Below are 72,089 nucleotides of genomic sequence, written 5' to 3'. Positions count from 1 at the left end.
GCATTTGCTCACACCACCACGTCAGCGCCACTTCTGGGCTCATAACCATATCGGTTGGACCCTAGACAGCCGGCCCCGGTGACCGAGCGGTTCTAGGCGCTTCAGTCCGGAACCGCGCGACTGCTACGGTCGCAGGTTCGAATCCTGATCGGGCATGGATGTGTGTGATGTCCTTAGGTTAGTTAGGTTTAAGTAGTTCTAAGTTGTAGGGGACTGATGACATCAGATGTTAAGTCCCATAGTGCTCAGAGCCATTTGAACCATTTTTTTTACGCTAGACGACTGGAAAACCGTGGCCTGGTCAGATGAGAGCCGATTTCAGTTGCTAACAGCTGGCGGTATGGTTCGAGTGTGACGCACAACCCCAAGAAACCATGAACCTAAGGTGCCAACAAGCCACTGTGCAAGCTGGTGGTGGCGCCATAGTGGTGTGGGCTTCCTTTACACAGAGCGGACAGTGTCCTCTGGTTGAACTGAACAGACTATTAACGGAAAATGGCTATGCTCGGCTACTTGAAGTCCATTTTGAGCCATTCGAGGACATCATGATCCCAAACAAAGATGGAATTTTTATGACTGACAATGCGCCATGTCACCGGGCCGCAATTTTTTGCGACTTGTTAGAAGAACTAAACAATTCGAGCGAGTGAGTTGGTCACTCACTGAACATTCATGAGACAGAATCCGTAGATCAGTTCGTGCAGAAAAATACTACAGCGGCAAATCTTCCACATTTGTGGACATCGAGACTGGCAACATGTCTCAGTATTCTTCCTACGAAATTCCAACGACTTTTTGAGCCCATGCCACGTTATACTGTCTCACTATGTTGGGCAAAGTAGGTTCGACACGATATTACGAGGTATCTCATGAGCCTTGTCACATCAGTATTTATTATTAGTATAATCACTATCAGTGGCAGCAGCAGCAGCAGCAGCTCCAGTACACTTACTGACAGTATTAACTGTATTAGTTGACAGTTAGTATTGCTTACTCTCACTGTCGCTATGGATACGCAAATCCATTTTAATAGTATCTGTCATTTTAAAATAGTAATCTCTCCGCTAAGTATGATGTGAAAGAAGTGCTGTACGTGTGAAACACTGCACCAATGTAGGAGAGGGCATGGTGCTCCTAATCAGGTCTAGTTGAACAAACAAATAAAATAAAGATATTATTCACTGAAGCCGTAATGTAAATATCCGTGTATTCTTCCTATCAGTTTTGGCTCGATTTTTGAACGCACATATGCAACGAAGAATGACAGTGTTTGTTACATTTTATTATTGACATTGTGACAAATTTTACTACTCGATGGCAGGAAACGCTATATAAATGCCTCATACTTGAGTGTTTAGTTATATGTACGAACAATGTCGGTCTGTGTGACGTAGTTTTATATTCAGTGACTCGTGACAAATTTTACCCTAAATTATGCCGAGTGTCTTAGATGCCCGTGTAAAGAGCTTTAAACGTATGTGAGTATGTGCTCGTTTTTATGTATGTTCTCATTCTGTACCCAGGATACCTTATGATGGTCTGAGGACTAAAACTGATCCTAATAAAGATTTATTTGTTATCAGCTCTTGGAGGGAGAACTATGTCATTTTCTGAGTGAATAAGAATTAATTTTATGACTATCAGCTTAAAAGAGAAACACTAATCTCATTGTAAAATGGACACCAGTTTGTTTTGAGGGTCATCAGAATTCAAAACTCGGGAAACTGGACTAAAGAAGTGAAGCAGTCTCAGACATTCTGTCGGTGACTACACAGTTATATTCAAGACAAGAAATGACTGTTATATGCAGCCATAACAAGACATCTAAACTTTAAAATACATGCTTTTTTTGTTTCCTGTAATATAGTGTCACGGGAATACGACAATCGTTACTTGACGAAATGAGGCTGGACACCGTAAAAAGTTGAGCTATTCTCATCGCAAATGATGTAATTGTCAATGAGGCGGAATAAGTAAAGTGAGCTGCGAGAAATGAACAATGAGTAACACAGAGTTAGAAACCGATAGTATATAAACATTCATTATGATATGTATGGTGAAAGTGCAAAAGGAAGCTTCACGTATTTGTATGCCAATAAATAATGTTTTGTACTGTTCTAGGGTAGGTTTGGAGATCGAATCGCTGCTGTTCCAGGCAAATTATTCCTATGAAAATTGTATTTTAGCTGAAGTAAAGTGAACAAAATCACGAGACGGAACAATAAACAGGAGTGCAGTGGAGTAAATAACGTAACACAAAGAAACGTGAAGAAATTTTTCATTCAGATGTAAACTACTGGTTTGCTGTGTGCAATAGTTAGAGTGGATAAAATGATATAGGCCACATGGGACGATTTATATAGAATTAATATTAACTGCGATCACAGGAATAAAGCTTGAATCAGGCACCCGTAACGGTCGCAGGTTCGAATCCTGCCTCGGGTATGGATGTGTGTGATGTCTTTAGGTTAGTTAGGTTTAAGTAGTTCTAAGTTCTAGGGGACTGATGACCTCAGAAGTTAAGTTCCATAGTGCTCAGAGCCATTTGAACCAGGCACCCGTAAGTAATACATTACAGGACGTAAGTAACAATAATAATAAATGAATTCATGAAGATGCAATGTTTATGCCCTGTTGTGGACCATGCGGAATTACCACAACTCATGAACGTAATGTCAAAGTATCGATGCCTACACTCACTGACGTCAAAGTTAATGTCAGTTATTATGTACACTCAATTGTAATGATATATGTAGAGAAAAACTGTACGGAAACTTAGGGCAAATAAAGCATCACACGAGCAAAAACTATATATATATATATATATATATATATATATATATATATATATATATATATATATATATATATATATATATATTGGAATAACCTTTGTAAAATAGGGTTGTATCTCATCAAAAAACTGATTAACGCCAAGCTACTAATTTTGTTTATTAACTCATGTTCCATGCACTGTTTCAGCGAAAACTGCCGGATGGAGACTGAGTTACAGTATTGGTATGCAGAATTTTCATCTTGTCACTGTTCATCAGAAGTAATAATGGAGACGAAACGGAAATCTTATGGTTTATAGCTTGATTTGTTGACGTGTTACAGACACCATACCATGATATTTGAATTGCAGATACAATCTATTGTGAACACGTAAGACAGGTGTCCAACTTGAAGGAAGGAGAAAGCGAACCCTCTGCCACAGATATACCCGTATGTGCCAAAATGGAAGAGGCCTGGCAATGCTTGCTACACAGTCTTCATAGTGCAATAATTAAAACCAATCACTTGTGGCAACACACTTGTACAATAACAATTATTAAGATGATATACGTCACAAAATAGATACTCAGCTTCTTACTTCTGAGAAAGTGTGAAACTGGTCAACCTAATCTCACCAAGTGGATTGTAACTAGTCTTAGTGAAGATCACAGAGCTCAAGTTCAGTCTCGGAATAAGTAAATACTTTGACTATCACTTAAAGAACGCTTGACACTCGGCATCAATTGTCCGACGACTAGACTGTTCGGCACGGCAGGTAACTTCTAGGCTTCTGTAACAAACAACGGTGTTGATCGCTGAGCTACGAATGCGGCAGCTCATTGGCAACTGGAACTGCTGAGTACTGACCGAGTGTCAGCGTGCGGTGACGTAAATCGTAGGCATGGCGTATGAATGTCTTCCTGTGAACTTTTAGGTGGATGGATCAAGTAGTTACGAGTTTCCGCGCTCCCTGCAGAAGTAGGAATAACTATCGGCGGATTGATGGGTTATTGCAATGTCTTGGAGTGGAAGCAAAAAGTATCTCTTAGTATGAGCTCCTGTGCGTGAGACACCACCCTATTAGAGTCTGCAGTTTGGCAGCCTCTGTAGATGAAGCAGGGTACTACGTCTGGTGGAGAGACAGCATAATGACTGAATTTTTTTTTTTTGGCTAGTAAGATTTCACTTCAAAAAAGCGCATATCACATTTATTGGTGATAAGTAAAACTTGAACAGATAACTACTGACCTTCTGGCTTAGGTAATCATTGATCTTCTTTGGTCTAAGGCATTCACTGTTGATTTCGTGAAAGGTTCCTGATGTAGACGTGTTTTGGGACAAACGCCAGTGTGTAAGTGAACGAGAATTTTTCTGTGTAGCATATCATCAGCGATATTGGCATAGAGATTTTGTTTTCTGAATCATAGTGGTAACGATAGTAGAGTTTTCCTTCAACAGATAACGGTAATATCACATGGGAAGTATTAAAAATGATTGTTCACGCCTTGCTAATAACTGAGGTCTTCTTAACACTAATGATGTGAGGAAAAAAAATTGGTTTCCTGCCTCTTCATGAGCAAATATCCTAAAGCAATGCAATGTAAATGTATGTTTCTATTCCAAGAACAAACTGACCTTATAACCATTTCACAAAACGGGACCCATCTCATAAGTTCAAACAGTCTGGTATTCACAGAATCACATCCCAGATGCATGACTGCTTCTTCACTGGGCAAACTCGGAATAATTTTTCCAGAAGATTCAGGGAACACTATGCTCCTTTCCGTCTCAAATGAACAGACAGATCAGAAATTACCCATCATCAACTGAAAACAGCCCATTAAACTGGCAACATAAAAACAGATATAAAGTTGGTAAATGTTCAACACAAAGGCTGCAGGCCTTATATTTCAGAATCACTTAAGGTAAGAAGTATCTCCAAACATATCTGCAATTCATCTTGAATGGAAAAACTGATTTAAGTACAGTCCTAAAAAAAATTTAATAAATCGCTCAATGTATAAACATACATACGTTCACCCACTTACCCCTTCCCTTCCCCTTACTCTCCTTCACCCCTTCCCTCCCTCCTTCCCCTTTGTCACTTTCTCTCCTTCTCTCTCTCACACACATATAGTTTTACAGTTCACTCTGTATCTGTTTCTCTTCCCGCTTCTTCTGTTTTATATCAGCAAAGTATGCCCGATGAATATCTCTCACACTACCCACGCTCCAACTGGACTCCATTAATTTACTACTTTATAAATAGTCGCTCCACAATGCATAAAATATTTGTCATATTGTATTTGTTACCTATATAATAATACCTGTCCAGTGTGAAATTGACTGCTACCTAACACAAATGTTCAGGACTACACGCCGACATGTCATAAACGGGAGATGAAGAGGCCGAAAATATATACATGATATTGAACCGGTATTTCTGTAGGAAAAAGGTGATGTCAGCCTTAGTTAGAATCATAGGAGGTGGGGTTGGATGGGGGTTGGTAGTAGGGCACGGAGGTCCGGGATAATAAGGGCTTGGTGGTAGGAACGAGAGAGGAAAGAGATCACATTCTGCTAACACTTCAGCCAGTAATACCGAATACACCCAGAAGCTGATACAGCATCAGGTCATAGCTCTCTAAAGATGAAGACTTAAATTTTAGAGAGCTGCTCAGAAGAATCAGTATCGAAAGAAGTGGAATACTGCAATAACGAGGAATGATAAGATGCACATCATGATATCAAAGACGGTATGTACAGCAATACTCAGTACCACAATAGTCAGAGGAGTTGATGAGTGATGAAAATCATTAAAATGATAGTCACACGAATGGAATATCTAACGCAGGTATAAGAATGGTAACCTGGTTTAACAGAAGAAATCCTTCGCTAGATAGACGATAAAAGTAAGTTCAAAACAGTTCAATGAAAGACATAGAACAACAATACAGTTGACTTTAGAATGAAATAAAAAGGAAATTCATGAAAGTCAAGGTGGAATAGTTGTTGGATGTTTTTGAAAAAAAAAACTGAAAAGTAAATGGATATCGGAAGGACTGCGTAGTGTATACAGAAGTCAAAACCACCTCCGATGAAATTAAAAACAACGAGGTCAACATTAAGAGTGCAGTGGAGAGGGCAAATTCGTGGTAAAAGTACACTGAATGCCTTTACGAGTGGATGGAATTGCCTGGTGTCATGACAAAAGAAGTTTAGTTGGGAGCTCATTTTGACGACATAGGAAGCCCAGTATTTGTATAAAAAATGGTTCAAATGGCTCTGAGCACTATTGGACTTATTATCTGAGGTCATCAGTCCCCTAGAACGTAGAACTACTTAAACCTAACTAAGGACATCACACACATCCATACCCGAGGCAGGATTCGAACCTGCGACTGTAGCGGTCGCGCGGTTCCAGACTGAAGCGCCTAGAACCGCTAAGTCACACCGGCCGGCCGTATTTGTATCAGACTTTAACGAAACTGTGGAACACTTGGTATCTGATCCGAAGACAGAAGTAACATATAAAATACAGTCCACATTTTTAAACCACTGACAAAAGTTGCACAAATGACTGTTCAAGTTGATTTGTAGGATCTATGAGACTGGAGCTATATCTATGAAGCAGGGCACAGACGTGTTGTGGGCGACATTCAAGAATTAAAATTAACGATATTGACGTCCCATCCATGGTTTAGAGCAATTAGATCGATTGCTCTTAATTCTTATGACATTTCACTACAGCCTGTGGGACTGCTTGCTGTTTCCTGCCTAGCCACTGCAACGCTACCCCACTCCTACTACTTGGGCTGTTTCAGTGCATACGAGCAAACCAGTTGAGTCTTACTTCCAATTACTCGTACTTTAGGTACTGGAGCTATGTTCGGATCTATTTTAAAAGAATACGTCAATGTAGTCACAGGGCCGAGCGGTATGCATGTACTTTCATGCCTAACAGATATTTCGCTACAAATAGTAAACTGTAGCTGTGATCCTGCAGTAAAACAGTCTAAGCACCCTCCAAAAACTGCCATTAATTAAACACACACAAAACTCACATGAAAGATAAACTGAAATGTAATGGGAAGGGTTCTATTCTAACTTCCGTAATTGATGAAGACGACATGGAATTACGATGAACAGTGTTTACTCAAGAAATGGCGTCTCAAATAACCGAGAAGTGGTCCTACAATATTCTGTTAAATTGCAGACAGGAAACCAGTATGAAATGCAATGGCTCCGTGTTCTGCGCTCGCTGGTAATACACCGCGTTCTGTACTAGTCCACCTCGGCGCTCAGGGTCACAGCACGAACGAGCAACACCTGAAGATGGCAGTATATGAGCCCGAAACCGGTCCTGTTGTAAACAACAGAACATTACAAGTGTAGAGCTGTTTGCAACCTCTGGTGAAATGCAATGAAGTTACGTTGAGAGAGTTACAAGAATTAAAGCGAAAGCCCCAAACTAAATAGAAATCAATGACTTGTGAAAACTAAGTCCATTTCGTGATCAGTCCAGCCCAAAATAGTTCAGTGTTCAACATGATGATTCAGAAATTAACACATGTGACACTAAGAATGGTAACTTATACTGTGTCTACTCTCAGTTTCGTAAATCAAGTTAGAGACCTAATCTGGAACACATTCAGGTCTCTCAAAATATAAAGTCTCTGAGATATGGTAGCGGCTGGTCCCGGTGGAGGTTCGAGTCCTCCCTCGGGCATGGGTGTGTGTGTTTGTCCTTAGGATAATTTAGGTTAACTAGTGTGTAAGCTTAGGGACTGATGACCTTAGCAGTTGTCCCATACGATTCCACACACATTTGAACATTTGAGGTATGGTAGCAGCGGTTCACTGCCTTGAATCATGCATGTTACCATAGAAAGATCTTTCTTCTTCCAGCATTCGACACAGTGTTCAGAATTTCTTCCTTGAGCTCTTCATTCAAAAAATTCCCAGTGTCCACTTGACTCTCACAGTGCTACCCTACTATTCGATTTTCAATTGGCTGAATGTCATCCTCACCAAAAATTAATTGTTATTGCGCTTTAAACACATGATTTCACCCTACATGACCATACATGATTACTTTCCCATACTTAAACTAATCTGTTACAACAATAGTAAAATAAAGAAATGTTATAAACATTCAGTCACACTCAGAAAATTCAAAATAAATGTAAATACAGGTTTCCCCATAAATAACTAAGCCTTATTTTTGCGCAAGTCACGTTAAGTGACAACGAACTGTGGTTAGATATTACTGAAACATTTATGCCATCTTGGCAGAAGCGTCTTTTGGTTCTGTTTTCAATTGTGGTGTCCGCTAACTCATGTGATTGACCACCTTTAAATTGGTTAAGTTGTTTAATAAAGCTTGCAGTCAATATTTAAATGAAGTTACTGCCAAAATAATAAACTGTTCATTAAATAAATACACAATATGACAAAATACATGGTATTGATACTGTATTCTCATTCCGCGTAATTGCGGCGGATGCGTTTTCTGACAAACATTTGCGTGATACAAGGTAGATATAAAAGACACCTTAAGTCAATAAAGAAAATATTTTCAGATTAATGGCTCTCAGGGATGATAACTGTCGTGCAATGCTATCATCTGAAATTTGTTGAAATCGCATGAAGGGTTCTAAAGTCATTAGTTCAGAGGTTTATTGTGAAAGTGTTTATTTTGTTGCCAAGTAATGACTTCTACAATCTTATAGACATTGGAATATTTTTGTGTCACTGGATGTGACTCATGTATCTGAGCTCTGTGATGTATGCAGATTTGCTTTACTACTCGATGTGAATTATTGTCGAATCTCAAAGAGCTTTAGCTTAGCCATCTTTCAAATTCTCAGATATTCCGTCATTTCCTGGAGCATCTGTTTCACAGAGGCCATACGAGTAAGGCCATCCAAATTCCCAGCTTCGGGATTTTCACCAATTTCCAGCGGCGCAGCGAGTCTCTGTACGGAGACTCGCTCGTACCTGTCACCTAGTTGCAAGCCGGAGCTGCCGTGGCGCGCCTTGACACCTGGGACCGCTAGCGTTCACCCATACAACAAATTCGCCTTACCTCGAACCAATACCAGGCGGCCGATTAACTCTCCTAAATATGCGCTTTTCAGATCACTGATATTACACAGGGAGCTGTGAATTAACATTCATTTACCTTATATCAATTGAAATGAAATTTTATAGACCCTTTCAGAATTAAAAGTCTTAACTACTGTATGAGTCGCAGTTCCACGTAGTTTTGGGGATATTCAAAATTACCTAAAACATAAATTTTATAACTTCCCATTGAAAACTAACTCTTGGTACGTTAGTATGCTTTTGGAAATGAAACGACAGGTGACCTAAACTAAAAGCTTTGTCGCTTATTATGCAGTATTTTCCTTAGAACGAATATTATTTGCATAATGTTTCAGTTCTCAAGCAGTAGGTATTATTTTCAGTGTCTAACATTGTTATTTACATCTGCTTTGCTGTCAGAATGGGTGTGGCAGATGTGTGACATGTATGTTGAAATATATTACAATTGAAGATAACGGAAGAAGTAAGATTGAGTTTAACGTCTCGTCGACATCCAGGTCATTGGAAATTAAGCACAAGCCCGGATTGTGTCAAGGATGGGGAAGGAAATCGGCCATGCTCTTTCATAGGAATCCTCCTGTCGTTTGTCTGGAGAAACTTAGGGAAATCAATGAAAACCCAAATGTGGAAGGCCGAACGCAAGCTAGAATCGCCTTCCTCCCGAATGTGAGTCAAGTGTGCTAACCACAGCGCCACCTCGCTCGGTACAGTTAATGATGTATGACAGTGTGAAATGAGCATAGTATGATGTGCATAACGCAAATTACCAAGAACCGCAGAAGCTACATGTCCTTCAAGGAAATCAAGTTGAGTCTCTTTTTAATTTACTTACTTTAACAAAAACACGTACTTTGGAACCTAGGACTGGTAAAGGAGCGTAATTACTGTGCTGTCCATGCTAAATATGAAGCTAACTGACTACGTTATGTCCCAGTCGAGCAATTTCGTCTCTTGGGGCTGTAAAGTCCCTCTTCTAGTGTGCGTAACTACACTCCAGGAAATTGAAATAAGAACACCGTGAATTCATTGTCCCAGGAAGGGGAAACTTTATTGGCACATTCCTGGGGTCAGATACATCACATGATCACACTGACAGAACCGCAGGCACATAGACACAGGCAACAGAGCATGCACAATGTCGGCACTAGTACAGTGTATATCCACCTTTCGCAGCAATGCAGGCTGCTATTCTCCCATGGAGACGATCGTAGAGATGCTGGACGTAGTCCTGTGGAACGGCTTGCCATGCCATTTCCACCTGGCGCCTCAGTTGGACCAGCGTTCGTGCTGGACGTGCAGACCGCGTGAGACGACACTTCATCGAGTCCCAAACATGCTCAATGGGGGACAGATCCGGAGATCTTGCTGGCCAGGGTAGTTGACTTACACCTTCTAGAGCACGTTGGGTGGCACGGGATACATGCGGACGTGCATTGTCCTGTTGTAACAGCAAGTTCCCTTGCCGGTCTAGGAATGGTAGAACGATGGGTTCGATGACGGTTTGGATGTACCGTGCACTATTCAGTGCCCCTTCGACGATCACCAGAGGTGTACGGCCAGTGTAGGAGATCGCTCCCCACACCATGATGCCGGGTGTTGGCCCTGTGTGCCTCGGTCGTATGCAGTCCTGATTGTGGCGCTCACCTGCACGGCGCCAAACATGCATACGACCATCATTGTCACCAAGGCAGAAGCGACTCTCATCGCTGAAGACGACGTCTCCATTCGTCCCTCCATTCACGCCTGTCGCGACACCACTTGGAGGCGGGCTGCACGATGTTGGGGCGTGAAAGATTGCGATGGAGCTCCGTATGCCACGGCAAACCGGCTGACACTGACGGCGGCGGGGCACAAATGCTGCGCAGCTAGCGCCATTCGACGGCCAACACCGCGGTTCCTGGTGTGTCCGCTATGCCGTGCGTGTGATCATTGCTTGTACAGCCCTCTCGCAGTGTCCGGAGCAAGAATGGTGGGTCTGACACACCGGTGTCAATGTGTGTTTTTTTTTTCATTTCCAGGAGGGTATGTTTACGCGTTGTGGTAATGACGTTGTAAAATGCTTCCACTAAAAAGCAAGGTGTTTCGTACAATTGTTCTTGCGTAAATAACGTTTCTAGAAGTTTCGTGAATTTTAGACACTTTTGTGAATTTCTAAAAAGTTTCACATGGTGTGTTATGCAGCTGTAATTCCGAATCTCATATTAACAGATACTGATGAACAGTGTAGTATTGAGCGAGAGCATCAAAACTGATAACCTTCATTGAACTTTCAATAGAGTTACTGGCCGTCTCGAGTTCTCTACATGTTGGATGCTACTGACGCAACGAGATGTGTCAGTGAACCTGAAAGTACAAATTATGAGCATGTAGACTACTTAATTTTTACATAGAGTAGTCTGTGTGTCGGTGTGATCTTTGCAGCAGCTTTTGTATTGTTCAAATGAGAAAGTAGGACAAACACTTTAGACAATAACATTTATGCCATAGATTTAGTTGGAGCCGTGATACAGAATCCTCATTACAGAAGTAAAGGGTGACACATATAGGCTTCGACAGCTTTTCCAGATGGATCCAGATTATACGTCACTTCAGGTCAGAATTTAATTTTGCGGAGACTAGGGGAGATAAGTGACTAAATTCCAAAAGACTGACACACCCGTAACGTTGCACTGGTTCTAGGATGCCCCTATCACTCCCAGACCTATGTCATTCCTTTTCCTGTCTGTTATCCGATTGGGGCCTTTTAAGTGACCAGGGAATGCTGGCTAATGAGCTATATCCGAATAAATACAAGAAACAAAGATACCTGCATACATTCAAAGATGTTCAGAAGCAAGATGAGCTTACTCTAAGTATGGCGCAAGATTAAAATGTCTTTGACTACCGTTTTTAATCAAATCATCAGTATCAAGTTTAGGTGATGCAGAGCGTGAGACACTGTCAATAGTTCAGTGACTTAGTTGTTCTCATCAGATCCGAAAGTAAACCAACGACGAACAACAATAGTGCAGGTATACAGGCCTGTGTGTTTCCAAAGAAATTCCTCGAAATAACAATCCTTTTCCTGAATCGACTCAAAGTCGCTTTACAAAAAAATCATCAGTATCTGATTCTGTGCGTATAAACGGGACAGGGAGTGAGTTGCTGTAAACAGTTCAGTGATTGGGTTGCTCGCATCAGATTCTACAGCAAACCAGAGCCAATCAACGAAAGTCAGGTATACATGCCAATTATCAGGTAGAAAATGAAGAGGCAGAGAAATTGTATAAGAATACTGACAATCTAATGATCTATGAGGATGGGAACGGGATTGTAAGGGAAGAAATAGAAAAATCGATTGTAGGCTCGGCAGTAGGAATGTGAAAGGAGAAAGACTAATTAAGTTTTGAAATAATTTTCAAATAGTATACTTAAAAACACACTGCAAGATTCCAGTTGGACTGCCTCATGTTGTACAGAGATTCCGAACTGACTAATGACGAACAGTAGACGGGAATTTAAGACAATTGTTCGGAACAATCAATGTGGAAAGGAGAGGGATACTGAAGTGCTCAGGAATGATGTTTTTTTTTTTTTTTTTTTTAAATTCGCTAAGTGTGTGGATACTGCGATAAGAAGTACCGGAGTAGGCAGTTCGGTAGAAGTGGAGTGGACATCTCTAAAAAAGGTAATCATAGATGTTGGACGGATAGACAGACATAGGTATAAGGAAGGCAACCACAAAAAACTTATATAAAAGATGAAATACATCGACTGATTGACGAAAGAAGGAAGTACGAAAAGTTCATGAAAAGAAAGGATACCTCAATATAAAATCCTAAGGAGAATGAAATTGTAACGGAAGGGTAGCCACTGTCAAATGGCTACTGGAAAGGATATCAATATATCGAAAAATAAATTATCGTCTGGAGGACTAACACACAACATATAACAAAGACGAAACAACATTTGATGAAATTAAAAGCAAGGCTTAGACATTAAGAGTGCAACGGGAATTCCAATGTCAAACGCAGAAGAGGAAGTAGGTAGGAGGAAAGAGTGCACTGAAGTCTCTATGAAGGAGAGGACTTGTTTGATGACGTATTAGATGAATAAATTTGATTCGATATGGATGGAATAAGGGATTCAGAACTACAGTCAAAAATAAAAAGCGTTCCGCAAAACTAGAAGTCAAACAGGCAGAACTGACAAATAACATTCCACGGAAATCTCTAAGATAACTGGGGGAAGTTACATCCAAACGGCTATTCAAGTTGATGTGTAGGATCTATGAGACTGGCGACGTACAATCTGATTTCGTAAAAATTACCATTCGCACAACTTCAAAAATACCATGGACAGATGAGTGCAAAACTACCACGAGGGCAGCTTACAGCTCATGCATCCATGCTGTTGACAAAAACAAAATACAGAAGAATGGAAAATAACACTGGGTATCGGTTAGATAACGATCTGTTTCGCCTTAGAAAATTTAAAGGCAGATCTCATGTTGTGACTGACTTTGGAAGCAAGGCTGAAGAAAAATCAAGACACGATCAGAGGATTAGTCGGCTTGGAGAAAAGGGTTCGGCAGTGTAAAACAGTGAAAGATGTTCGATATTCTGGGAAAAATACGAGTGAGCTGAAGGGAAAGACGAGTGATAGGCAATATGTATTGTAACGTCCCCTTAGAAAAATTAATGATTTACTGTGCTGATAAACCTCTTACGTTATTTGATTTTAAAACAGCTGAGCAGAACTGAACATACTCACACATTTCTCTCTTTAATTATTCTGATCAACACTAAACTGACACACAATATTTTTAGCGCAAAGCAATCTCACTTTCAATAATCCCTACGAGAGAGTGCCCCTGACTAACAGGAACCTATACTTTTCATGAATCACTTACCTCAAAAAAATTTTCGTTACTCGAACTACTGCAATACAGCGAGCGCCAACACTTCCAGCAAAATAAAGGATTCTAACTACTTAAGGTAATGACTACTGATAGGCATAGTTAGCAAATGAAAGTTGTGATAGAGAACAAACAGAACACACAATGTATTTACCTTAATAATGTCCAAAAGTGATCATATATATACATATAAGTTCATGATATCCAGTATTACAAATTTACTCTTTCTGATGGACACACGTCCAGATCATCCGCTCTAAAAATTCTGCCATCTCTCTCCTCACATCCACAACTTCTGGCAGCTCACCTCCAACTGCGCAACGCTACGCACTGCTCACATCCAACTGACCAGCACTACAACAGCGAGTATTCCAACAAAGACAACCAGCCACGGACTGCACACAGCACAGCCAGTGATTTTCATATAGAACGCTACATGGCGTTACCAACATAAAAACCTAAACAGTGTACTTACAGTATAAGGACCAAGAGGGAAAAATAAGACTAGTAAACCAAGAACGCAGTTCTCGGATTAAGAAGGGTATAACAGAATGATGGAGTCTTTCCGCCCTATTGTTCTATCTATAAATCACTGGAGCAATTATGGAAATGAAAGTTTTGACTGTGGGACAAAAATTCAGTTTGAAAGGATATCAATGATCAGATTCGCTAATGACATTGCTATCCGCAGTTAAAGTCAACTATAATTACATAACTTCTTGATTGGTATGAACAGACTAATGAGTAAAAAATGATGACTTAGGGTTAGCCGAACAAAACCGAAAGTAATGAGAATCAGCTGAAACGAAAACAGCGAGAAACGTAACCTCAAAATTGGTGGTTACGAAGTATGCAAAGTTGAGGAGTTCTGCTACCTTGGAAGTAAAGTAACGTGTAACACTTGAAGCAAGAAGGATATAAAAAACATACTAGCACATGCAAAGCGTACTTTCTTTGCCAAGAAAAGTCTACTGCCAACAAACAAAAGTCTTAATTTGTGGAAGGAGCTTCTGAGAATGCACTTCTGGAGAACAGCATCGTATGGTAGTGAAACAGTGGCAGTGGGAAACCCGGAACAGCGGAGAATTGAATCGTTTGATACGTGGTTATATTTAAGAATGTGCAAAATTAAGTGGACTGATAAAATAAAGAATGAGGAGATTTTCTGTTGAATCGGCGAAGAACATACGGGAAACACTAAAAAGAAGAAAGGTATCATATAGAATATGTGTTAAGACATCAGGAAATGACTTATTGGTAGTAGAGAGAGCTGCAGAGAGCAAAAACATAGTGGAAGACAGATATTGGAATACATCCAGCAAATAATTAAATACGAAGATTGCAAGTGCTATTCTGAGGTGAAGAGGTTAGTACAGGAGAGGAATTCCTGACGGGCCGCATCAAACCAGTCTGCATAACGTTGAAAAAAAAAGGATTATCCACTTATTAACATCTCAAATTAGCAATATATATTTTATGTCAGTACAACTCTTTACTGTGACTTGCACATTTAAACGTTTTTCTTAAGAAACCTCTTTTCTTAGCATCGTTATCAGAACACTTCCGCTATTCAGAAGCTGTCGAGAGAGGACTCCAGATCCTCTCTGAGCACCACCGCGCCGGCATTTTTCCTTTGTTACGGTGAGCCGTCACTGTCTGAAAACATGCCCTCTGGCAAAGAGATTGCGCGGCAAAGAAAAGGCACGTCCCTCCAAAGGAATTAGCCGCAGGCTCAGATTAAAGGGCGATCGACGCGTACGATTCTGTTGGCGCCGCGAGATAAAGGCGTTCTCAGCAGAAAGAGGGCTGTCACGGTTTGAATGAATTACTTTAACGTGGAGGAGTGTGAGACAGGAGTGACAAACGTGTGCTTGCTGTATGAAGAGCTTGCTAGATCCGAGATCGGATTTTTTATTTTTATTTTGACGTATTTGCAGCTCGCACACAGGCTGACACCAAAGCAACAGCAGTTGTCTAGGATTTTGTGTTGTAGCCAGTTTCAATGGTAAGGCGTCTGCAATCAGTGAATTGTAGAGAAGAACATACAAGGCACAAAACACACAGCCGAACAAGAACGTGAATCACGCAGAAGAAGAGGAGAAAACAAAATGGAAGGTCACGAGTTGAGAGGGTGATAGTAGTGGTCTTCAGTCCGAAGACACTTTTTCTCCAATTCTCCATGTCAATCTACCCTCTGCAAGCCTCTTCCTTTTCGAATGACTAGTGCAAACTACATATTTCTAAATATGGTTACTAAATTCATCTTTTGGTGACGTTCTACCACCCCTCCCTCCCACCGCACACATACACACACAAAGTCACAAGACACACATACATCCCCCCCATTACTAACTTGGTGATCCCTTGATGTTTCAGAGTGTGTCATTTGAGCCGATCCCTTCTTTTAGTCGAATTAGTCGAATTGTGCGACAAACTTCTTGTCCCCCCATTCTCTTCACTGCCTATTCTTTAGTTATGTGATCTACCTATGCAGTCTTCTGTAGTACTACATTTCAAAAGCTTATATTCTCTACTTGTCTAAACTGTTCATCGTCCATTTTTCACTTTCATACATGCATTTACACTCCAGGCAAATACCTACAGAAAATAGTTCCCAGCAATTAAGTCCATGGTCGATGCTAATAAATATCTTCAGAAACTATATTCTTGCCGTTGGCTTTATGTTATTTGTTGTCTTTCATTTAGCAATTTTTGTGGTCGCACTGAGGAGCTACGGAGGTGAAAGGACATCGGAAACAAGGGACTGCCAGATGTCTCTTACAAATACACTCCTGGAAATTGAAATAAGAACACCGTGAATTCATTGTCCCAGGAAGGGGAAACTTTATTGACACATTCCTGGGGTCAGATACAACACATGATCACACTAACAGAACTACAGGTACATAGACACAGGCCACAGAGAATGCACAATGTCGGCACTAGTACAGTGTATCTCCAACTTTCGCAGCAATGCAGGCTGCTATTCTCCCATGGAGACGATCGTAGAGATGCTGGATGTAGTCCTGTGGAAGGGCTTGCCATGCCGTTTCCACCTGGCGCCTCAGTTGGACCAGCATTCGTGCTGGACGTGCAGACCGCGTGAGACGACGCTTCATCCAGTCCCAAACATGCTCAATGGAGGACAGATCCGGAGATCTTGCTGGCCAGGGTAGTTGACTTACACCTTCTAGAGCACGTTGGGTGGCACGGGATACATGCGGACGTGCATTGTCCTGTTGGAACAGCAAGTTCCCTTGCCGGTCTAGGAATGGTAGAACGATGGGTTCGATGACGGTTTGGATGTACCGTGCACTATTCAGTGTCCCCTCGACGATCACCAGAGGTGTACGGCCAGTGTACGAGATCGCTCCCCACACCATGATGCCGGGTGTTGGCCCTGTGTGCCTCGGTCGTATGCAGTCCTGATTGTGGTGCTCACCTGCACGGCGCCAAACACGCATACGACCATCATTGGCACCAAGGCAGAAGCGACTCTCATCGCTGAAGACGACACGTCTCCATTCGTCCCTCCATTCACGCCTGTCGCGACACCACTGGAGGCGGGCTCCATGATGTTGGGGCGTGAGCGGAAGTCGGCCTAAAGGTGTGCGAGCCCAGCTTCATGGAGACGGTTGCGAATGGTCCTCGCCGATACCCCAGGAGCAACAGTGTCCCTAATTTGCTGCGAAGTGGCGGTGCGGTCCCCTACGGCACTGCGTAGGATCCTACGGTTTTGGCGTGCATCCGTGCGTCGCTGCGGTCCGGTCCCAGGTCGACGGGCACGTGCACCTTCCGCTGACCACTGGCGACAACATCGATGTACTGTGGAGATCTCACGCCCCACGTGTTGAGCAATTCGGAAGTACGTCCACCCGGCCTCCCGCATGCCCACTATACGCCCTCGCTCAAAGTCCGTCAACTGCACATACGGTTCACGACCACGCTGTCGCGGCATGCTACCAGTGGGAAAGACTGCGATGTAGCTCCGTATGCCACGGCAAACTGGCTGACACTGACGGCGGCGGTGCACAAATGCTGCGCAGTTAGCGCCATTCGACGGCCAACACCGCGGTTCCGGGTGTGTTCGCTGTGCCGTGCGTGTGATCATTGCTCGTACAGCCCTCTCGCAGTGTCCGGAGCAAGTACGGTGGGTCTGACACACTGGTGTCAATGTGTTCTTTTTTCCATTTCCAGGAGTGTACATCATACTCGGCAAGCCACTTAATGGGATGTGGCGAAAGGTACATTTTGTACCACTAACTGAGCTCACCAACCGTGTTCTAGTTGCAAATAGTGCGTGAGAATAACGGTTGTCGATAAGCCTTTGCATTGGCTCTAATTTCTCGAATTTTCTTCTCATCATTGTCATTACGAGAGACGTACACTATGTGATCAAAAGTATCCGGACACCACATAAGAACCTACCTTTTTCAAATTAGGTGTATTGTGCTGCCACCTACTGCCAGATACTCCATATCAGTAGATGTAGATCAGCGACCTCAGTAGTCATTAGACATCGTGAGAGAGCTGAATGGGGTGCTCCGAGGAATTCACGGACTTCGAACGTGGTCAGGTGACTGGGAGTAACTTGTGTCGTACGTCTGTACGAGAGATTTCCGCATTCTAAAACATCTCTAGATCCACTGTATCCGATGTGATAGTGAAGTGGAAACGTGAAGGGGCACGTACAGCACATAAGCGTGCAGGCCGACGTCGTCTGTTGACTGACAGAGACCGGCGACAGTTGAAGAGAGGCAGACATCTATCCAGACCTTCGCACAGGAATTCCAAACTGCATCTGGATCCACTGTAAGTAGTATGACATTTAGGCGGGATGTGAGAAAACTTGTGGTCGAGCGGCTGCTCATAGGCCACACATTATGCCGGTAAAAATCCAAATTACGTCTCGCTTGGTGTAAGGAGCGTAAACATTGGACGATTGAACAGTAGAAAAACGTTGTGTGGAGTGACGAATCACGGTACACAATGCGGCTATCCGATCGCAGAGCGTGGCTATGGTGAATGCCCGATGAACGTCATCAGTCAGCGTGTGTAGTGCCAACAGTAAAATTCGGAGGCGTGTTTTTCATGGAGGGGGCTAGCACCCCTTGTAGTTTTGCGTGGCACTATCACAGCATAGGCCTACATTGATGTTTTAAACACCTTCTTGCTTCCCACTGCTGAAGAGCAATTCGGGGATGGCAATTGAATATATTTCAACACGATCGGGCACCTGTTCATGATGATTTACATTTCCTAAAGATTATTTCTATTAACCTGAGTCTGGCATCTGATTTCCCACTATTTGTTTTATGCGCTGATTCCACTTACGGACGCTTTGGATAGTTACTCCTAGATATTTTACGGCAGATACTGTTTCCTGCGGTTTGTCATCAGTAGTGTAGCTATACAACAGTGGATTTCTTTTCCTGTATATTCGCAATATATTACATTTATTTACGTTCAGCGTCAACTGCCCAACTGACATAGCCTGCACCATTCATCAATTTTCAGGAGGTCACCCCGCAAATTGTTTCCAATCTTTTGGTGTTGCTACTTTGTTATAGACAACTCCATCATCTGCGAGCCGCTTTCTACTAGATCATTTACATATATAATAGACACTAACGGCACTATACTCTTCCTTGTGGTACTCCGGAAAATACCTTCACCTCTGTCGATGTTGTTCCGTTAAGAGCGACGTGTTGAGTTCTGTATACAAGGAAGTCTTGAATCTAGTCGCAAATATGCTCATATCACTGTCCTTGAATACTAAAAGTTAAATAGAAACCATAAAATGTGTAAAATTACGGTCAGATTCATGTACCCACTCACGCCGATAGCTATTAATGGTAAATTCTATCGCTGTCTTTCTAATCCGGAATGGTATTATCCACTAGGTCATTCATTACCAGTACGGTATTGCCACCCTTGTATTGTACTAATTAGCTGTGTCAATGTTAGTATGTGCTAAGGTCTTGTTTCTTGGTCAAACATCGTGATATGAGATTTCTGTACATTGATGATCTCATGGGGAAACTTACAAGAGGAAAATTGAATCTCAGTATTTAGAAATTCCATCCCATTTCATGTCAGATATTCCAAATATATAAATACCGTCACCATAACACAGTTACTTAGGCCCATTTTGATACCTTTAATAATTAATTTCATTTTCATTAAATAATTATTCTCTCCTATGAGTAGTAATTTTAATAACGAGTTTTGTTCTTGGAAGCTATCTGACTCGTGTCAGTCCAAGTGGAAAGAACAATTTTTATCAAACTGTGGTTCGGAATTAATTCGGTCGGTGTCTTGCCTAGTGTCTTACCAAAAGGCAGCGAAACGACAACAATAGTTCCAATTCATCTGAAAACAGGATCTTCAGAAAACGTATTCTTGTCAAGGGAACACTCTGGTGTTACACCTGAACGATTCTGGAAATCCAGTGAAAACCTAAATGTAGAATGGAGGGCATTATCTAAACCATTACATGCACAATGTGCCTCACTCGCATGTGCGGCTCACACAGCTCTGTATTCGGAGCGAAGTGGCGCAGTGGCAAAAATAAAGCTGGATCCGCAATCGAAGATATCATGTTTCAAATACCTGCCCAATCTTCCAGAACTTTGTATTCAGTGATCTCTCTGTATCGCTTAATGCAAATGTGTATGGTACTGCTTATTTCCTTCCCTGTCATTCACAATCCGAGCTTGTGCACTATCTGTAAACAGCGCGCCGTCGGCGGTACACTAAATCCTAACTTACCATCGTCACAGTTCCGTATACTCTACACAAAAGCGTTAGCGCCAATTTCATCATAATCCGTGTCATGGAAGACACTGATCTCAAGCAACAGGACGACTAGAAAAATGAAGAAAATCAATTCTGACGTATCTTTCGCCTACTTTTTAACGGTAAGCGATACTCTCCAGTCATATCATTAATATACCTCATACTGTAGTCCTACGTCTGACCGTAGAGAATTTTTTTCTTGTCAGGTGAGGAAGCCAATGAATACTTAAACAAAAATGACGTGAAAAGCAAGAAAACTTAAGATAATATACTAATAACGTGTTCCATGTCATCAATAGAGACTCTCAGTGAGCACACTTGGGGTGAGCCCTTCCCCGAACTTCTATGTATGTCATCAAGACACTTGTGCTTGCTCATTAATCGTTCCCCAGTCACCGTGAAGTCTCTCGTTTTTCCATTCAGAGTAGATGTTAGAACAAAGGTAAATCTTAGATCAGGCATGACACGTGGAAGCAGAGTTTCTTTAAGATTTTAGTCACAGGAAAGTTTTAAGAGCTTTAAGAACTAATTACAAACTGCAGTTATTTATCTCCTTGTTTCAAGTTTCCATTACGTCAATTGTCTCAATATTTCGAAAAAGAAAGTCGAAAATCTACTTTTCCTCCGTATTTTTCACGAAAAAAAATAAATGTTCGTGTGCGTTTGTCACTGTTATGAATGTTAACAGTTAACTTTAGTTTGTATGAATTTCCCCATTTTTCAGTAATGACCTTTAAATGAGCAAGCATTTATTGTCACTGGAACTGAAGATAAATCTCTTTGTCTGCTGTTCTTAAGATGTTCTTGACTATTTTTCCGACGTGTGCTCAGCATTTTACAATGTATCATCGATTAGTCCATGTTTCAGAGTACCTTCCTTCACCAGTGAAATTCCTTCGCAGGAGAATTTTCTTAGCTTAAGGTGGCAGAGTTTTAGGAAAGAAGTCAGACTGAAATACTAGGAAAGTCTTGCACGAAAAGAATTTAGAGCAAGCGAAACTTTCCCTGCATTCGAGCAGAAACTTGATATTTGAACAAATGCTAATTACTAGAGGAAAAGTAGTAAGAATGGACACAGGTCTAATTATCAGCACCCTTCACGAAGCGGGTATTGGAGGTGCTGCAGTCTGGCGACGAGGACTGAAAATGGTGCCTGTTGTTGGTAGATGGTAGCAGTGAACAGTTAGAAGCATTGTTTCAAGCACTGTATTTACAGTGTCGGTTACTGTGTGAATTGGTGTCTGTTCAGGATTGCAAAACGTTTGGCAGGTAAGTGAAATCGTTTCCTTTTTATACCCGTCTGATCAGTTTAAAACAATTTCTCAGTGATATCCGGAATAACGGAATCCTAAGCTACTTTTAGAAGCACTTTTTATGTTACACACGCTTTTAGGACAGACGAGATAGTGGCCATGCTGCTGAAGTATGGTTGGTATTAATGTGGGCTCATTCGATTCGTCTAATTACACCATCTCTTCTCTTAAACAATCTAAAATATTTGACTAATGTTATGGGGATATGGTTAGTCGAATTTTGTGTAAAGTTCATCAGTACAACTCACACAGCAACAAACAAAAAATACAATTTTCAGATTGCACCAATAGACCCTAGTGCTTTTGTTCGTCCTTGCAGAATGTCGAGCACGAAGAAGCGCTATGAATGTAAGAACCGGAGGCATCAGTATGATAAATCTCAGATGGTACGTGCCATAGCAGCCGTGAAAGCAAAGGAGGCTTTTGTGAAAAGTACTTCAAGAGCATTAAGAGTGCTTTGTACCACTTTGAAGAGATTTCTTAAACTTGATGAAATCCCTGAGAAAGCGTTTCTTGCGACATTGCTCGGAAGGAAACCGATTTCAAATGCAAACCTCGAGAAACAGCTAGCTTCTTATCTCTTTGAGATGAAACAAAAATTCTTTGAGTGCACTTTGGTGGATCTGAGAAGAATAGCATTTTACTTGCCCAGAGAAATAGTTTGACAATCACTTTCAAAGGAGGAAAAGCAGGCTGAGCTTGGTGTGAGATTTTTCTTTAGAGACACAAGGATCAGCTGTCAATTCGCAATTGTAGAAATTCATATGCCAGAACATAGGCTTCAATAAAGAGAATTCGATGGTTCTTTTATTGCCAAACGCTTTCAGCAAACATACATATCCAGCAGACTGACTGTACAACGTAGACGAGACTGGCCTGTCCATTATCCAAAGCAAAATTCCAAAAGTGATGAGGATGAAAGGGAATAAGGAAATTGTAGCTCTAACGTCTGCTGAAAGAGGGACTACCATCACAGTTGTCGCAAGCATAAGAGTTCTTCGCGACATTATGTCCCGCCAATGACAATTTTCCCTAGAACCAACATGTCACAAGCTCTAACGAGAAGGTGTCCCACTTGCGTAATTGGTAGAACCTTTCCTTCAGGATTGGTTCAAAACAATAGTTCATTTCATATAAAAAACATGTCCGACTGAATAAAGGCCTGTTCTCCTCATCTTGGTTGGTTGTTATAGCCACGTTTGAAATCCAGGTGTGGTTGACTTGGTGAAAGATCACCATGTGACTATCATCTTACTTCCTCCTCATTGGACCACCAAACTGCAGCCTCTAGATAAGACATTCATCGGACCTCTGAAAACATACTACAGCGAGGTAGTGAGAGTATGGTGGCATCAGAACGGGCGTCCTCTCACACCTTACGATGTTATGGAGGTTTTTGGCCAGACCTACCTTCGTACCCATTCAGCTGAGATAGTAATTAACAGATTCAAAGTAACTGAGCGATACCCTATGAACCGTTAGATCTTCACCGATGCTGACTTAATAGCTACTGAGTTGGTTGCAGGAAAAACTTGCTCCGCAGTGGAATAGAGGCCTAATGTTTCTGAATCACATGCTCCTCTAATTGCTGTCTCTGGACCATCGACAACATCTGCTTCTTCTTCGAATTATCTTGATGATCAGTCACATCAGGCTCTAGATGTGCCAGTTGATGAAGCCACTGAAACACCGGAAAGCTCTCCAGGGACTTCAACAAATGAAGTTTCACCATTCGACATATCTCCTGTCTACAAGAGAACTACAAAGCGGGGACGAAAAGCAGAAACCGCCAGCCACATCATTGGAACGCCATACAAAGATCAGTTGATAAAGTCGCTTCACAAAAGGGCTGTCCAAAGAGGTCGTTGAGTCTCTCTGGGGTAAGAGGCCGCCCTACGGACTGAGGTGCAAAATCCAACGGTCTTCAGGAAAAGAAAATTTTCTCCACAAAACTATCTGATTCATCATCGGACTCTTCAGGTTCCTACAGTGCTCACCTTGTAGACTCCGATGATGACCTTAATGTGAACTACGGAGAAATATGAATTAAATGTGTTATGTGCCAAATGTGAGCACACTTAGATTGTGCTAGCGCTGAAGCAGCTAATTACTGTAAATAATTTCAGATTTCATGCATAGATGTACGAAAGTTGCTTTCTGTAGACTGTTCTACCATTCTGTATTGTTTTAACCCATTTCGTTAATATACACTCCTGGAAAATGAAATAAGAACACCGTGAATTCATTGTCCCACGAAGGGGAAACTTTATTGACACATTCCTGGGGTCAGATACATCACATGATCACACTGACAGAACCACAGGCACAAAGACTCAGGCAACAGAGCATGCACAATCTCGGCACTAGTACAGTGTATATCCACCTTTCGCAGCAATGCAGGCTGCTATTCTCCCATGGAGACGATCGTAGAGATGCTGGATGTAGTCCTGTGGAACGGCTTGCCATGCCATTTCCACCTGGCGCCTCAGTTGGACCAGCGTTCGTGCTGGACGTGCAGACCGCATGAGACGACACTTCATCCAGTCCCAAACATGCTCAATGGGGGACAGATCCGGAGATCTTGCTGGCCAGGGTAGTTGACTTACACCTTCTAGAGCACGTTGGGTGTCACGGGATACAAGCGGACGTGCATTGTCCTGTTGGAACAGCAAGTTCCCTTGCCGGTCTAGGAATGGTAGAACGATGGGTTCGATGACGGTTTGGATGTACCTTGCACTATTCAGTGTCCCCTCGACGATCACCAGAGGTGTACGGCCAGTGTACGAGATCGCTCCCCACACCATGATGCCGGGTGTTGGCCCTGTGTGCATCGGTCGTATGCAGTCCTGATTGTGGCGCTCACCTGCACGGCGCCAAACACGCATACGACCATCATTGGGACCAAGGCAGAAGCGACTCTCATCGCTGAAGACGACACGTCTCCATTCGTCCCTCCATTCACGCCTGTCGCGACACCACTGGAGGCGGGCTGCACGATGTTGGGGCTTGAGCGGAAGACGGTCTAACGGTGTGCGGGACCGTAGCCCAGCTTCATGGCGACGGTTGCGAATGGTCCTCGCCGATGCCCCAGGAGCAACAGTGCCCCTAATTTGCTGGGAAGTGGCGGTGCGGTCCCCTACGGCACTGCGTAGGATCCTACGGTCTTGGCGTGCATCCGTGCGTCGCTGCGGTCCGGTCCAGTCCCAGGTCGACGGGCACGTGCACCTTCCGCCGACCACTGGCGACAACATCGATGTACTGTGGAGACCTCATGCCCCACGTGTTGAGAAATTCGGCGGTACGTCCACCCGGCCTCCCGCATGCTCACCTTACGCCCTCGCTCATAGTCCGTCAACTGCACATACGGTTCACGTCCACGCTGTCGCGGCATGCTACCAGTGTTAAAGACTACGATGGAGCTCCGTATGCCACGGCAAACTGGCTGACACTGACGGCGGCGGTGCACAAATGCTGCGCAGCCAGCGCCATTCGACGGCCAACACCGCGGTTCCTGGTGTGTCCGCTGTGCCGTGCGTGTGATCATTGCTTGTAGAGCCCTCTCGCAGTGTCCGGAGCAAGTATGGTGGGTCTGACACACCGGTGTCAATGTGTTCATTTTTCCATTTCCAGGAGTGTATTTCAGAAGCGTTCTTGCATATTTTTTGTTGATGCCCATATTCGCACCCCCCTTTTTTTAAAAGTTTCATTTTACAAAATTTTGTAAATCTTCGTTTTCGAATAGAAATAATCATTTTTTAAATTTGTTGTAGTTGCCAATGAAGGTACGAAATATAAAATTTTTAAGAAAGAGGGTACCTTTAAGCCAAAAGATAAATACTGTGTCGATATTTACACCTTTTCCTCTAATTTTAGTGGTTGCTTCCAACGTTTATATTTCATAAGAATCAGCTTGATCCATTCAAGGCAATTTCACTGCTGTTTAATGTGATCGTATTGCTGCGCTAGTAGACGTGTTGTAAAACACCTATAAATATTGAGGGCTATCATACAAGAGAAGGGAAGATAATGTCTGCAAAATATTAGATGAGGAAATATTTTTATGCCGTACACATTCGTTTGACACTTAATGTGAACCAACACTTCTTCTACTCTCCCAAGTGCGCTGCGTGATTCGTTTTCTACAAACGAGAGTGCAGACTTTAATGAACTATTCAGTACGTGGTACTTTCAATCCCGTTAGGTCGCAGGTAGCTAAAACTTACTCGTGAGTACGCCAAACGGGACTGTTCCGTAACCCTTACTATGTGTGTATTGAAACTCTACTGGTTGCATTCATCACCAAATAATCAGAAAATTACTGCGGTACACAGTAATTATCGCATAATTCAGAGCGTGTGAATCAGCAACAGATTGCATGTCCACAGTGAATAGTGATGACAGATTGTAATAACGCACACACAAGGAAAGAAACATTCGCATACGTTAAATTGCTCATGAAATAATTCCACAAACGTAAATTTTACTGGCAATTTTCATCTGTTTTCGGATATATTGATTTTCTATGTAATAACAAAGACACTTGTAACCGTAGGGCGACAATTTTATAACATCATGTTTCTTCTATACTAAAAAGGCTGTCATAAAAACCGTGATTTGTGTGACATAATTCTCCTTGATACTAGTTTTATACTTGATGTGAACACCAGAAATTATTACAAGTAAGTAGTTCATTCACTATAGAGGACATACTAGTCATGAGAGATACAGCATCTGTACTGATATACACTGAAGAGCCAAAGAAACTGGTACACATGTCTAATATTGTATAGGGTCTCACGAGCAGGCAGTAGTGCTGCAGCACGACGTGGCGTGGACTCGACTGATGTCTGAAGTAGTGCTGGAGGGAACTGACGCTATGAACTCTGCACGACTGCCCATAAATTCGTAACAGAATGAGGGGATGGAGATCTCTTGTGAACAGCGCGTTGCAAAGCGTCGCAGATATGCTCAATAACGTTCATATCTCAGGAAGATGGTGACCAGCGAAAGCTTTTACACTCAGAAGAGTGTTCGCGGAGCCGTTCTGTAGCAATTCTCGACGTGTAGGGTGTCGCATTGTCCTGCTGGAATAGCTCAAGCCCGTCGGAATGCACAATGAGCATAAATTGACGCAGGTGATCAGAGAGGATGCTTAGACAGGATGGTTACATACGTGTCACATGTCCGATTCGTTTCCAGACGTATCATGGGCTACATATCACTCCAACTGCACACGCCCCACACCATTACGACCCTCCATCAGCTTGAATAGTCCCCTGCTGACACGCTGGGTCCATGGATTTATGAGGTTGTCTCCTTACCCCTACACGTCCATCCGCTTGATACAATTTGAAACGAGACTCGTCCGATCAGGCAACACATTTCTAGTCACCAAAAGTCCAATGTCGGTGTTGATGAGCCCAGGCGGGGCGTAAAGCTTTGTGTCGTGCAGTCATCAAGGGCGAACGAGTGAGCCTTCAGCTCCGAAAGCCATTGTTGACAACGTTTCGTTGAATGGTTATCATTCTGACATCCGTTGATGGCCCAGCATTGAAATCTGCAGCAATTTTCGCTAGGGATGGACTTGAGTCACATTAATTCTCTTCAGTCATCGTTGGTTCCTTTCTTGCAGGATCTATTACCGGCCTCAGTTATGTCGGAGATTTGATGTTTTACCGGATTCCTGATATTTACACTAGACTGGTTAATTAGTCGTACGGGAAAATCCCCATTTCATCACTACCTTGGAGATGCTTTGTCCAGTCGCCGGTGCGCCGACCATAATACCACGTTCAAACTCAGTTAAGTCTTGATAACCTGCCATTGCAGCAGTAGTAACCGATCTAACAACTGCACTGACACTTGTTGCCTTATATAGGCGTTGCCAATGGCAGCGCCGATTTCTTTCTGTTTATACATCTGTGTAGTTCAATACGTAAATCTATACCAGTTTCTTTGTGACTTCAGTGTATACGTACGATAATTATCGTTTACTGGTCGTCTCAGTTCCACATTTTTATCTAGATTACATACTAAAACTAAATACATACCATCCATAGCATACTATTCAAACCATCTAATATAGATCTAGAGCAATGGTTGTGAGATTGGCTAACTTGTTTACTGCAGCTTGCTTTATAATAGTGATTCCTTTATTCAGCTTATGCTCGCGTGTTGATAGTTTTAAGAACCTTGATCATGGTTCTTGATTCTTTCAGGATCCCAAGACTTAGAGTCACAATAACGTATTCACGCACCGATTTCCTTTAAACGCTAAAACGGTGTTTACCCGACCCTTGTAACTGTAATATCGAGATAGTTGGTACCTCCTTAATTTTCATACCGAACTATAAACGTATCTTTTATTGAATACCACTTTTTCTCCCCGCTGTATCATTAACATAGCTTTGATCTTTTTTAACTTTGCTTAACACTGCAGCTGTTATCCCGACCGTAATTCTGCTAGGGTATTCCCCATAACTATCCCCTCAGGTTGGTGATATGTCCTACCATCAACGTAAAATAGTTATAACATAACGCCAGTTTTGGAAGCTCCATTAATTCAACGATTTCTCCTAGAACCATTTTATGGCGTTTTATAAGGTTGTTAATTATCTCTAATGTCTTACGGACAGGCTCGTTAGTTAACAACATCTTGGGGCATAAAGGAGCAATCAGCTGGTACGACTGCATCCACAAACTTGTCCCTGAACTCCTGTACGTGAAGAGATATCACGTCTATCAAAAAGTATAAACTATAATCCAAAACCAAGATTAGGACAGAAACATAAAGAGACCACTAGAAGAGGTCAAATGCACTATAGATGTTAAATAGACGTCAAGCGTTAGTCACAAGGATGAATAAAAGCAGCACTGCGGTTCTTACAGGCGATGAAAATTATGTAAATAAAACTGATAAACATTACTCTGGAAATGAAATTAACGAAGTGACTAAAGATGATTCAAAAGAGTTGCACGCACAACTAAAACGCAAAATTCTAAATTCTGATTTTCTGTTTCCTGTCAAAAGAAAAAACCGATGTATTGGTTGATTCATCTGCCGCCTACGACTGTTGTTTTATGCAACTCTCAGGGTTATTGCTGGCCTTCATAAAACACGCGAGAGTTTCATATTCTCTTGCTCGCTATGCACACACTACATTTACGTGACAAAAATCATGGTATACCTCCCAATATCGCGTCGGATCGCCTTTTGCCTGGCGAAGTGCAGCGACTGAACGAGGCATGTACTCAATTAGTCAGTGGAAGTTCCTTGCACACATATTGAGCCATGCTGCCTCAGTAGTCGTCCACAATTGCGAAAGTGTTGCCGGTGTTCCTTGGGATTTATCTCGGGAGATGTGGATGACCAAATAATTCGCTCCAGTTGTCCAGGATGTTCTTAAAATCAATCACGAACTGTTGTGGCTCGGTGACATGGCACATTTTTATTCATAAAAATTCAATCATTGTTTTGGAATATGAAGTCCATGAATCTACAAATGGTCTGTAAGTAGCCGAAAATAACTATTTCCAGTGAATGATCAGTTCAGTTGGACTGAACTTTAGGATATCAAAATAAAACGAATAGTTATCAAGAAACATACTTTAATGTGCATCAAATCAAGTTGATTATTGAGTTAAATGCTTAACATTTTATTATGGCAACGGGAAAGCTTAAAATAGTTAGGAATTATAGTATCTTAATACAAACCAGTCAACTTTACACACTGTCCACACCCAAAGGATCAGCACAGTTATAACACTCATAAAATAGACCACGGATTTCCTTTTTCAATCGTGTCTGATGAGCCCAACGCTTGCAGTTTGTGCACTAAATCCATTGTGCTCCAGGTTGACTGTTTGAAAAAGGCTTGAGACACCTTAGGCACGTCTGCCTCATCGTCATCATCATCTTCATCATCGTCATCTTCCATTGGCTTCTTCTTGCGTTTTCGGCCTACTGCAGTTGATTTAGTGAATTTCATTCTACCATTGCTCCTACTTTTTCAAAAAGTGCTTTTTTAGCCTGTGATTTAAGTTTTCTTTCCAATGCTTTCGTCTTCTTTTCTTTTGCAACTTTTTATTCCTCCTCGAGGACTTTTTTTACTGGAGTGTCTGTCACTATGGCAGAACCGCTTTTCCTTTTCCTTGCTATCATACTGTTTCTGTGCTCTGCTTTTAAAGGTGTGAGCTCTTCTGGATTTGGCAACGGTCTTATGTTTATCTGAGCTTGCGTTGATGCACTGTTTTCAGTGTTTGGGTCTGGCTTATTAGAAACGTAGGAAGTCAGTAAAAATAATTTTGCTAAAGGAATTGATCCCAGTTACCTTAAATTCACTGGTTATGTTATTTGGAGTTGCAGCATTTGGAAGTGCTATTCGCACTGTAGACGGGATGTCGTAAATAGTCACAGGCCGTCTATTACTAGTAACCCATGCATCACATGCTGAGTTCACGAACTTTTTAAAAAGCCCATAAACACTTCGGTCTAAAGGCTGCAGCTTGTGGCTACAATGCGCCAGAAAATATAGAAAGGTGATTCCATTATCTTTACAATAATCAAGAACTTCTGAGTCGAGATGTGACCTGTTATTATCAATCAAAACCAAGCAAGGGCTTTCTTTTGAGCAGCGAGCGTGTTGAACAAAATGCTTCATATGTTTTGCAAAGTTTGTCTCCGTCATCCATCCCGAAGGATGAGCTGCTCCATCACACCCAATCGGGCCGTCAAGAATAAAATGAGGCTTGAAGTTGACCCTCGGGAAGATGAAGAATGGAGGGACACTATTAGCCAACGCACTAATTGCAAAAGCGATAATAAGTGACCCTCTCTCACCCGATGTCACTCGCCCTATTTGGCGAAAACCTCTTCCAGCGACTACACGATCAGGACGCTGGACGGTAGTTACTCCTGTTTCGTCAATGTCCCAGATGTCCGCAGGGGTCACTTTTAATCTTTTTAAATCTATGTCGAGATTATTAAAAAAGAGTTCTACATCATGCTAGTTGAAACTGGTGCACCGGGCTAAAATAGTTGCTTGAGGAGTCCGAATAAAGAGTTGAGGGTGCCTCTTCAAGAATCCTGTGAACCAATCACTTCCCGCCATTTTGGCCTCGGACCATGTTTGGGGTATTTTATTGTTGCATGCAATAGCATATCTATACGCAAACCGCCTGACTTCTTTCGGTGTAAGACTATAATGTATGTCACTTGCCTTCATGAGGTATTGTTCAAGCATATCTTCTTGTTCGGAATTAAATATCTGAAAATAAACAACCCTAGTTAAGTTACCCATAAAGGCACAGTTTTTCTTTTCATGTGTGTGTGTATGTGCGAGTGTGTGTTTGTGTGTTTGTGTGTGTGTGTGTGTGTGTGTGTGTGAGAGAGAGAGAGAGAGAGAGACAAATCAGTAGGCCTACAGTGCACTAGACAGTGTAGAGATAGACACAATAACAATGGCAGGGATAGAGGAAAAATATTAGAAATTTAAAAATAGCTTTGCAAATAAAAATAATTTTAGTTAACAACATTTCAGACCTGAAATCTTATCATAGCCAAATTTATCCCAAGGCTTCTTTTTGTCATTAAGTATTTGTAGGACTCCTCCAGGCTGAGGGTTTTGGTCCTTTGGCATGGGTTGAGGTTCAGTTTCTGTTTCCTGAAGTTCAATTGACTGTGTAGGCTGACATGAGGTCTATTTGTACTTAGCACAGTACCTCCCCAAAGTTTTTCTCGGAATCCCAAATCCCTCGCTAGTAGCCCTCACAGATCCTTTTCTTTTACTTCTAAACCGGTTTTTGCAGCGTATCTTCTGAAATCATTCCTCTTTGCTTTGACAATTTCCACCATTTTTATGTTCCTATGGATAAGCAAGTGGTTTAAACTAAGGCCGTAACTCTGATGTTCTAAAAACAAAGAAGTGAACCAGATTCGGACTACTCAGATCGCTGTTTAACGTTATAGCAAAATTTACAGGTTGGTGTTTTGTTTTTAAAACGCTTTTTATGTCGAGAATGTGACGATATTTTGACCTCTCAAATGTATCAAAATATGTTTAACTTCGAAAATTATATTAATAATTTCATAAAATCGACGGATTATAAACATTATTATCATTAAAATAACAAATCTTTCATCGATATGTATATATAGGATGGGGCAGGTTTGCCTGGGTGGCGATCGTGCCCCGTCGTCTCTGGGCCAACCTGCCCCATCGCCATGTTTACAACAAATTCTGTTCGGCACAAAACCAACTGAAACAATTTAGATTGTATGCCATATAAAAATAATCCTTAAATACGACGTTTAATTATACTACTCACCTCTAGCGCCTAAAGTAAGCAACCTTTACATAACGCACATTTAACCGAGTAGAATTTGATTCACACTCACATAAACAGTTAATCGATACAACTTGTCCAAAACTGCTCCGCCGGCCATATTGCTTCTGTCGAGGGAGCAGGACAGTGCTACCAACCTGCCTGCTGATTGATTCCCAGCACGATCTAGCATCTATTGTATGAACTATCTCCTGCCCCTATGGCCAACGTGCCCCGGTCTCCTCTAGTATACGCCACACTCGAACCCTACCATCAGCTGCTGGGAACTGGAATCAGAACTCGTCTGACGAGGCCACAGTTTTTCAGTCGCTGGGCTCCAACCAATATGACCACGAGTCGTGGAGGGACGCTGCAGGCGATGTCGTGCTTTTAGCAAAGGCGCTCTCTACGGTCGTCTGCTACAACAGCCCATTTAAGTCAAATTTCGAAGCACTGTCCTAACGCATATGTTCGTGGTACGTCCCACATTGATTTATGAGGTTATTTCACTAAATTTTGCTTGTCTGTTAGCACTGACAAATCTAAGCAAACCCCGCTGCTCTCGTTCGTTAAGCGAAGGTCGTCGGCCGCTACGGTGCCCGTGGTGAGAAGTAATGCCTGAAATTTGGTGTTCTCGGCACCCCCTTGACACAATGGATCTCGGAATATTGAATTCCATAACGGTTTCCGAAATGGTATGTCCTATCCGTCTAGCTCCAACTACTATTCCAGGTTCAAAGTCTGCTCATTCCCGTCGTGCTTTCAGATCACCCTTTCACACGAATTACCCGAATGCAAGGGACAGCTCCTTCATAGCACTGCCCTCTCATACCTTGTGCGCCCAATACTCTGTGTATACAAATAACTAGTCAATGACTTTTATCTTACGGAAGAGACCAAAGACGGTCAATTATTGGGATTTTTCATGTAATCGGAAACTTTTGTACAATCGTGGAAGGGAGTACCACGACCAGCATACTAAAAATCATTCTTACAGAAGAAATTAGTAGGATCTATTTGTAGGAAATGTAGTGTAGTGAAATTTTCGCTAGACGCCACTGTTTTCGACTTATTCAAGAGAAAGTTACAGAAATGACGCTCAAACGCACCTGCACGCCACACTCATTCCTCGCCGTCAGGATTTTTAGTATGTTGGTCGTGGTACTCCTTTCTACGACTGTACAAAAGTTTCCGATTACATGAACAATCCCAATAATCGACCATTTTTGGTCTCTACTGATTGCGCTGTTACGAGAAAAACTACTTCGTTCACATTATTAATTTAAACGATCCTTTGAGCGTAATGAACGAACAACGACTTATGTAAATGTTACGCTAAAGCTAAGTAAGTCGAGTCAGACTTAACCCTTACAAGCACATTAGTTCCATTCTCAGAAGGCCTGACCAATACAGCGATATAACTCTTTATTTTCTTCCGTTAAATTCCTTAAAATTATTAGATAAAATTTACGCAAACGGCAGTTTTACAATTTGTAAGTTCTCGACTATGCCGATGGCGTAACAAGTCCAGCCGATGGCACCAAAAAAGTTCGAATGCGAGAAATAATTCTTGCAGTCACAAATATTTGTACAGACGTAGAAGAAAGTACCACGACCAACATACTAGAAACCTTGACCGGTGTAGCCAGGGTGCGGGTATGTTTCATGGCCATTTCTGTACGCGTTTCTTGAATAACTCGAAAACTTAGACGTCTGGTGAAAACTTATCCCAGTACAAAATTAACTACTTTAAATTTGCTACAAAAAGGCTCTGTTCACTTCTTTCTGTAGGACCAATAGTTTCTGCGTAGCGAGCGAGAGAATATGAAAATCTCGAGTGAGGTTTATGGAGGGTAGCTATAACATGGCGGACTGCATGATACGACAGCGATGGGGGCAACTGAATCGTCCTGAATAGCCATGAACCCTCAAACGCCAGACGCGCACGCAAGCTATATCCAACACAAGACAGAGTAATAGTGCCCCAATAAACGCAACACTAGCACAAAGGTTTAAACGGTACACATATTTTATAAGTAGTATCGTTTAAAAAATACACACAAGTTTGCAGACAAAGTTAAGGATACAGTCATAACAGTTCAGTTATACATGCCGACGTCGCAAACTGAGGGTGAAGTATGAAAAGTGTATGAGTATATAGAATAGATAAATCAGTACCAAAAGGGAGACGAAAATCTTACATTAACGGGGAACTGGAATTTGATTGTAGGGGAAGCAGTGGAAGACAAGGTTACGGGAGAATATAGGCTTGGTACTTCGAATGAAACAGGAGAAGTTCTAACTCAGTTCTGTTGAGCAGTGGTAAAATCTGCTGTGTTGAAGAGCGCGCCGCAGCGCATAGTGTAAAGTAGTCGCCCTCCGTTTCTGGCGGTGGCGCCACTGTGGCAATCACAGCTTTGGTATCTCCCTCTGGTGGGAAAGGGGAAAAGCTGCCTGTTCACGTGCATTTAAGGGTCGCTATGTGCTCGGCATTGGGTCAGTCTGAATCTGTCAGTCGGCGGGGTCTGGTCAGTTGGTCAGTCCGAGTGAGGCTGGGTCACTCTCGCGTCACCAGTTGCTGGTCTGTCTCTTGTTTGCATTTACCCAGCAGTGAGTGTTTGCCTGTCTTCGTAGTCCTACTGAGTCTTCGCGTTAGGCCGCCAGTCTGCTCGAGTTGCTTTTGGCATCGGCCATTGGAGGTTGGATCGGTCGGCTGGTCGCAAGATGACTGGTCGTCTTGAGCGTCGGCGCATGTGAGGTCCCCACGTGAGTCCAGTGGGCCGCGCCTTATAGAAAGCTGTAGTGGCTTCGCGGTCGACACGTGAGCAACAGGAGTCAACCCACGACATCGGGATGGCCGGGGCGAGCTGCGACGCCGTGAGACGGGAGATCGGCGCGCCTCCCAGCGTCCGTTGAAGCGGCTGGCAGCGGACGGTTCGGTAGAGCGTTGGGGGTGCTGCGCCAGGTCTTTGCCAGAAACCGCTGTTTATTAGAAGTTAACTGATTGGGGATATGTTGTTTCATTTACTTGTTAAATTCTACTTGTTTTCTTGGTGAGGTCACCAGCCGCTTTGTTTTGGGGCGTCCCACCATTATTCTCCTTTTGCCCACCCGCGAGAACGTGGTTATTTATGAATTGGGTGGTCCGTTAATAGCTGCCTCTGTCATGTTTGTCGGATTGTGTGTCAGCGAATTTATTGCTTAAGGTGTAAAGGTCGAATTCCTGAAATCTGTTTTTACGTTGCCTATCATCTTGCGAGGTGGTATATGTGTAATGTAGAGCATGTTGGTACATTTTATGTAAAACTGAGCTTCATGGATTTTATTTAAATGATCATTTTAGTATATAAAGTTGCCATATCTCCATCGTAAGAGTCCTTTTAAAAACAAGATGCACTTTCGGTGGACAATAATCTTTTAATGTGCGCGTTTTAAATCATTTCCATCCCTCTTACGGAGTGCACAGTTTATGTGTTTGTGTGAGTTGTTAAAAATGTTAGTTTAAAGTAATCTGGTGAGTTTCAGATTTGCACCAGTGTAGTCTTTCAGAGGTTGTGGTGAGCGGTCGTGACTACGGTCGTGTTAAAAGGGAGCGGCAAGTTTCTCAGCCCGAAAGCTCATACTACCAGAAAAAAATTGTTTTTTTGTCCTTTGAATAAATTGTAATTTCTTATCTACAGGGTACTTTCGGATTATAATTTTAAATCTGTTCAAAAAAAGGCTTTTAGGAATCAAATTTCCATTTATTAATTAAAAAATAATTTTTAATTTGTTTCTTCAGTTACCATTGGCAACTACTTCCATGCTCACATAGTTGATTAAGTGTGTTAATTTTCTTGATGAATCGCTAGTACATAAAGTAAATTCTTAAGAAAAGGTCTGAAGGTAAATTTACGTTTCATCTGTAATATATCTCAAGTAGTAATAGCGAATACTCTGTTCAAGAAACACGAGGGGAATAGATATACTTGGAAAAGGCCAGTCGATACGGGAAAATTTCAGTTAGATTCCATCATGATCAGTCATGGATTCAGAAATCACATGCTGGATTGTAAGAAGTGCCCAGGAAGTAGACACAGAATCATATCAAAACGTAGTATTGATGAAGTTTTAGAGAGTATTTGGAAGGAATCAATACATGAAGAATTGGGATACAGAAGTACTGAGGGATGAAGAGATACGGTTGAAATTCTGTAAGGCTATAGATACTACATTAAGGAATAGCTCAGTAGGTAGTACAGTTGAAGGGGAATGGTAGCCTCTAAAAAGGACAATCACAGAAGTTGGAAAGAAAAACACAGGTACGAAGAAGGTAACTGAGAAGAAACCACTGGTAACAGAAGAAATACTACAGTTGATCGATAAAACAAGGAAATACAATAATGTTTAGAGAAATTCAGAATAACAGAAGATTCGTAGGACGTTACTTAGGAACGAAATAAATAGGAAGCGCAGGGAAGCCAAGACGAAATGGGTGCATGAAAAATGTGAAGAAAACGAAAAAGAAATTACTATCGCGAGGATTGAGTCAGCATATAGAAAAGTTAAAATCATCTTCCATGAAATTAAAAGCAAGAGTTGTAACCTTGACAGTGCAACGGGAATTCCATTATTAAATGAAGAGGAGAGAGCAAATAGGTGGAAAAAGTACAAGGAGCGCCGCTATAAGGGGGACGATTTGTCTGATTTGATAGAATAAGAATCGGCAGTAGATTTAGAAAGAGATAGGGGATGCACTATTACAAGAAAGACTTAAAATCAAATAAGGCAGAAAAGATAGATAACATTCCATCACAATTTCTAAAATCATTGGGGGAAGTGGCCACAAAACGACTTTTCAAGTTGGTAAGTAGAATGTGTGAGTCTGGCAATATACCCTGTGACTTTCAAAAATATCATCTACACAATCCGAAGAGTGTAAGAGCTCGCAAGTGTATTACCGCACAGTCAGCTTCACAGCTCATGCATCCAAGGTCCTGACAAGAATAGGTATAGGAAAAACCGAAAACAAAATTGTGGATGTGTCAAGTGATGATTAGTCTGGCTTTAGGAAACATAAAGACACGAGAGAGTCAGTTCTGACGTTGGGGTTGATAATGGAAGCAACACTAAACAAAAATCAGACGGTCATAGGATTTGTCGACCTGGAAAAATCCGTTGGACAATGTTAAATGGTGCAAGATGTTCAAAATTCTTAGGAAAACAGGGTTAATCTACAGGGAAAGGCAGGTAATGTAGAACATGTACAATACTCAAGAGGGAATAGAAACAGTGACAGAACAAGAACAAAATGCTTCGACTAAAAAGGGTGTAAGACAAGGTTCAAATGGCTCTAAGCACTATGGGATTCAACATCTGAGGTGATCACGCCCATAGACTTAGAACTACTTAAACCTAACTACCCTAAGGACATCACACACATCCATGGCCGAGGTATGATTCGAACCTGCGATCGTAGCAGCAGCGCGGTTCCGGAGTGAAGTGCCTAGAACCACTCCGCCGCAGCAGCCGGCGTAAGACAAGGATGTTGTATTTCCCCCCCCCCCCCCCCCCCCTACTGTTCAATCTATACTTCGGAAAAGCAATGACATAAATAAAAGCGCAATTAAAATTCAAGGTAAAAGGGCATCAATGAGACGATTTAGTTATGACATCTGCATCTTCTGTGAAAGTGAAGAAGAATTACACGATCTGCTGAATAGAACGGTCTAATTATTACAGAATATGGATTGAGAGTAAATCGAAGAAAGGCGAAAGTAATCAGAAGTAGCAGAAATGAGAACAGCGAGAAACTTAATATCAGGATTGATGGTCACTGGGTAGATGAAAGTAAGGAATTCTGATACCTATGCAGCAAAATAACCAATGACGGACGGTGAATGGAGGGTATAATAAGCAGTCTAGCACTGGCCAGAGGAGCATTACTGGCCAAGGAAAGTCTATACCAAACATTATCCTTAATTTGGGAAAAACGTTTCTGAGAATGTATATTCGGAACGCAGTATCGTATAATAGTGAAACATGGACTGCGGGAAAACCGGATGAGAAGAGAACTGACGGATTTGAGATGTGTTGTTACAGATGAGTGTTGAAGATTATGTGGACTGATAAGGTAATGAGAGAGGAGGTCCTACGATTAATCGCAGAGGAGAGGAATATATGGAAAACACTTAGAAGAAGAAGGGACGGGATGATACATCTGCTAAGACATCATGGAATAATTTCTATGGTGCTAGAGGGTAAAAACTGTAGAGAGAGTTTGGAATACATCCAGCAAGTAATTGCGGACGTAGAGTGCAAGTGCTACTCTGAGATAAAAAGGTTGTCATAGGAGATGAATTCGTGGTGGGCTGCGACAAACCAGTATAAAGACTGATGACTCAGGAAAAAAAATAAGAAGGAGAAATATTTGTGCTAACGGAGATTCTGAAACTGACGTTACCCTATAACTAATTTAATAAATTCACGTTTAACGGTATAATATACCACCAATGGGTAAGAGTAGCGATGGGAAATTCCGTAGGCAGGATTATGGTTGAGATTTTTCTTAACCATTTTGATAACCGATTTTCCATAACAATCCAGCAGTTGTCAGCAAAGGTCTCCATTCTTATCGCCTTGAGGATGATGATGTTTTATTAATTTTAGGAGATCAAAGTGATGTAAATGACACACCAGAGATAATGAGTGCCATTTACCCAAAAATTTTGCTTAAAGTTGAGCACGGAAATAAAGAAGCCGTCAGCTGTTTCCGATGTTACGTTTACGAGAGAGGAGAGTAAGCACAGTTTTATCGCGTACAGTCAAGGACCTGAGTCTCCTGTTTTACGCCATGTACAAGAAGATACTAATTTTACCTAATTTATCCTTTTATTCGACTTTTATGGACTCACATTTTATGTCTGTAGAAGTGTTTGCTTCTTCAGAATTTTAGTGTAAGTTCCGTTTATCTTTTTTAATGCTAACGATTTTATAATTTTACAGATGCACCCAAAGAGATGACATAGGTCCAAAAATTGGGCTCTTCTTTTTAAAAAAAATTAAAAATGTGCAGCCATAATGGAGCTTACGACTGAGATGAATGTCAACAGTTGTGTATGTCCCGTCAAGAGATACATTGTCAGTTTTAGGACGCGAAGAGGACGCTAACAACTCAGAAGAATATATAGGAACACATAGGGAAAAAAGGTTAGAGAGTACAGAGTCACTTATTATTCCCCATATTCAAGGGTACAATTTAATGTTGATTTTTCATAGAAGACAGCGTGTTTGAGAGACAACAAGAAATTATCAGCATGAACAGGCCTTGTTAGAAGTGTGTACTTTGCTAATGTATGTATGGTCTTTACGATGACTCTCCTTCGAATAGCATTTTTCTGGAGTTGAGAAGCAGATAGTTTGATCATTTAACAGTATATCCTGCGGTGGAAGTTTCGGCCTTGAAAGCCACGTGCAGCTATTAGGGAAAGGAACATCTCGAAGTACTTAGTGGGACAGAATTCTGGATCCAAGAATTTCTCCTGCGATCCGGAGACAATGCATCCGTTCGACAAGACATAAAAACGACCTACCTGGATCCACCTGTTAGGCTCCTCTTATCACAACACAAGTCGGGGCGCGAGAGAAATCTAGGTCACACAACGAACGGTTTATGACAGCATCATAAGTGCCCTAAAACATGAATAGCGCCCATAAAAAGTTTTCACGTTTACATGTTCACCATCCTCAGCTCGTGGTCGTGCGGTAGCGTTCTCGCTTCCCATGCTCGGGTTCACGTGTTCGATTCCCGGTGGGGTCAGGGATTTGCTCTGCCTCGTGATGACTGGGTGTTGTGTGATGTCCTTAGGTTAGTTAGGTTCAAGTAGTTCTAAGTTCTAAGGGACTGATGACCATAGAAAATAAGTCCCGTTGTGCTCAGAGCCATTTGAACCATTTGCTTACATGTTCACCGTGGACAGGACGCTATCGAGGGAGCCGGCAGGTGCTGTCGTCTCTTAGGTCTGCACAGTGTTTTGGGAAGCCTCAGGACTTAAGAACTATTAAGAAGGAACGCAACATTTCTGGCTGGTCTGAAATGATATATGGGGGAGCACAAATGCACTTCTCTTCGGTTAACCAGGGCTCTTGGTCAGACACACGCTAATGTCCAGGGCGTCCTGATAATGATCTCCATGATAAATTTGTTGTCCAGTTTAGAGTTTTATAGAAGCATCATAACATACTACATAAGGTGGCTGTGAAAGGAAAAACAAATTGGGAGCACAACGTCTCCATCTCTCTGCAAAGTAATCTGAGAGTGAGGGATTGACCGCTTCTCCTGAAAAGAAAATAATATTGTTAACTTCGAACAGGACTGGCCAATGAGTAGAGCAGACGGGTTTGATGGGAGACATGGGGCTCATGGAGTGTCGTAAGTGGCATGAAAACTGGCTGGGAGCGGTTGCAGGAGTGCTCCTGCAGAGTTCACTGAGGTTTCATGGAAAGTGAGGAAAGGAGATACCTACATCTACCTCTACATAGATATTTCGCAAGCCACCGTACGGTGGCGGACGGTAACACGTACCACTGCTAGTCATTCCCTCCCCTGTTCCACTCGAAAATAGGGCGAGGCAAAAACGACTATCTATATGCCTCCGTATGACCCTTAATTTCTCGTATCTTATTTTCTCTGTCCTTATGAGCAATGTATGCTAGCGGAATTAAAATCGTTCATCAGTAAACTTCAAATGCTGGTTCTATAAATTTTCTCAACGGTGTTCCTCGAAAAGAGCTTTGCCTTCCCACCAGGGATTCCCGTTTGAGTTCCCAAATCATCTCCGTAACACGTGTTGTTCGAGCGTACTAGTACCAAATGTAGCCTCTGAATTACTTTGATGCCTTCTTTCAATCTGACATGGTATGGATTCCGAACACTTGAGAAGTAATCGAGAATGGGTCTCGCACAGAGTTCTATGTGCTGTTTCCTTTACATGTGAACCATTCTTTCCTAAAATTCTCCCAATAAACCGAAGCTGAGCATTCGCCTTCCCCACCAGAGTTCTCGCATGCTCGTTCCTTTTCATATTGCTTTGTAACACTACGCCCAGATATTTAAATGACTGTGTCAAGTGGTACACTAATAACGCTGTGTCCGAACATTACAGTTTGGATCTTCCTACTCATCTGCATTACCTTTTATTTTTATCAAATTTAGAGCTAATTACAATTCATCGCACCATCTAGAAATTTTGTCTAAGTCGTCTCGTAATTTACTACAGTAACTCAAGTTCGACACCTTACCATAAATCACAGCATCATCAGCATACAACCGCAGATTGCTGTCCAACCTGTCCAGCAGATCATTTACGTAATGGAGAATAACAGAAGTCGTCTCACACTTCCCTGGGGCACTCCTGACGGTACCCTTGTATCAGATGAACACTCGCCATCAAGGAAAACATACTCGGTTCGGTTACTCCAGACGACTTCGAGCCACTCACACATCAGCCTGTTACCCTTCATCGACAGTTTACGTTATATTGTATAAAAAAACGTCGAGCAGAGTTTCTCACGAGCGTTGCTTTCCAAACCATGCTGATTCAGGAACATACGGTTGCTAGTCTCAAGAAAGTACATTACATTGGAAGTGAGAATATGTTATAGGATTCTGCAGCAAACCGAAGTTGGGAATTGGTCCGTAATATTTCAGATCCGTTCTTTCACCCTTCTAGTATACAGGAGTCACATACGCATTTTTCGAGCCGCTTGGAACTTTGCGCTGGGCGAGAGACTCGCGATAAATGCCAGCTAGGTAAGGGGCCAATGCCATAGTGTGCTCCTTGTAAAACCGAATTTGGGTTCCATCCCGACCTGGTGATTTACTTTTTTTTCAAATCTTTCAGTGGTTTCTCTAGGCCACGGATGCTTATTACTAAGGCGTCCACACAGGAGTCGGTCTGGTGGTAAACTGACAGTATGTTTGTACGTTTCTCCTGCGTGTTCAATTTTTTGGAAGTGAAATTAAAACTTGGGCTTTCCTCTTGCTATCTTCTACTGTCACTGGTCAGCAAGGGACTGAATGGAAACTTTAGACCCGTTTAGCTATTTTACATATAACCAGAGCTGTCTAGTGTTCTCTGAAACATCTTTTGCTAAAGTATGACGGTGGTAGCACATAGATCTTTGCAAAGACATACGAATCTCTGGTAAACTTTACTTGTCGTTAGTTGTGCTTTCCCTTTGGAACCATCGTGCAACAGTCTCTGCTTCCTGAGCATCTTACGAATTTCATTATAAGGCCATGGTGCGTCTCTTCCATCCTTTAGCTACTTACTAGGCACATAACTCTCTAGACCACGATTTACAACTTAGTCCATAATTCCTCTACTTCCATCTGGCAGGACCTAAACGGTGTCCATTATCCATGATAAAGACGGTTTATCTGCTCCGTCTAGCAGAAAGACTCTCCTAGGCTTCTTGATTGATTTATTAACTTCAGTAACCATAGTTGCTATAATGGCATTATGGTCGCTAGTCCCCGTTTCTATTCTGACACTGTATATAAAGCCTGGACTATTAATAGTTACAAGATGGAAGATATTTACACATAAACAAGAACGATCTGTCACATTAGTACACTTTAAAACACAGTTTATATGTAATTCATGTCACACTGTCTCATACGGAACCTACATCCTCTTTCCTTTAAATACAGTATATGATAAGATACTGTCAGCCCCCTTTCCCTTGTGTGTGAGAGGATGAATGAGCAAACGTATTTCTAGTTGCATGCTTGAGGGTAGCAGGCAAGCCTGTCCGCTAGAGAACAGTAGGACCAACGTCGGAACGGGTAGCTACGCTTTCTAGAAGCAAAGAGGTTTCTATTCTTAGTATGGTCCTGTCCGTCCCTTGTCATGTTGGTATAGGGACTGCCTCTCTGGTCACTTCCGTTTGTATTTGTGAAACAAGCTCGGTAGCGGGCCAGGGCAGTCTGTCCGCGGCGAGCGTCTGAAGTGGTGAGATCTCCGGCTAAGCGCGTGTGTGCTAAGTCCGCAGGACAATTAATTTCTTAAGTTCAGCCTAACTGAAAATTTAATCACCTTTATTTCAGGTTTAGCTCTAAAATATCCAATGTTATCTTAAATTGCAATGCAGTGTATTTCGAGTGTGAACTTCAGAATATTTTCCGGTAGTTGCTTTGTCACTACTTTGTGAGTAAAGTGGAACCACATGTTGATCAGTAACTCTAACTAAGATCATCAATCTTAAATGCGAATGTGCGTGAGATTATAACGTCTCGTGTTGACAATATCTTTCTATATAGCAACTTTTCTTTATGTTCAACCCACGGGGGGGTGTTCTTTGTGAGACCAGTACCACGTGCTTATACAATTGTTTCACCCATCAGATTAATAGTAAGACGATAGTAACCAGTTCGAGGTTTTTCTTTTGTAAATTGCTTTTCGATCTAATTTATTTTAATTATCAAAATTATTGTGGAGTTACACTCTTTTTGTAAACCAAGTTGACTACGTGAAGCATGTGGTGTAAGCATCAAAGTAGCTCTCAGCTAATTTTCACCCAAAGAAATAACGTTCGTAGCGCAATCCTGTCCGTCATGTAATTACCACACACTGGTATACTAAATTCATACTAACTCTCTGTGAAATCTTCCCGAAAAGAATGAAAGGAATCCAACAGAGACCTTTCAATTGCTCTTCTAAAACGGGAGAATGACGTTTCGTTTAAGGCGACCAATCCGGAAATCCGTAGCATTGGCGTTTGGCGTTTGCTGTCTCCCTGTGAAAACCTCTGAAACTGCGTGCTATGTTTGTAAATAATGCGAAGACTGGGCGCTCCCATACAATGTAGCGCAATTTGCTTTTAAGCTGAACACAGGGTCGTTCTCCCTTTCACTCAGGCAAATGCTGTCTGCTTTAAGGGCAGTCGCTGGTCGACGTAGATAGGTTGACTTGTCCTCTGAAGGGGCCGTCGTGTCTTGAGAGTGTGCGTGTTTACGCCAGCCTCAAGTATTTCAATCTCAGTGCGACCTTGCGATTTACTAGTTATTTGCATATCGTTTCACATGAATTCATACAACATTGATTTGTCTTATCGAGTTTGGGTTCAAATGAAACGTCTTGATGTGCAGACTGTGATTGTGAGTGCGGAATATGTAAGCAATGAAAGTCAGGAGACCACGACGTCTTACACCATGACCTACTAATGGTAGACCTACAAATCCACACATATCTAGAAATCTATAGGCAAGACCGTCACAGAGTCGACCAAACCTTTGGTTATAGACCCTCCACCCGGCTCCAAAGCAAAGGACACTCATCAACTCTGGGAACAGCGCTGCAAATTCCGAGCTCTGCTTGCACCCCATGGGTGAGAAAAGCAGTCTGTACCACCTCCGCCAGCCGCCTGTACAAGATGAATATGTCCTCAGAAACCGTGCAATAGCCATCGTTGGTTCCGACGTGAGCCACATTTGCAGATGACCACACTCTGCACGCTGTACAGCCAAAGACAAGAACATCTCCACGTCTTGGATGAGGACCCTGGCAGATGAACTGCGTCCACTTTGGCTTTCTTTCTTGCCTTGAACGCTATTTGCCTAAGTGGATCCATAATGCGCCTAACGTTGGAGCTCCCAATAACTAGTAACACCCCTACCCCCCCCCCCCTCCCCCCAATTCCCCCCCTGCTGCCGTGTACCTGCACGGACGCCACTAAAGGAGTAGCCGTTTGTCCATTCACAGGTTGAATGGGCGAGGCCATGCACCCAGTTTCCACATTCGCTCTCTATTGTGGGCGACGCGAACGCTTTACCGCCCTCCACTCACCTTGCTGTAAGAGCAGATCCACTGCGTTGGGTACTCTAGGAGGTGCCTCAAAAGCAGAGCTGTTGGACAAAACAAACGACAGATTCTCCGCCACCGCCATATCCCGAGGCAGCAGCCTGTACAAGACTGACTGTAGCTAAATTGATTCCCGTATTCGCGAACTGCGGCCAGCTGCTCCTGCGTTCGCACAAAGCTATACACACATCCTAAGCATCCTAGAAAGACTAATTCGGGAAGGAACCTATAAAAACTCATAGAATCCTAGATATGCAATCTGCTACCACCCTGATGTGTAACCAATGGACGCTGGTGCTTAATGAGTTGTGAACAACTATTTGCGCTCTAAACTGCTTGAATTTACTCTGACAAAAACGTGAGATCGAACCACTTTAAACAGAGAAACGCACACCAAATTTAATAAATATACTTCGTGGATAACACAGGAGAAAGTAAATAGTTAACATTCTGCTCTGTAGATGTGAATGAGCTGAGAGACGCTGCCTGACTGAATCTTGGTCTTCCGATTCGGACTCCTGTCTGGAGATGGTCATCTAATTGAGACTCCAGACTGGAGAGGGTACTGAACAGATAATTGCCTACAAACAGTTATGTTCTGCTCCTTGCATACCATTTCAGTCGTTCATCCCAAACAAGGATGGGATACTTCTGGATGATAATGCCCCAAGCCACCGGGCCACAATTGGTTTGAAGAACATTCTGGACAATTAAAGCAAATTATGTTGCCATCCACATCGCCCAAAATGAGTCCCATCGAACATTAATGGACATAATCGAGACATCAGTACGAACAATATCCTGCACCGGGAACACTTTTGTAGTTATGGACCGTTATAGAGGCAACATGGCTTAGTATTTTTGCAGCGCACTTACAACGACTTGTTGAGTCCATGTGATTCGAGTTTCTGCAGTACGCCAGGCAAAGGGTAGTCCAACACGATATTAGGAGGTGTCTCATGACTTTTGTCACGTCAGTGGATATTGCCTATATGGACTGACATACATATGTATAACATCGTTGGCAACTGTATTTCGACTGACGTTCTATATATTCTGGATCAAGATGATAATTAACGACAGTAATTTAACAGTTTTGCAACTACGATACGAAATATTTACAAAACATAGGCACTGATACAGATGATATAAATGTTATTTGCTTAGCGTATTCCTATGGTTGCTGGACGTTCATTGTAGACTTTGTTTATAGGGATCGCAGTTACTACTAATTTATTGGTTGTCTGTTGGGGAGGCGTCTCTTATTTGATGTGTATGCTTTTGTTAGCCTCATTTTCGATAATTTTTCGTAAATTACGACGTTTTTGTAAGAATTGTAATGCCTCACTTACACATTTCAAGAGTATGTATATGAGCAACGGTGTTAAGGTTATATATTGGCGATCGTCATCTTTGTCTGTACACAGCGCTTTGAATTTATCCGATTCCATTTTCGAGTATTTCAATACATTTTTTCTAAATAGTAGTCGTATTTAAGAGCCATCTGTTCGTTCAATATGTCGTGTGGTTGGTTTCTTATGGTCACATAAATTTCAAGTCTGTCCAGAATGTTTGTGGTAGGAACTTTTAGAATTTTATTAAGTACCTACAATGTGTGTTCATTTGTACCTACCGTGTGTTGACGGTCTTTTAGGTGGAGAAAAAGTCTTGGATGGTTGTTGTTGCTTTCTCGCATGTGTTCTATAAAATAATTACTGTTTTTAATTCACTTAAATGACCATCAGCACGAGACAGATACAAGTGAACACATATTGCACGTACTTCATATAATTCCGAAGGGTCCTACCATGAACATTCTCGAGGAACCTGAAATGAATATTCACATAAGTAATCAACCACAAGACATATTGGACGAGCAGACGGAACTTAAATATCAATACTATTATAAAACATTTATTGAAATATTCGAAATTAGAAACGGATAAATTTAAAGCTCTGTACACAGCAAAAGATGACGCACCCCAACATAAAACCTTAACATCGTGGTTCATATACGTACTATGGAAACATTTGTCAGAGATTAATTTCTCATGGTTGAGATTCACAGTCATATAATATTTCTTTAAAGACATCATAGTCAAGGGCGATTATTACGTCTGTTAAGAAATTTAAATGTGGTTACACTGAGTCACAGCGCCAGAGGTTATTCCGTCGGCTCCATTGGGCAGTAGTAGTTCAGAGGATGTCGAGAGCAGTTGTTGTTCTGTTGGGCGAAAGAGTAGTCGCTGTTCGGTTGGTGTAGTGTATAGATGGAAGAAGTTGCAGTTGTCAGAATATATTTGAGAAAGGAGATGGGCTTTTGATTTATGATGCTGGTGTAATGGAATATTTTCATCAATATATAATGAGGTAAAAAGGTATTACAGTTTTCTTTCATGACAATCCCTCTTGCTCACAGGTACAGTCAACAAAGCATCTGGCTCATGTTCATTTATTAAACTTGTAATTCTGGTTTCTATGTGCAATTATAATATTTCTGGTTTTTCAGTTAGTTCATTGTGAATTAAAATTATTGCATTTATTCATTAATATTAGTTCTTTGTTATTAATTAAGCACCCATGCAAAATCTGTCACAAAGTCAATACAGTACATACGGGAGTGCCATAACTTGCGAAAAGTTATCAATAACAGAAGTTAAGTTTTCTTTTCATAGTGACTGTAATGGGTCACTCAGTTACAGCTTGTACTTATTATTTATAAATTAACTTTTCCAGTTTGACAACACAATTAATCAGTCACAAGGTCAATCACATTCTTGAGTAACTGAGTACCTAAAATGTCATCCTAAGTGGTCACATGTAAATGTAATCATTATTTTACTCATTGGATAGTTTATTAAAGCGATTCTATGCGTGTCATGTGTACTGCATGATCTCTTTGTGTTACACTACTAGCGTACCATCAGTGTAGGCACACATTTTATAGGTCGAGTGCATTTCGCATGGGTCGTTACAGTCTTCATCGACTGCGGCAGACACACTGTCTGCTCGCAGTTAGGATCTATGAAGTGCGAATGTGCTGTTGACTGGGTCCGAAGCAGGGTGGCAGTTGGAGAGACTGTCGGGGTAACACCAGTCTAGAGGGATGTGGCGACCTCAGCTGCAGGCCAGTGCGGAGACCTCCATTAACCCGCTATCGATCAGTAAGGGGCTCGAACTCACGTGCGCGCGAAAGTCGATGGGTGGACGGCGGGACAGTGTGCGCGGGACGGGGATTGGCCGCGGGATAACGGCGGAAGGTCTGCGCGCGACTAATGGCTGCCGGATTACCATAGAAACGGCGCGGCCCCCGCTGGTAACGCAATCAGCCGCCAGGGGCGCGACCGGCGCCGGCCGCCGGCAGCCGGTTGACGGACGAGCGGCCGTATATCCCGGTAAGCAGGTAGCGCCGCGCTGACCGATTAAGCCTTATCTTTCACGCGCGCCACCTCTCCCCTCGATTCATTACAATTACACCTGTTGCCGTCTCGAAGAAAGATGTGCTCCCTTTCTTCAAGCAGTTGGTCGAATCACATTTTACAGCGTAATCTAAAACCTTTTTCAATTACTTCAGGCAGTGTTTGCAAGGCAAAAGTGAGTCAGGGTCATTTTGAGCACCTTCCTCGAAATGTAACTGGTATTTCCTATTTTACATACACTCACAGACAAAAGAAACGACGCATCCCGAGGGAACTATCCGAATGTGACCGAAATCGGTAGAAATGATTAAAATTTCAGGAAAGTTGGATTACTTATTCAAGAATTGTCCTACAGATAAACACACACACCCGTGCCCGAGGGAAGACTCAAACCTCCGCCGGGACCAGCCTCACAGTCCATGACTGCGAGCTTTACAAATTTAGCTGATCAATAAAGCACTGGTCGCCCTCAGGGCTCTTACGCGAGCAGTTATTCGGCTTGGAACAGGTGTAGAAGTTTTTATATCCCACCTGGATGGCTGTGTGTGGCTCTGCTCCTGTAAACTGAGGGTAGGCCGAATGTAGAAAATGAGTCGGAGCAGGAAAAGGTGAAATTTTTCGTTACTGCATGTAGGTTATAGCTCTGATACTGGTGTAGGAACAACTGATAATATTACTTAATTTTGCTTACAGATGAGCACGTAGGTGTGAAGCCGTTCATATATCAAAGTTAACAGCTACTAGAAGTTATGTAGGCAAATCGATAGTGGCTTGCCCACTATGAAATAGAAACAAAGATGCTTGGTCATCTACTCGGAATCAAATGGATGGAATTCGGAGCGGCGCTCGTAGATCTGCACAGCGACGGCTAGAGGGCGCTGTCGTCGGTGTCGGTGTCGTAGTGCCAACCTAAGAACTTGTACCTACGCCGTAGCATCGTAGCTATCGATACCACAGAATTGCAAAAACCTTGCCGGCCAAGGTAGAATTTAGCAGGTAGGACGACAAGCAGTAGAAACTCACACTATCTTGCTGAAATGTAAGCCCAGTATGGCTTGCCAAGAATGGTAACAACACGAAGCGTAGAATATCGTCGATGTGCCGATGTGCTATAGGTGTGCTGCGGGTGACAACAAAACGGGTCCTGCTGTGGTTAGAAATGGCACCCCAGACCATGACTCCTGGTTGTCGGGCCACACGGCGGTTGACAGATTGGTATCCTACACTGTCTGGAGCCTTTCCAGACACGTATTCTGCCTCTAAACTCATTGACTGCAGTAGAATTTTCTTCAGTAACGAGTCCCGCTTCGAACTGAGCCCCGATGACAAGCAAAGACGTGTCTGGAGACGCCTCAGACAGCGATGGGACACGAACATGACTGTCACGTACCACACTGCCCGACAACCAGAGGTGATGTTCTGGGATGCCACTTCTTTTCACAGCAGAATCGCTTTGGTTGTTATCCGGAGCACCATTCAGCACAGTGGTAAGTCGACGATATTCTACACCCTATTTTGTTGTCTTTCATGGCAAGCCAACATGAGCTTATATTGCAGCAAGACAAAGCCCGCCCTCAAAAGTCGAGAGTTTGTTCTGCTGATCTGCGTGATTGCAAGACCCTTCCACGGCCAGCAACGTTGCCGATCTCTCCCCAGTTGGGAACGTTTCGAGCTTTATGGGTAGGGCCTTCCAACCAGCTCGGGAGTGTCACGTTCTAACGCGTCAGTTGGACAGAACTTGGCACGATATCCATCCAATGGACGTTCAACAACTCTGGAAAAAATGCCAAGCCGAACAACTTTGCATAAGTCTAGACGCGGACCAACGTGTTGTTGACTAGGTTACTTTGTGAAGCTCTTTCTCTTTAATAAATAATGTACATCACATCTACAGATTTAGGTACTATTGGATAATCCCTTCGTTGTGCGTCTTTTTTACCACCATAAAGAGGGCAAAGGGCAAAGTAAAACGTTTCCGATCGAGCACAAAAACTGAAATACATGAATCAATATCTTTTAATGATGGTATTTGAAATGCAGTAACATATCCCTAGTGTCTGCCTCTTGTACTGACTAGCTGCGCTGTGTACGTTTCGTTCAAATGCACAAACTAGAATACTCCGCTGCTTAAAACTCTCTTGTTTCAATGTTTTATCGGCCATCAATATCCTTTCAAACTTGATGAGGGTATTCATTACATCTACACTTTCAGTGGTTAGGAAACATGCAACTAGTTCAAGATTGGATACAAATAAAAAAGATTCGTGTGATGGTTGTCCTGAAACGGCCAAGTCCAATAAGAACCCAGAAGGAAGGAAGTTCAAAGACCCACCGACAGTTGCGTCATTAGAAACGGAGCACAAGCTCCGATTACGATCTGGAAGAGAAGGAAATCGACTGCGCCCTTTTGAAAGGACCAACCCGGCCTTTGCCTGTACTGGTTTGGGGAAATCACAGGCATCCTAAAGCTGGACAGCCAGATGGGGATTTGAACACCCGCCCTCCGAGTCCATTGTGCTGACCACTGCAGCACCTTTCTCGGTCCAGAACCAACAGATAACGCTCGCTATGTTACCGGACAATCAGCACTTTGCACTGTACGAAACAGCAGCCACCACAGAAACGTTCTAAAAAAGGGTAATTAGGTGGATCGTGTGCAGCATACATTTAGCATTTGTAAAATGATAACCAGAATATAAACACAAGACAAATTTCTCAGAGACATTTGGACAGTTTAAAAAGCAATTCAACTGCTTTTGTGCGGTGATCAGCTACTTTGGGATAAGCGTGACATTACCACTTGACGTCAAAAGGGAACAGCAATTGAAGCGGAACGAGGAAGCGTATGAAACGGTAATAAAATAGGAGAAATATTTCAACCGAGACAAAATTTTGTAAAGCGTCGTCACCAGTTTTGTAAACCTTAGTCACCAGTTTTGTAAAGGCCTCGTCGCCACTAATGTGGAGGCTCAGTTGCCACTGTTCTTACGGTGAGCCGAGACTGTGAGCCTGTGAAACGACTTATGGTGCAGTACACCGCTAAGACAATTCCTCCCTGTCACTATTATACAGCCCTACCCAGGGTCGGGTAACGGGATAGAAGCACGAAGGTTCTACAACACCCCAAGAAATTAGTAAAAAAAGTCGCACAAATGAGTTACATATGTTTCTTATTTTTGTGACTTGTTGAAAAATGACGTCTGCAACACTGTACGTAATGTAACACTAAAACGGCTCTCAATGGCTAAGCGCAAAATAATGGTAGGTAAATTTCACAGTCGATAGCAAATGCCATTTACAATAGTCTGTTCACTTCTAAGAGTTCACTATGTGACGTTCCCTGTCAAAGTCAGCCCTGGACGACGATCTATAACCAAGTGGGCAAGAACTGTTCTTCTATCTTCCGAGAAGGCTTCTGTCCATTGTCGTCCGGGCATTGGTGGACTGTACTTTGACTACAACTGGCAGAGGCCATGTTGATATCTTCATCCTCAGCGCTGCCCGTGACGCTGGTGGAAATCGCGCAAGTGGCGAGTCTCTATGTCGCTGGCACCAGCTCGCATCTTTGCGTCTGTGGTGCTTTTTCGCACGCTGTTTCTTGTTCGGACGACACAGCAGAAAAGATGTGGCGGATGGCTTCTGTGATGTAAAAGTGATCCTTGCGATTCATTACAATGTAAATGGTATAAAACTATTACAGAATGTTACATACGCCTTCTGGACCGCCTGGAAGAAGAGTACATGGGAAGTAGCTTCGTTGGCAAACCGAAAACTAACTTTCTATTGATACAATAGAACAGCAACTTAGCAGTTTCGCAATTGAGAGAACATACAGATGTGGAGTGCTCATTGTTGGTACATCCATCCTTCTCACTATGTTAGATATTCTGTTACTTCCACCTACTCCCCATTTCAAGGCTTCTATACATGAAAACTGACTGAACCGAGTGATGCTTTTATATCTGTCATAAGTGGATATTTTGATGAGTTTCGTAAACAGCAGATAGGGATAGCAGTTCAGCCACTGAATAAATGTGAAAGAAAGAGAGCTTTGACCTAAAACCGAATATTAATAACATTTCTGCCATGAAAATCACAGCCTTCACCTGACGCAGCTATAACATTGCGTCTCTTCCTCACGTGAGCTACAGTTTAAAAGTAATGCAATATAAAATTCGCTGATTTAAATAAAGTAAAAACATGACATCGCGAAACCATCAAAAGCTGCTATAGCGTGTAGTTATTTACAGACATTTAGTGATGAAGTGAGCACAACAAAGACATCTACATATTAATAAAAACATATAAGACATAGAACGTGTAAGAACCGTTGTATAGAGCATATTCTTACGGATATTATGACGTCGTCTAAAAATACGCAAAACATATGCATGACATTCGTTAACATCGTTCCCTTGGACAGTTCCGTTAATAACCAATATTCGTCTTCCGTCTTCGTGGATTCGTTATCACAAGTTGTAAAACCTGTAACAGGAAATAATAGACAGTTACATGAACTGCCTATTTATGTATGAATTAAGCTTAGTACCGAGCTTACGTTCAGGGGTGTCAGCTAGGTCGTATCAATAATTCTTATGAATATTAAGACGACGTAGTCTGTAGTTGGGTTTCCTAATCGTTTATAATTCCGTACTATCAAGAGGAGAGGCGTAAATATAAAATTACCCGTTTGCTGCAGCTGATGAAAATTACGGTGATGTAATGGTAAAACACTCATTCAATAATCTCAGATTCTGTTAACTGATACACACTGAAAATGTTTCGTTATTTCCATAGAATCAGATGATAGAGTATAAATATCTCTGGATGTGCATTGTGAACATTAAACTGGAATGTTACGAAATATCTGGAACGCGTTGTTAGTTTAAGGCCAATTCACATTGGCCGTCACGTCATGACATGTTACATCTGTTCAGGAGATATCAAAATATTTCGCAGAGCATTTCAAACGTCGGCATTCACATAGGCTGTCAACAAACCGTCAAGTCACATCAAGGCACGTCAAGGTTTCTCGGGAAGAAAGTTAGGACGCTATTGTCGTCTGATGACAACCTAAGTAAACGCACTTTCCTCGCGCTCACTCATCTCACACTACTGCATTTTGCACTTTTATATCTTCTTAATCTTTAACTTTCTTTATTATATTGCTTTCTTTTCGTGAGAAACAGCAAATCTTCCATGACAACTTGGATATAATTTCCATTGAACATTAGTACACAAGCGAGGTTAGACATATGAAAGAGAAAAAATATTTTCGTTTAACAATAACAGAACAGACATGAGACTCAGATTGTATATAAATAAGAACATAAGTTAACGAAGCAGTTTCCATTAAATGACACTTTAAGTGGCAAGGTCAGCTTTTGTGAAGTAAAAAAACACAGTTCTTTATTGCTCTGACATTATTAGTTAGGTAAGGAAAAAAACATAATGGATAAGGCAAACAGGCTTTATTTGTTCCTTTGTTGCTATTGTTTGAGGTGTTTGTTTGTTTGTAGGTAGTTTCTCTTGAAATTACATGTCGATGTTTTCAAATGTTGTTTCACTTCTCAGAACTTAAACGAACAAAACTGATGAAAAAACATATTATGATGTTTGCTTTGGCCATTAATAACCTTTCTTGTTGTTAGTTCCTCAATTTCGATACAGTACTCTCACTTTTTGTATCACGGATGGTGATTCATAACCTCGCTCTCTCCGTTCGGCTCTGGGCTAAGCCAACTGACGTTGCGTGACGTGACGTGACGTGACGTGACGTGACGGACAGAGTAAATTTAGGCTCAAGTGGCGGTGCCGCAACGTGATGCCCGTACATTTTGTCCTCCAAAACTAAGAGCCCACTTTATTCCACGTATCAAATGCAAAATGTTATGGTATCTACAAAACACGTAAACAAATCCACGACGCATACGAAGGGAATCTGTCTGTACTAGCGACACAATGACATTCAGAATTTATAGGTAAATCTACGCCGTCCCGAGATCACGTGATCATCTTGGTAATTTATGTAGACAACTCAGAATCAATTTTGCGCAAGTAAATGTTCACTCCAGAGGGATTTCCACTCTATGAATCGCACCATAGAGTTTCTTTAAGGGGACCACACCGTAGTTCAGGTCGAAAAAGATCGATTTTCGGTTTTCATCATATTTCAATAGATCAAGGTTTTATTTAAGTACTCTGTAAAGGATTTTACTGAACAAATTTTTTTACAGTTTTTAAAGAGCATTTTCCTACCGCGTGTGTTTAAGTGTGACGCCCACTTTTCTGTCACCTACTTTTCTGCACATATTTTAGATCTTTATATCCGCTACATTGCACGTTACGGACTTTTTTTTTATCCCGAGTGTGATGGCTTTCCTTGGAATCCAACGGTCGGTATTCTTTTGTTTCTGCTGTTTGTAAACAACACGCTTTCAAACACGGGGTTAGTTTTGTTCAGTTGTGATTGCGAGTAGTTGTTATACTTACGTTTGCAGTGCTTCTTTACGTGTGTTTTGTTGTGTTTATTGAAGATGACGAAATGTAAAAGCATTTTCAAGAAACGACAATTTAAAGGAAACAAGTTTAGATAGCTTTCTGTACAAGAGGTTATGTCGCCTGTCAACGATGTTTGTAATTGTAATTCTTCAACTGGTGCATCATCAAAGAGGCTCTCACTGTTTCAAGATAGTTGCAACGAATTTACTGTAAGTGACAAGGGGTGCTGTAAAATTGTTATAATTTTGAGAATATGATCAGATGTAATTACTAAAATTGTACAATGTAGGCAGTGTGCTTAGTCACAAAGTGTGAAAATTTGTGAGAGCGCCAGTGGGAAAAAAGGCCTAGCAATTGCTTTAGATTTAATTTGCGCTAAATGCTCAGCTGTGGTTTCATGTATGAGTTCTTCAAAACCAGATGCAAGTGGCCCTTATGAAATCAGTACTAGATTAGTCTATGCCTGGCTGCAGGGAGAACATTCTGATGAGAGATGAACTTAAATCAGCCACCAAATAAATTTTAAAAACTGACTGCAATATTAGAGAAAGCTGTAAGTGAGGTGAGTGAGGAAAGCATGAAACTTGCTGCTAGGGAAGCGGTGGAAAAAATTGATGGATGTTTGGATATTGAAGTTGCACTTGATGGAAGTTGGCAGAAAAGAGGACATACTTCTCTGAATGGAGTAGTGACTGCCACTATTGTAGACACTAGTAAAGTGTTAGATGTGGAGATAATGTCTAAATATTACAATTGTTGTGATGTCAATGAAAATAAAGAACAGAACCGTGTGACTAACTTTAGAGGAACAAGTGGTAGTATGGAAGTTCATGGATTACACCAAATATTTCATCGATCTGTAGAAATAAGAGGTGTACGGTACACCAAATATTTGGGCTATGGTGACAGTAAGGCATACAACAATGTGGTGAACTCTAAGCCATACGGAGATGCCATTAAAATAGAATGTGTAGTCCATATTCAAAAACGTTTGGGAACAAGATTGAGAAAACTAACTTTTGAGATGAGAGGAAAACAATTAGAAGATGGAAAGTTGTTGACCGGACATGGACGGTTAGCTAAAACTGAAATAGAAAACTTGCAGGTATACTATGGGCAGGCAATTAGGAAAAATAAAGAAAATATGGAGGCAATGAAGAGACATGTTTGGGCCATATTCTTCCAGACGTCCTCTACTGATAAGAACTGTTACGGATTGTATCAAGAGACAATTGGTGGTGCAAATCCAATACAGCTCATGCAACTGAAGAATCTTATTCTCACCAGAACTCTTCCTGCTGATGTTATTACAACAATTAAACCTATTTTCAGAGACTCGGCTCATCCTGACCTAAGGAAGTGTCTGCATGGGCAAACACAGAACGGAAATGAATGTTTCAACAGCATAATTTGTAACCGCCTTCTTAAAACTCTATTGGAAAGTGTTGGGTACTGAAAAAGCTGGGAATTAATCCTGGTGAAAATATGATCACTGGGCTGTAACATTGCGATAAAATGAACATAGCCGATGCAGACAGGTCAGCACCTAATATGGCCAAGAAAGCAAGACAAACATCCAGGAAGGTGAAACAGAAACTGGAAGACCTGCTAGAGGTCAAAGAAGGGCCGTCATGTGCAGTAAGACAGTTTTAATTAACTGTAAGTAACAAATTTCAAAAGTTTTATCTTTAAAGTGAATTTCCCGCAAATTCTGTCGTTCACTTGGAAGGTTACTTCTATTTGCTTCTGAAATGAAAGTATGTAAAACAGATACCCCATCCTTCACATACGATAAATAGTTCACCAGTACCACAGCATCACCAACATAATCAGTGCTGTCATCCACTATTACTAAAAATCTGAAGACTGCTGAGGCATCGGTCCCTAAACCAACCTAACTTAAAATAACTTACGCTAAGTTCAATACACACAGTATCATACTCTTCAAACCTCAGTAGCGCATTTCTGGCCTTGTGAAATGGACGGTTATCGTGCTGGAAGATGGAATTTCTGTCGGGGACGACATCAAACCTTAAGGGATGAAGGTAGACCGAAACAATAACCACGTAGTCCACAGCTGTCATGATCCTATGAAAGCGCAAGCGAATGTCGCCTATAGCATGAAATACGCCCGCCAGCCTGAACCCGTTTCCGGCATATGTTTCAAGTAACCGCTCGCCTGCATGATGGCGTATCGAGACACGATTGTGGACTTGGTGTAGCACGAAATTTGATTTATCCGATTAGGTGACAATCCATGGTCCAATATCGATTATTTCATGCCCATTGCGATCGTAATTGATGATGTCGTTAGGATAACATAGGTGCACATAGGAGTCTATTGCTTATTGACTCCATGTTCAGCAATCTGACTGGTGTCCTTGGGCCTACACCAGCATTGTGCTCTGTCCTCAGATATGGCCCAAACTGCCCCATGGCGGTTTTAAGAAGAGTGCAAGCCTCCGACCTTCATGTTCCGTTATGAGGCGTAGAAGTCCATCACCTCGCAACCTGCTCGTAGCTTCACAATCATTCACACTATTTCCACAGATATTCATGACAGAAGCCCTCGAACAGCCAGCCAGGTTGGTCAAATCCGAGGTGCTCGTATCCAGTGTAACGTACCTGTTTAATTATGTAGTTAGATTAGCCGATGGAAATTTTTTCTGTTAAACAGCCTGGCACGTAATTATGTGTATTTAAATTGGAATTTTATTACGAAAGATATCTCCGACCGAAACCTGAATTGACCTACCCTTAATTAACCTCAACACATCTTTGGAAAGAAGAAACTGTTAGTGGAGGGGCCTCTATTTAGGAAAAATTTATGGAATTTTGATATATATTGATAATTAATTCTGTAAGAGAATCATCTTGAGAAACGACCTTAGATAAAATAAAATTCATACACGTGTGAGATAAGCTGGCTTGCAAGGGGTCTCGATAGGAAATTGGATAAATAGCGGGTAAGTACTGAATATTGCCGGTAAAACGGATTGAGGAGCATACATAAATTGCACGATCAGTTGAAATTGGAAGTGCCATGGTAAAGATGGATTACACACGCACACATTCAAACTAACTATTTCTCACATATAAACAAGTTGTTAACTAATTTATTAAAGGAAGCAAGATCTGAACTCGGATAGAGAGACACTAGCCTCAATAGTCCAATAGTTTAACAGAAAATTTTCCCCAAATTTTTAAAAAACTACATGAGATTGGAATTAAGAGCATTGAATCAGAACAATTCTTCCAAAAGGTAGGTCACTAATAACCACATGATTGATAAAATATAAAAAATTCACGACGAGGAACATCACGAAATCAGATAATAAGGCGCGAGAATTTACTGAAGTTACGAAACCGGTTCAATTATTGGCACATAATACTAAAGCACAATCTCACGGCCAAAACGCGTACTAACAGCTACCGACCATGTGCAATGAAAAATTATTCAGATCTGTTCAAACCACGGTGGTCTTTTTTAAATATAATTGCCAAAGGTTAAAACCATAAGCACTTCTCATAATAAGTCAACCGATTTATTCAGGAATCCTCTCTCACTCGTAGATCCACGTGGCCTCAATCTCCACAGCCCGAAAGTCACGGAGTACAAAGAAAACACTGCTATAAATTCTCAAAATAGCGAATTTAATCTCAATTTCTGCCTATGCAAAGTACCCCGAGTTACTCTATAATAGGTGGCACCTTCTGAGTTATGAATTTATGACTCAGTGAAAGTGAAACTTACAGATTACAAAACTACAAACAAAGGAATAAAACTAAATATTACCTTTTCGTCAATTACCAGAGCAGTAAGGCTGTAGCTACTCACCTATGGTCCCTACCGCGGACCAGAAGCCTGCGCGCAGGCAATACGAAATTCTACCCACGACAAATTAACAAAAGCGACGGGTCATCTCCCGCCGGTGTCACTCTGACCCAGAAGACATCCCTTTTGCTAGACACAAAAGTTCGGTAACCTGTCCCTACATTCAGAGAAACTTACAATAAGTCCAGCCACATATACACACTCCAGAAGGCAGAGAGCCTGAGGGATGCAACAAGGACAACACGGTGTAAACACAAATATCCAAAGATTGCTTTTCTGTATCACATTAAACTCTTGATATGTATTAGCTAATTCAGGAAATGATTTAGATATGAAATACAATTCAGGTAAGCCAGTATAATGTTGAAAAATCACTATCGTTCCGAAACTATCTCCCAGCAAATCATCCTTCACCCATTTCGAATCTATAGGAGCACTTACACGTAAGAGAAGCTATACAGACCTGTAAAAATGGGCATCAATCCTGGAAGTGAATGAAGCCACTTGCTTAGGGGCGCTATACCAGGCAGGCGTCGGGTCATAATAATCTATCCGTTGTCAAAGTGTCTCATGTCAGTGGTTTTCCAATTTGCGGCCCGTATAGTCGGTAGAAAAATTCTCCATTCGCATGTGCTCCGCTTACCGCGTCATGGGCCTGCTGCGCTACGAGGTGCTATTCAGTTTCGAGATGGGCCGTGGACATATAAATTAAACGTGAGTGTCTGTCATTTATACACGCATCCGTTATACCGTTATACTTTTTTTTCTGTTAGTTACGAAGTGGAAAAAAAACAGCCATTTGTACTTCTCAGCACAGTGTTTTATCGTAGTCATGTCATAAACTGATTAAATAAGCTGATAATTGTATTCAAACGAATGCAGCGATACCGGCTACAAGTTAGAATAACAGATCGTACAGTCGTGCAAAACTAATAATATCTACACTGTGCAAAACAGTTCAAGGATCACTTCTTCGAAACCTCGTAATTGACTCCTACGGCGACGTATATGTTTGAAATTGGGCTCAAAGGTGCCTACAAACTTCGTCCGTAATGGCGTGAAAAGGTGGCGCCTTGAGACGTCACACTAGGTCTCGGCGACGCTTAAAACAGCAAGGTGTCTACAGGTCAGAGAAAAAGGACAGAATTCAGTTTGTGTGGCGTGTAAGGTAATTTAATGATACAACACTGTATAATACTACTGCTCCGCTTATTACAACGGCATGCGGTTTACCTAGTAACGACAAGGTTTATTTCTGTCACAGGGCAGCCACGTGTAGCACTACGGCGGTAGTAAATTTGCCAAATATGGCCTAGATTTGCAGTTTATCATACCCTCTGAAAGGAGTTTAGAAGTTTGACCGAGTTTCCCTAACGTAAAATTGGTATCTAATCTTAATTTCGTAGAATAGCTGTAGGTAGTTAACAGAAAGAAAATAATTTTGCAAAAAGTAACAGTAACTGCTTAATGTTAATTGAAATAGTTATATGGTCGCCAGCCTAATTAGGCATAATAATGTGAAAGCATTATTTATAAAGAACCTATTTTCACTAATTCAAAACGAACTTTCATTAAATACTTTTCTCTGAAGTGCAATGAGCACACCAAAATTGACAAACTACACAGTAGTTAGCAGTAGTTGTCACTTCAGCAGTTAAGCAGTCGCAAGATTTGCAAATGAGCCCTTTTTCTTGTTTACTTTAATTGTAAACTAATAAAGCCTAAACTTGCTCTTAACAGCCCACACAAGGCCAGATACTACATCATAATAGTCAAGTACAACTAATATACACATTTACTACACAAAAGCAATAAAGAGACACAGTATAAAAACTTTCTACCTTTGCTTCTCAGTAATCAGTAATCACTTCAAGAATCATTAGCCAGATATCTGTTGTTGTTGTGGTCTTCAGTCCTGAGACTGGTTTGATGCAGCTCTCCATGCTACTCTATCCTGTGCAAGCTTCTTGAACTCCCGGTACCTACAGCAACCTACATCCTTCTGAATCTGTTTAGTGTATTCATCTCTTGGTCTCCCTCTACGATTTCTATTCTCTACGCTGCCCTCCAGTACTAAATTGGAGATGCCTTGATACCTCAGAATATGCCCTACCAACCTATCCCTTCTTCTAGTCAAGTTGTGCCATAAATTTTTCTTCTTTCCAATTCTATTCAGTACCTCCTCGTTACTTATGTGATCTACCCATATAACCTTCAGCACTCTCATGTAGCACCACATTTCGAAAGCTTCTATTTTTTTCTTGTCAAAACTATTTATCCTCCACGTTTCACATTCGTACGTGGCTACACTCCATACAAATACTTTCAGGAACTACTTACTGACCATTAAATCTACACTCGATGTTAACAAATTTCTCTTCTTTAGAAACGCTTTCCTTGCCATTGTCAGTCTACATTTTATATTCTCTCTACTTCGTCCATCATCAGTTATTTTGCTCCCCAAAGAGGAAAACTCATCTATTACTTTAAGCGTCTCATTTCCTAATCTAATTCCCGCAACATCACCCGATGTAATTCGACTACATTCCATTATCCTCGTTTTGCTTTTGTTGATGTTCATCTTATATCCTCCATTCAAGACACCGTCCATTCCGTTCAGCTGCTCTTCCAGATCCTTTTGCTGTCGCTGACAGAATTACAGTGTCATCGGCGGAGCCCAAAGTGTCTATTTCTTCTCCGTGGATTTTAATTCCCACTCGAAATTTTTCTTTTGTTTCCTTTACTGCTTGCTCAGTATACGGATTGAATAACATCGGGGGATAGGCTACAACCCTGTTTCACTCCCTTATCAATCACTGCTTCCCTTTCATGCCCCTCCACTCTTGTAACTGCCAACTGGTTTCTGTACAAATTGTAAATGGCCATTTGCTCCTTGTATTTTACCCCTGCCACCTTCAGAGTTTGAAAGAGAGTATTCCAGTTAACATTGGCACAAGGTATCCCTAGGTCTAGAAATTATAGATATTTAGGTTTACCTTTCCTTAATCTATTTTCTAAGATAAGTCGTGTCCCAACATTACTACGGAATCCAAACTGATCTTCCCCGACGTCGGCTTCTACCAATTTTTCCATTCTTCTATAAAGAATTCCAGTTAGTATTTTGCAGCCATGGCATATTAAACTGGTAGTTCGGTAATTTTCACATCTGTCAACACCTGCTTTCTTTGGGATTAGGATTACTATATTCGTCTCGATGTCTGAGGGTATTTCGCCTGTCTCATACATCTTGCTCACTAGATGGTAAAGTTTTGTTAGGCCTGGCTCTCCCAAGGCTGTCAGGAGTTCTAATGAAATGTTGTATACTTCGGGGGCCTTGTTTCGACTTAGGTCTTTCAGTGCTCTGTCAAACTCTTCATGCAGTATCATATCTCCTATTTCATCTTCGCATACATTTTCTTCCATTTCTGTAATATTGTCCTCAAGAACATCGCACTTGCGTAGACCCTCTATTTACTCCTTCCACCTTTCTGCTTTCCCTTCTTTGCTTAGAACTGGGCTTCCATCTGAGCTCTTCATATACATGCAAGTGGTTCTCTTTTCTCAAAAGGTCTCTTTAATTTTCCTGTAGGCAGTATCTACTAATCTTATTTATCCTTCTTTGTTATGATGGAATAGAAATATAGTCCCACAAACTATCCCTTTCATTGTAGCATAAGCACTATACACATTTCCACAATTATGTAGCATTATGGTAGAATTGGGTTACTCTTTCATCTGAGATCATCAAGTTTGTACTAATTTAACGCTCTTTACCTGAAAATAACCTCTACAAATTAGAGATGATCTCCAGTAAAATTTTACTTCAAACAACCTAAAGACAAAGTGTTATGATACCTCTTGTGTAGCGAGTTGTTTTGAAAACAACTTTAAAGTAAACCAACATTAGAAAACTTCCGTTTTCATGTAATACTCTTTCCTAAACCGATATTAAAGTTCATTATCTAGTTAAGTTTCAAAATACTCAGACATAAAAAGTCTCTTTTATGTGTATGAAAAACAAGTAAATTTTACCCTGCACATTAAGAGTACTGGCATAACTTCGCAACACATCAATGAAATGCACTATAAAACTGTTAATGCTTTTTATGAAAAGGACACTCTAGGATTTCATCACTTCGAGGAGAGGTAAGTGCATAGGATGGACACTTTGTTCAAACACATTTTGAACATTAGGATTATATTTTTACAGAAACAAACACCACATTACTGGTTCATACAGTAATACGCGTCTGACCTTTCGTATGTGTGACGAAGTGGTTGCACAATCGTTGTGGCGAGCATATGGCGACTAGGTGGTCTTTCCATTAGCCATAATTGTCTCTATTTTCCTCTTCTTGGCGTTGTTAATATTTTTACAGCTTTTCCCAAGTCGAGAGCACCCTTTTACAGCCGTGTATTAAATCCGAGGCCGTTCCATTCCAATTGCAATACTGTAAGCCTCACTCTGCACCTGCGCTGTGTACTCGTCAGTTACTTGCTTCCGACTGACTAATGTGCTCTCTCACTTGCTGCCCAGACTGAGTGTCACATCCACCTTTTCCTAGCGTGCCAACTCACTTCCGTTGCAGAGGGGATCTTCTTTGGGTTTGTCTTTATACAATACAAAGTTCCTATGTATGAACCAGTTATTACATAGTCGCCAGCAAACATGTTTAAAAAAATATCATTATTTAAACATATTAAGAAGTCAACACAAATATACATAATTGAATACCACTTCCCTCCAAATAACACAAAGAACTTAACTTGGAAAGTAAATATCTCACTCTACCTAACACTTCTTTACAGTAGATCAAAGACATTTCAAAATAAAGAATATATACTTCGACATTATGCAGTACAAGCTATAAACAATATTGATTGTAATGTTACAACTGCCACCAAATTTCACCACTAATCTGCCCGACGCTACCATGAATGTGTCACACGAAGGTCGCCCAACCGACTCACACGCACATTTGACCCCTTGTTATAATGCCTCTGCGATGGAGGTGAAAAGACTGTTCTCAAAGCAGTGAACAACAGGACGAGGCTAACGATATTATGGGGCTGAATCACGACTGAACGTGATCGTAGCCCTTTGGAGGGCAGCGCGACCGCAAGTTTTGCTCTCGTGTAGAGCTTCGAACCATTGGGAACCGGTCAAACTCATTCGACGAAACTTGAAAGTGATCCGAAGTAGCAAAGCGTGCTATCCATTTTCAGTCGTCCAGCGTGCGTTCGTGGAGTGGTGCGACATTGACACATCTATGAATAAAACGGCAAAGGGTCGTTCTAAGACCTTCCCGTTCACCACTACCCTCTGTGGCACGTACCTACAAATATTGAGAAAATTAGAACGGTGCTTTTAGAGAGACAATATTCGAAATAGCGCAATGCACCTGCAGGCGTGTAACCACTTGACACCCTTCCGATGTCATTGACTGCCTGCTGGCCTCTAGGACTGCTTCTCAGTTTGTCTCAGTAAAGGCACCTTTTTTAAATTTCTTAGTGAATGTGGGCGGGCGCCACCGAGAGTGTTGCTGAGCTATGGTGAAGGAGGGGGGGGGGTCTTAGTGAAACCTTTTGTCGCTTCATTCACTGATGTGTCCGTGTCACACCACTCTAAAATCGCGCCACAGGACGATATGACGTAGGAGGTCTGAAAGAGCATAAGCACCCTTTGCTGCTGCAGAACACGTTCAAATGTTGTCGAATGATTTTGAATGGTGCATAGAAGCTCCAACTTCTTCATGATTGTTGCACTGCAAAGGGTTGCTATCGTGTTCAATCGAGATGCAGCCCCAGAATGTCCTTACGGAGGGATTAAAACGTTGGGGGCTGACAGCAGCGTTAAAGGTTGTCAAGGACGTCGATCTATTACTCATCGCACTGAGAACTATCGTTTGATTTCCATCGTAGAGGCGTCAAAACAAGGGTTGGAATGTAAAAGATTGTGTCCCATCGTGTGACACTTTCACGGTGGCGTTGGAGAGTGTGTGGTGGTATTTTGTGCCAGTGTGACATCATTAACTTACCTTACACGTTACACGAACTTCTGAACTCTGGTGATCTTTTCGCATGTGTCGACACCTTGCTGTTTTAAGCGCCGTCAAGCCAAGAGTGTGATGTCCCAGTGCCACACGTTTTAGCACCATTACAGAACGAAGCTGTAAACGCTTTCGTCAAGAGTGAATCTGTCCATAATATTGCTGTGTATTACTGTCAACAGCTCAGTAACTTATGCGTTACAATGGGAGTCACTTACGGGGTTTCGAAAACGTGATCGTTGAATTGTGTTGTACAGCGTATGTGCTTAATTGTGTACTGGGGAAGCAAGATGGACCGTCAAGATTATGCAGAGGCGTACATTGGTTTGCTATAGTTTTCTGGCACCAAATGGCATAAGCGCAGTGTTTCCCTTTAGGAACAGTGCAGTAACTATGCATATGAAGGGCGAAAGACAAACAGTGAAAGGCTTAGCACAGATAGCTTTTTTTTCTATTTTACTACAACTTCTCGCTCCCCGGCTAGTTACGAGTTTCGTTTGGTTTCTTGCTTCATTTAGATTTGTATCCATATTGCACTGAAATTAGTGCAATATGGCTAGTGCAAATATCAACGGTATTCGCTGTGTGTCTTGTTTCCATTAGCTCACGGTATCTGCTGTTGTCGACAATAATGCCCGTTTTAGCTTGTATTCAGTATCGCTCGGTTCTGTCTAGAGCTTCGTTTCCCGGCTTTGTTACTGAGCTGTTGACACTAATACACAACAATACTACGGACAGATCCACTCTTGGCGAGTGGGCCGACATGCACCTAGTGTAAGAGTTCACTGAATGCAAGTGGAAGGGCGCCACAACGACTTTATGCTGAGGGCAACATCGCATCGCTTTTTCAGACGAGGGTTGTTGTATTACTCCGCGCCATGTGTTCTAATTTTTGATTATTGCATATTGTAGGGATCCTCCTAATTGCCAAAGTGTCTTAACTGGAACAAGGGTGACTGCGGTAATAAACCGAATACGATCTATTTACTGATCCGTGCTAGTGTGTAAGTAGGCTGTTTAAGTATTTTTATTGGTAACGCCAACACCACGTAGCGCTCTGTATGAAAAATCACTGGCTGTGCCGTGTGCAGTCTGTGGCTGGTTTGCATTGTTGTCTGCCATTGTAGTGTTGGGCAGCGGCAGCTGGATGCTGACAGCGTGTAGCGTTACGCAGTTGGAGGTGAGCCGCCAGCAGTGGTGGACGTGGGGAGAGAGATGGCGGAGTTCTGAAATTTGTAAGAATTGGTGTCATGAACTGATATATATATATATATATATATATATATATATATATATATATATATATATATATATAATGACTATAAAGGTTCTCTATTAATATCTTTCAGTATCGATACCTTGTCAAACCTCTTTAATTATGGTATCATAATGAGGGGTGAAACGTCTCAACAGAGCCGTTCCATAAGAACTTCCAGCTAACTAAACCTATTATTAATTATGTGGCCCACCATGTAACTGTGGTTGAGCGTATGAACCGCCCCAGAAAACTTGAGTAAGTGGACGGACGGCAGAAAATGTTTTTTCTAGCCACAAAACCAAGTATTTTTCACAAGGTCATCAGTGTTTGATTATATCATGTCATTTATTATGTTCCACGTATCAACATGTATACCTATTCCTTTTCCTGAACAGTCGTGTGTGTGTAAATGTAAACAAATGATTGTTTGAATGTCTTTTCAATCTCATTGTGGTGGAGTTGGTCGTCGTCTGCTGGAGCGAGAGCTGTGTGCTCGCTGCTTGGAGGGGAGAGCAGGATGATCAGCTCAAGATCCTTGTACCTTGAAAGAGGGTTCTAGTCTTTCTGGAGGTGGTATTGTTTGTCAGGTTGGTGACGGAAGCTCTTTCTGGTTTCAGTTTTCACATAGTGGCCCGTGAAACCATCGTGGAGAGAGAGGCGTTCTGCTGCTGGTTGCTGCTGAGTACAGACGTGGTCCTATATTGCTCTGCTAGGAAGTTCTGAAATTTGCGTTTATCCGTTGTAAAATAGCGCTGAAATATTTAAGTTCAGTTCACCTGAAACGCTATGGGTCTTCCAGTGCGTTTGTGCTATGATGTAGCAGTAATAGTTGACGATCACTTGCAATTTTTGCGCTGATCGGACTTTGCTTTGTTCCAGTGGAACAACATGGTGCAATACACACACCTGAGAAAATTTCTATCATGTTTAAGTTAGAATAACATGCCCATACTTCGTTTGAAAGTAAGAGTGATTATTTATTCATGCGTGTGCGTTTTTCAGTTTCTTTACGCCCTTGATTTGTAAACTGATCGTGGTACCATTTGTTGGAATTGCAACGGTTTTCGTTATTTGAAGAGCAACCTGCTCAACCTTTGTTGTATAATAAGTTTCTTTCGGTGTGACCTTAAGTAATTACAAATTATGATATTATTTGTTTTTTCTCGAATTTTTCATGCATGTGTGGAAGTCTGATGTATCAAATCTATTGTGTGGGAACCACTCGGGTGTGGAATAGGTGGGGGCCTTCAGGCGGACCAGATTATTCCCCCATCGATTTGATTTATACTGCTGCTGTCCTGTGACAGAAATGCACGCTCTCTGCCCACTAAACTTACAAGGATTTGCCGGCGTCCCGATAGAGGCAGTATAACTGCACATCAAACTAATGTAATACCAAGATCACACTCACACGCTCTCAGTATTTGCTTGCCATTCCGCATGGTAACGGAGCTTGTTCACCAAGGACAGGGATCTGGTTCATCATGTTATGGATGGTTATCCTGTGGAAACTGTACCCGCCAAAGTTGAAGAATTACTGCTTCCCTCAGCAACCGTAGTCAAAAGCTTGTGTCTTCAGAGTCGGTATGTTTCTTCTTTCTAGTGCTTTGGTTTGTGGGTGCTGATCTGCCAGTATTTATTATGAGGCGAGAGACCATGTCACAAAGAAATTTCATGTGCACATTTTGTTAAGTATGGCTTAAGTACTGGTTGTGATTCATGAAGCCCTTTGTTTTTTGAGTGGAATTTAATTTCTGTTCTCTCATTTAGCTACTGTGCTTTATTAGACTTAGACCCCAACGTAGGTCAGCGTTTTGAGTTACAATTACATACTGGAGTTATTTTAAGCCTATTTGCAAAAGGAAAACAGAATTAAGACTTTGATTTTCATTATACCGGTTCCACTGCATTTTAGCCGTCTATTGCAACAACCGATTATGAATATTTTTGAATGAAATTACTTTCAGTGCGCTTTTCGTCCTTTTAAGAGCAAATCCACTCATCTGTAGAGAAAGAGTTACTAACCATTCAGTAAGAGTTGATGTTTTGTAGAAATAAAACTCCTTGCCAAATGAATCCAAAGCCCCACAGTGCTTGTCGGTAATCAGTACGAAATTAGAGAAAGTCCCGTTTGTACGCTACTTTTGGTATGGCCTAGCTGGACTGTTGAAGAAGCAGTAACATGACTGTGCTGGACACCGCTCGCAATGGGATCACGGCGAGTTTGTTGAATGAGATGGGGACACTCGTTTGAACACTTAGTTGGTTATGAAAAACCATTCTTTTTACGATGCAGTGATGCCAACTGCAAGGAACCTCCCATGATATTGTTTAATTACAGATTTTCCTAGCATAAGTTTTGCTCATTCCCTCTATTACGCCATGCATGTTTTTGTCTTAGCAGACATTCTTTTATCTCTGAGATCGTTATGAAAACCAAAATTTCTTACAATAGTTTCATTCTTATTATGTTGTCGTAAACAGCGTGCGTGCATGCTAGCTACTGGTTTTTCACTTCTACATGAGTTTATTTAAGGTTCTCTTGGGCCCGTTTAGAAACTCTTGTAATTTAAATCAATGTGCTGGCTCTGCAGTCCTCCGGCATTTATGACACATACATTCCGCAGGCTGTTTCCTCACCATGTCATTAGCCTCTCTTACCCAATTCAGTTTATTTTATTGATGTTGCTCTACTTTTGTTTACATAGCTATTAAGGCACTGATTCTTCCTCTACTATTCAATTTGCATAATTTTACCCATCCATTACACTCAATTCAAGCGTCAGCATATGAACCATTCAACGACACATCGTCAATATGGGCTTTCCGAGCCGAACGCCTACTCGTGTACCGTTGATGACTGCACGAAACAAAGCTTTACGCCTGACCTGGGCCAGTTAACACCGACATTGGACTGTTAATGACTGGAAACATGTTGCCTCGTCGGACAAGTCTCGTTTCAAATTGTATCGAGTGGATGGATGTGCACGGATACGTCTGGATACGACACTGACAGATAATACGCACGTAAGCATCCTGTCTGATCGCCTGCCCAATCATGTCCGTTGTGCATTTCGACGAACTTGGGCACTTCCAGCAGGACAATACACACCCTACACGTTCAGAACTGCTACAGAGTGGCTCCAGGAACACTCTTCTGAGTTCAAACACTTCCGCTGCCCACCAAACTCACTGGACATGAACATTGAGCTAATCTGGAATGCCTTGCAACGTTCTGTGCAGAAGAGGTCTCCAGCCCTCGTACTCTTACAGATTTATGGATAACCCTGCAGGAATCCTGGTGTCGATGTCCTCTAACACTTATTCAGACATTAGCCGATTCCGTGCCACGTGATGCGGACTTGCGCGTGCTCGCGATGGCCCTGCACGATATTAGGCAGGTGTACAAGTTTCTTTCGATGTCCAGTGTATAACTGCAATGTGATTTGTTCTTATTATTTGTAGTATGTCCATATTTAACAAGCTTAAATTACTGTGACTAAGCAATGCAATTACTGTATTCTGTTACGTTCGACCCATTATGCCATCTACCCCGCACCCCGTCATTTTGGTGCGGCATATTCGGTCGAACGCCTCCTAGTTTGATCTGTTCTTGAGCTGGGCGAACCTACTTAGACGATCGTTCCTGCTCAAAATCCACTGGTTGTACTTGTGGCTCTATGCTGTGTACACAATGCTGAGCCCAATGTAATACACATAAGGCACCTTTTTTTTGGGGGGGGGGGGGGTCATCAGTCTACTGACTGGTTTGATGCGGCCCGCCACGAATTCCTCCCCTGTGCTAAGCTCTTCATCTCAGAGTAACACTTGCAACCTACGTCCTCAATTATTTGCTTGACGTATTTCAATCTCTGTCTTCCTCTACAGTTTTTGCCCTCTACAGCTCCCTCTAGTACCATGGATGTCATTCCCTCATGTCTTAGCAGATGTCCTATCATCCTGTCCCTTCTCCTTATCAGTGTTTTCCACATATTCCTTTCCTCTCCGATTCTGCGTAGAACCTCCTCATTGCTTACCTTATCAGTCCACCTAATTTTCAACATTCGTCTATAGCACCACATCTCAAATGCTTCGATTCTCTTCTGTTCCGGTTTTCCCACAGTCCATGTTTCACTACAATGCTGTACTCGAGACGTACATCTTCAGAAATTACTTCCTCAAATTAAGGCCGGTATTTGATATTAGTAGACTTCTCTTGGCCAGAAATGCCTTTTTTGCCATAGCGAGTCTGCTTTTGATGTCGTCCTTGCTCCGTCCGTCATTGGTTATTTTACTGCCTAGGTAGCAGAATTCCTTAACTTCATTGACTTCGTGACCATCAATCCTGATGTTAAGTTTCTCGCTGTTCTCACTTCTACTACTTCTCATTACTTTCGTATTTCTCCGATTTACTCTCAAACCATACTGTGTACTCTTTAGACTGTTCATTCCGTTCAGCAGATCATTTAATTCCTATTCACTTTCACTCAGGATAGCAATGTTATCAGCGAATCGTATCATTGATATCCTTTCACCTTGTATTTTAATTCCACTCCTGAACCTTTCTTTTATTTCCATCATTGCTTCCTCGATGTACAGATTGAAGAGTAGGGGCGAAAGGCTACAGCCTTGTCTTACACCCTTCTTAATACGAGCACTTCGTTCTTGATCGTCCACTCTTATTATTCCCTCTTGGTTGTTGTACATATTGTATATGACCCGTCACTCCCTATAGCTTACCCCTACTTTTTTCAGAATCTCGAACAGCTTGTACCATTTTATATAGTCGAACGCTTTTTCCAGATCGACAAATCCTATAAACGTGTCTTGATTTTTCTTTAGCCTTCCTTCCATTATTAGCCGTAACGTCAGAATTGCCTCTCTCGTGCCTTTACTTTTCCTAAAGCCAAACTGGTCGTCACCTAGCACATTCCCAATTTTCATTTCCATTCTTCTGTATATTATTCTTGTAAGCAGCTTCGATGCATGAGCTGTTAAGCTGATTATGCGATAATTCTCGCACTTGTCAGATCTTGCCGTCTTCGGAAACATGTGATGATGCTATTCCGAAAGTCAGATGGTATGTCGCCAGACTCATATATTCTACACACCAACGTGAATAGTCGTTTTGTTGCCACTTTCCCTAATGCTTTTAGAAATTCTGATGGAATGTTATCTATCCCTTCTGCTTTATTTGACCGTAAGTCCTCCAAAGCTCTTTTAAATTCCGATTCTAATACTGGATCCCCAATCTCTTCTAAATCGACTCCTGTTTCTTCTTCTATCACATCAGACAAATCTTTACCCTCATAGAGGCTTTCAATGTATTCTTTCCACCTATCTCCTCTCTCCTCTGCATTTAACAGTGGAATTGCCGTTGCACTCTTAATGTTACCACCGTTGCTTTTAATGTCACCAAAGGTTGTTTTGACTTTCCTGAATGCTGAGTCTGTTCTTCCGACAATCATATCTTTTTCGATGTCTTCACATTTTTCCTGCAGCCATTTCGTCTTAGCTTCCCTGCACTTCCTATTTATTTCATTCCTCAGCGACTTGTATTTCTGTATTCCTGATTTTCCCGGAACATGTTTGTACTTCCTCCTTTCATCAATCACCTGAAGTATTTCTTCTGTTACCCATGGTTTCTTCGCAGCTACCTTCTTTGTACCTATGTTTTCCTTCCCAACTTCTGTGATGGCCCTTTTTAGAGAAGTCCATTCGTCTTCAACTGTGCTGCCTACTGCGCTATTCCTTATTGCTGTATCTATAGCGTTAGAGAACTTCAAACGTATCTCGTCATTCGTTAAAACTTCCGTATACCACTTCTTTGCGTACTGATTCTTCCTGACTAATGTCTTGAACTTCAGCCTACTCTTCATCACTACTATATTGTGATCTGAGTCTATATCTGCTCCTGGGTACGCCTTACAATCCAGTATCTGATTTCGGAATCTCTGTCTGACCATGCTG

The sequence above is a fragment of the Schistocerca gregaria genome, chromosome 8 (assembly GCF_023897955.1).
Source record: "Schistocerca gregaria isolate iqSchGreg1 chromosome 8, iqSchGreg1.2, whole genome shotgun sequence".
In the NCBI taxonomy this organism is placed as follows: Eukaryota; Metazoa; Arthropoda; class Insecta; order Orthoptera; family Acrididae; genus Schistocerca; species Schistocerca gregaria.
This window is presented reverse-complemented; position numbering follows the sequence as displayed.